A 72,089-nucleotide genomic window follows, 5' to 3' on the forward strand; every position below is an offset into this window, starting at 1 on the left:
TAATAGAAAGCAAATGATTTACAATGTTACTATGAGAAACTACTTTATTTCATATTATCATACAAAGAGCAGAGCTGAATATTTGCGTGACAAACAGAAGAATCCAGGAAATTCCAAATGTAACTCAGTTGTTTTTAAATAGGTATTAATGCTTGGAGGTGATTTGAAAGCTTTCTACTCTAGAGAATATTAGCAATTATAATTTGCAGTCATTATTAGTCCAACAATTGAAAGAAAAAAAATCTACAAACACTAATAGAATATAGAAATAAATACTTGGAGTAATATGGGCTTCGATCATACAACATCGACATTACAAGAACTTACATTTAGTGATTGTGAATGCTTTATTTCATTTAAGCTGAGAAGTAGAATGCATTTTTGTTCCTACATGAAGCTTGACCCTGAAATTTGACCCACACCAAAACTCTTCAATGTCTGTGTTTTAATGTTTTATATGTCATTCATCATAGTTGCCTACCAATAGCCTAGTCCAAGAGAATTGGCTCTGTCCACATCCCTGATAAAGGTGAAATCCTCTGCAGACTGTGGGGTCCCAGCTTTCTCCATCCAGCCACAGCCATGGGGATAGAGTCAGAGCTAGTCTGATATGCCCTGCCTCAAGAAAAGTTGAACTGGGCCTGTGAGACTCTTAACATCACCAAACCAGAGAAAGGTCCCAGGATGCAGATATTTACACCTGAAGTCCAAGCTCCAAGTCCCTTGTTAGAGCTACCAAATAAGAGTTGTCTTTAGTGATCATGCTTTTTAGAGAAGCACCTAGTATAGGTTGTTTGATAACTTTTATGGTGGAAGCAGTGGGTGGATATGAAACATATTTTAAACATAATTGAAAAAATACACTAAATGAGTACAGGAAACTAGCTCTTGGTTTATATTTTCATTACTAATCATCATATATCACAATGACATTAAACTATAATACATCCAATACTACAACAGAGTAGGCCATCACTTTGAACTTTGGTGTTGTTCAAAGACATCTTTGCTCCCTAAATTCTAACATCAGTTTTACCTCATGAATGAAAGAAAGCTCTAAGTGATTAGCTGTATCAAATGTTGCTAATCTGCCCAATAAGATGAGGACTGACCATTGACCCTGGCAACATGTAGGTGTAGAGTAGGGAAGACAAATCTGATGGGAGCACTTTCAGTAGAAAATGGGAGAAAGAGAGAAAATCTTGACAAGACTTTCAGGAAGTTTTCCTCCAAAAAGAAATAGAAAAGTGGGGTGGTAGCTGGAGGGGATGTAAGGTCAAATGAGCGATTATTGTTTTAATATGAGAAGTATTGGGGAATATGTATATTGATGAGATTTGATCCAGTAGAGAAGGAAACAGCTGAGATGCAGGAGGGAGAAGGGAGAATGGAATATGCAAAACCTTGAGATGACAAGGGATGAGACGCATTACTTGTGCAGAGGAAATGTCCTCAGGTCGGGGCACAGATCAGTGATCCGCTGCAACAGGATAGGAGAGTGAAGGAGAATACTGGAGCAGCTTCATGAACTATATTTCCATTAATGCATGCAAAATTTGCATTAACTTTGCAAGAAGCCACACCACAATATCAATTTCAACTGCCATTGGAATCAACCAAGGCTCTACATCTTTTCCCTGTTTGCTGTTGAGAGGTCAGGTGTCCAATCCACCGCAGGTGATTTTTAGGACCAAGTTCACTAGAGACATCACTTCAAGTTAATACATTTGTAGTGTTTGTTATATATGCTAATACATTTTAACATTTAGTCCTAATGTACCACCATAAGCTGATAGAGAAGGGGATCCAACACCATCTTATAACATCATGGAGGGACCCCTCAAATCCATGGGCTCTGGCAATCACTTCACTTTGCTTATAATGTATTACCCCTTGTAGTGAGTATAGTATTTTAGGCCACAGCCTGGGGTGATATGTAAGAAATGTAAATATTTTCCCTATTGTTCAACTTAATCTCTGTTTTGCTTCTCCCATTTCTATCCCTGTCAAAATTCATCCAGAAAACATAACTGGATAAATTTAATAATTCCAGGTTTTAAACTCAGGTAATAATTTCTGCCTCCCTACCCTTGTCCCTGGGACAGAACTGAAGTTCTAAGGGCTGAACTGAATTTGAGGCCCAGGGGACTAGCCAGGCTGTTGGAATCTGTTCCCAATAGCATCTCCTTATGTATAGAAATATGTGTAGGTGCCATCATGGTCTGTTCCTGGTCTTGGATCCACGTACTCTAAACCTTTCCAGTCCTGATTTGGACGATCATTTAAGTCTACCCGTGGTTTCTTAGTCATTTTCACACCTCTCTGGGGAAGATGAAATTCTCAGAAGTTTTCTGGTGCCTCTCTGATGACAGGAGGCTCAGGGGGGTACCTTGGATCCTCTCTACCTAGGGTTCCCCTGCCCTGATGTTCTACTGCTACCGTTGCTGCTCCAAGGCAGCGTGGTGCAAAGGATTGGGGAGCTCTAGCACCTTGCTCACTTTCAAGGACCCTCCCAGGAGACAAGATACAAGCGATAACCACTTTTGGTCTGGAGTCTCTATCGACAATATGCCCAATTCTTATGCTCAACAAAAGCAGGAAGAGAAATGTCATGGAGACATTAAAAGGTATCAAACAAGCTTGACCTTCTGTGCCAGTATTCTTATTTTTTTTCCCTTCTCCCTGACCAGTAAAATCTTTGTCCAGTCTAATTCTTCCATCAGTTGCATTCTTCCAAAATTCTTTGTTTACTGCATAAACTTTGGCTTCTGTTACCTCTTCCCTTACTGGTTACTTTGACATGGCAAAGCTGATACTGGACCCTGGTACAGTAAGTCTGGTTTTCCTAGCTGCTGCCTGAAAGTAGGAGGAAAGTCACAAGGGGACCAGGTATAACTAAGAATGAGAAGCACGTAAGGTGTTATCAATGTATTATCAACCTTACAACCACATGAGCTTGCTAAGGTGTGTTTTTCCAAGAGGGCACTAGGATTCTCATTCCATAATAAGTTTAAATTTAGTCTAAGTACAGTGTATTTGACCCATCACATATATTTATCTATGTAGCTTTCAAGTTATTATTTATTCATTACCTTATAAATTTGATTGAGTTGAACTTAGCTTGAATGATGGTAAACTAGAATTTTCTTTCTTTTAAATCTGTCCAACACTTATCATTCTAAGCAACTATTGATGCTAGAAGAAAAAGTGTGAATGCTGGTAGGTATGCATGTGAGAGATACAGGACTAAAAACTATGATAAAATTTCATATTTGTAAAATTCTTTATAGTTTACAGCATGTTTTTCCATACATTATTGTGTTTTACTCTTCAGCAAATGTCTAATAAATATAATTAGTAGGCTGAGGTGGTATGTGAGCCTTGGTCTCCTGAATGGAAACCCAACAATTTCCCAACATTGAGCTATGAAAGCAGAAGAATGAGGTGATATCAAAAGTGACTTGTTTTTCAATGGATAGGTTTCTCTAATACATTACAATCCGTCTGCAGTTTGTGGATGCCAAACACCACAGAACAGGCTGCTGCTCCAGGGAGTATGCCATGAGCTGCAAAATAGATCAATTGTCTTTTGTTTGTCTCTATGCTCTCACTAAAGCAGTGTTAGGCTCTGGGATTGTGTCAAGGATGCTATGATAATGCTTAAAGCCAATTGAGGTACAAGAGTTGTTCAAAGGATATGAAGGATTTGGTTTCCAAGTTTCCTGCCTCATCCTGAGGTGAGCAATGCCTAAGAGGACAGTCTACTGTACAACCTTCCTCCTTCTTTGTGATGGGATAGGAAAAGGCAATGGTGATGTTTGTGTTGGCTATAGCTTTATCTCTTTCAAATTAAATGAGAATGCAATGTTAAAGAATTTAGCATAAGGTGGGCAATCAGCAAACATTAGCTATTATTATTAGTACAGAGATAACATGCTTAAAATTAGAGTGGTACATGGGAGTTCGAAAACACTGATTAGTCGCTGAATGTTTATGTTACTAGGTGTACCAAAGGATGTCATACTTTTGTTTTTAAATTCGTCACAATTCTAAGTAAAAATCTAGTATATTAAAATATTATCTGGTATATGATCTATTACTTAAGTTTCTAATTCAGCTAGTTGTAGAGATAGAAGGTACATAATTTAGGGAGTCTTCGTTATTTTTCTGCAACTCAAAATCTGTCTAATAAAGTTCTTAAAATGATACTTTAAAAAGTCAGTATTAAATGTTAAATGAAGGTCTGAAATATTAAGGAGTTATTTTATTTTTATTTGGAAAAAAGTGTCTAACAACATTGGGTTTGGCTTGAAACTAAAGTAACTCAGGGTCTCCACTGGCTGGCTCTCACCCGCTGAGCTAGAGAAGCACCTGCTGCAGCTCCAGACCCTTAACCCATTGGTGAAGAATAGCCCAGAACAACCGTGCTGCTAGCCATTGCCTTCAGATATGAGGAAAGCTGTTGCAAAGAGAAGTGGAATTGTACCACCAACCCAATAGCAATGAACACCTTTTGAGAACTTCCTATGAGCCAGGCCCTCTCTAAACTTTACATGACCCCTCGTTTCATCCTCCCAACAACCCATTTGGCAGATGAGCAAACCTAAATTTAGAGAGTTTACATCATTTTCCAGAGGTCACACTGGTAGTTAGTGCCCAGGGGACAAAACCTTTCCTAGGATGGACACTCAATGAAAGTTGAGTGAATGTTCCTATTTGAATGAGTGCCTGTATCCCAGGAGCTTTGGAGAAAGTCTTGTTTTAGAAAATGTTGCAAGCCCTTGATTCCTGAGGTGGCTAATGCACCGGACTTCATTTTTACAAAGCTAGTTTGCTCCATTCCTTTCCAATGTCCAAGTGTATGTAGAAAAGGAAAACAAAACCTCTTGAAATTACAAAGATGATTTAGTCAAAACTTGAGCTTAGAAATTCATACAATGCACTTTGTAGTTTGGACAGGAGTTTTTTAAAAAAAACTTCCTTAATTTTTCTTAAGACCTCAGGTTACAAGAGCACAGTTACAGGCACAAATTACACAATCTAAATACCTTATTCTCCTGGGTAAGCCTGATAAACAACCACGGTAAAACACAGTTGCTTGTTGATGTGAGTCCATTGGGAAGTAGTTCTGGAAAACCTGAGATCCAAGTTTGGAAGCAGAAGAAATGTACAAGTTGCTATTTTACTAAAGAAGAATTTAAGTTGCTCAAGGTCATACATACTGTTGGTTGGTTGACCCAGATGGCCTCTCTCAGTCCAATGTTCCTTCCATTATTCCTTCACTTTTTGGAAGCAAGTATTGCTTTTAGGTCTACTTTGCTAAACTAAGTCTGATGCTTAATTTTGGCTATGTAGATCATCAATGATCATTTCAATAACTAGAAAATGATTATAATATGGTTTCGAAATCATCTTTCCCTATATCATAACCTATAAGTGCTCAGAAGGTGACCTAATCCAGACCATGTAAAAGATAAGCACCCGGTTCTAAGCCAAAACTATTTTTATTATCAGACATTCAGATGGACTAAAACATTGTTCAGGCTGATTGAAAACTGCTTAGCAGAAATCTGACCTTGGAGCAAGAAGAGTTGGGTCTAGCCCTCAAAATGAAATGCTTTTCCCCAGGCTTTATATCAAACACACAAAATGTAACAAATACTTTTAAAGTCCTCTACTTTGTTTTGGATAGATTAAATAAGTAGAAAGGGAGAGAGGGCAGTAGATCTTATGTAGGGGGAGAAAAACATCCCATCAAGTGGTTTTGCAAGCTGCTCACCAGTTTAATGCTCTCCAAAAGAACATATATATTAGTTCCAGAAATATTGTAATTCTAATCCCTTATTATTTGTTTTTAAAAATCCTCCATCTTGGATTTTAACTGGTCATGAAAAAATATTAACAGATGTTTACAGAGGACAAGGCTGATAAGTTTATGTAACTCTGATAAACATTTCTTTCAATAATAAAGTTATCCCGTCCTTGTTAACTTCCACATAAATCCATAAAAGTAGTAATGTTCTGGAAGATTTCAGTAAGACTCATGATGGTGAGACAATCACAACTTGAAGACAGATACCTGTGTATTTGCAAAATCTTTTTCCAATAGCAATAATCTCTGCTTTTCAGTAATTGTATACATATATAAACTTAGTTTACTTTATCAATATATGTATACATAGAAACAAATCATATATATTAACATATAACGTTATTATACATTATAATGTATCTATTTATTAAATTATATATGTATGCTATATATGTTATTAGGTATTATATACTATATACAACATGTAAACTTTATAATATATTATGTTGTATGCTTATTATATATGTAATATATAATATATTATGTACAGTATTTTATCTATTTATTTTTATATATAACTTTGAGAATTCTGGAGGTGGAAGGGGCCTCAGAGGCACAGAAAGATTATGACTTGTCACGTCTACAACTCCTTAGTTGCAGAGCTAGAATTAGAACTCATGTCTTCTGATGCTCAGGCCCATGGGTTTCTCACACTATCATTCACAAACTCCTAATAATTTCATTGTCAGTTGTCAAAAAGAGGCACGATTACCCCCCCAAAAAACTTCCCTGCACATGTGCATAGGAGACATATATGGATATCTCTGCAGCATTGTCTATGATACTGAAAAACTAGAAACAATTTAAACATCTTTTGGAAGGAGAAAAGATCAAATTGGGCTTATTCATTTGACCCAATACCATAAAGTATTAAAGTAAATCAGTTCACGTTCTGTGCATTAACATGTATTGACTTTGTTGAGGAAACAAAAATTGCACAACATAATAGTAAGACACCATGAAGAGGAAATTAAAAAGCATCCATACAAAACATTTTTATGTACAAATATGAATTCTGGTCCACAAATTCTTACCCTTCTCAGCATGTCTTCATAGACTGAAAAAGCTACAAATAATATGAATAGAAGTTAGGTTATTACTACAAATGAAAAGTTTAATACTTTTCAAAACCCCTTTATGTAACTTCTTCTAAATCTTGAGTTGTTAGTGTCAATTTCCTCATGCAGGGTCTATAAATAAAAGTTATATTTACTTCCTTTCTGTGATGATCATTTTCATCTGGGAGAGAGTGCTCTCATTTTGAAGACCTTTTTCTCCTGAATTAGAAAATCCTTCATTAATAAATTACATAAAAAGGGATCTGCTTTAGTATATTGACCAAATTCAATTAGATAATGATAATGCAATTTGCTTCTTTGTGTTATGGATGTACTACTTCAAATTATTAAATGATAGAAAATGCTTTAAGTGGTTCCTATTATAGACTCTTACTTTACAAATGAATAAACAGAGGTCCAAAGAAGGAAAATTACTTCCCTAAAGATATGTAGCTAGGAATCCGTAGCCCTGGGATTAAGATACAGGCTGTTGACTACAGCACTTTAAACTACACACCACACTGCTTCTCCTGCATCACAAACTGTGTCCATACACTGCCCAATCCCAGAGACAAATTAATCAGTGATAAAAACAAAACAATCACCAAAAAACCCCAATACTAGTTAATAGCTATTATAATTTCTAATCAGCTTGCCAAGTTTAGTTTTTGACTGATTATGTGGAGTTTATCTATGTATGTATCTCCAACATAACCCTGAGTTTTGCCATATTGTATATGTATATAGATTTTATATACATTGAGTTGTATGTATATTTGCAGCATGTGTGTGTGTGTGTATCTGAAGTCTGAAGATTGTAATGGTACATCGGGAAAGCTTCTTGTTGCCCTATGTTTCTGAACCTCCATCTGGAAAACAATACCTGGTACATAATGTATATGTTATGCAATGTATATGTGGGCTATTTAAAAACTAAGAGCACTATAATTGTCCTACAATAGATTTGCAACTCTTAATTTTGAAGATGCTGATGCCCAAAGGGGGAAGAAAATGGAAAGATTCACGATGATGCTTAGAATAAGTCTCCTTATGGGATTTTATTAAAGGTGTAGCATTTAGTAAATATTTTCATCTGTGGAATCCTCCACTATGGAAGAATAAATACTGATTATTTTTACTTTCTGCCCAAATCATTTTTATTCATTGCAGCAGTATTGTTAACAGTTAGAAATTTCAGCATTTTCCTCCTTTAAGATATGTTATTTTTCCAAGCCCTTGATTTTTGGAATTACACCAAACATTTCTGGACATATCATTAGTCATAGGATAATTTTTAAAAATTATTAATTCTGTTATGTTGTCCTTATGAATGCAATCCTTTTTCCCTGCTTAAGTTATGGTCCTTGTATATTTTTAAATTAGTAAAAAGGATCTTTAAACTGTAAGACAATAAACATTTTTGTAGAACCACTTTGATCTCAGATCTTACATAATTACCATTATATTTCACAATGAGCCAACCATATATTTGACTCAACTGACATGTTTTTACTCTTCATACAAGTAATCAAAAAAGAAAAAAACCCACTTTCTTATAGAAAAACACTTTTATAATGCAATTCAAGATTCTATTTAGTCCATTTTGATTTGTTTGTTTATTTGCTTTCTCCAGGGCAAAAATATACTATTTTCTTATTTTGGCTTAGAACATTAAGTCATGACTTCTGATCTTGCCAGATAGTAAAACTAAACAATTTTGGCTCTAGCCAAGTTTTGGGAAAACTCAAAAGAAATTTAGGTGCAACAGGGAGAGATGTTAGTAATTCCATTTGTTCAGCTCTTGCTTTTAGAGTATTCCCTGAATTTTGTTGAAGTCTGTTACTGCGTTGCTGTGATCATTGCTGCCAACTTCCACCCTAGAGATGGCTATATTTCAGATGGGTGAAATGATACTTGTAAACAAGTTTATAATCATTAATAAAGCTTACCAAACAATTTTAAGCTCTTTAGAAACACACATTCACTATTATAGTTGCCTATTTCTTATTTAATTACAACTTTTAATAGAGACGATGACTTTTAAAATGCAATTTATAACAATTCTACACTTAAGTTTTTTTCATGATGTTTATCTTGTTTTTGTAAGTTTCAGGTGTCAGTTTATTTCTCCCTGGACATCCTGGTTGAAATTCCACTGTTGACTATTCCAATGCACCCTTTAAAAACCTGAGAATATTTTTCTTTCAGGTTGACAACTGTCCACTCTGGGATCCAGGTGCAGTATTAACAGTAGGATGATTTTGTTCTGTTTTCTACACATGGCTTTTTCATACACTGTTTCTCAGAGATGGAAAATTCTGCCTCTTTTTTACATTTTATAGTAAACTTTCATCAGAATGACCTAAAACCAGGTCTTTTCACTCTAGATGGCTCAAGATTATTCAAGATTCATCTGTAGTTTGGTTCCCTGAATATCTTGGTGATAAATTAATCTAATGTCTCTTTTTAGAGTGCCTACATGCAGAACATACACCAGCCACTGTGTGTAAGCAGCACTAAAAAACTGTGGTTTCCAATAAATGAAATCTATAGATGCGAGCAAGTGTCAGTGGGTCCCTGAAAGAATGTGCTGGAATCTGAGTAGTTTTGAGGTTTGTGGTGCTGTCCTTTAGAGTCAGGAGAGTATCTTCTTTCCATAAGATTAAAATAATATATAACGTTATCCCCTCTCCCCCTAAGGTTTTCCAACTATATGGTTGCTCTTCTGACACAAATGCATTGGGCCCTCCCATACCTCCATTCAAAAAGTAATGAAAAGACCCTTGTTTCTTAAGAGTTTTAAGTGCTGCAGCTAGTATCCATGAGGATAGCGAGAAAACATGGAGAACACGATGTTCTCCCCAAGTTGAAAAGTTTTAAACATTGCCTGAAAATAATAAACACAATACCTTACACTTTTATAGTCATTTTAAGTTGGAAAAGTGTATGCACATTTATCATATTGTTTTACTCTCAAAATTAGTCTTGTGAAGGGAGAAGGACATTCAATAATTGAGTGTCTACTGCCTGCTAAACACTGTGAAGGGATGATCCATGATACACAAGGCAATCCAAAGAGGTTAGACTTTCCTTGGGAAGATAAGACATGAACAGAAATAAATACAATAAAGATAGAATGCCTCTTGTAATAAATAGAGGGAGGAAGGGAGACTTAGAATTATGTTCCATACTATGCCAGGAAATGAATATGTATAATCTCTTAATACCCCTCCCAACTCTATAGTAGCAATTTTATCAACAATTTATGGACTAGGAAATCCAGGCTCCCAGAATCCAAGTTCCTTGTCTCAGGAAGCTAAGTGCCCATCACAAGTTTTGTACTTTATTTCTGGCAGTCAGGACATCAAGCAAGGCTCCTGACTCATCAGCCATTACCCAAACTTTTCCCATTAGATCAGGTTGGTTTCAGAAAAAATGCAGTATTAACACATCCACATTTTCTTCTCTTAACACCGTCCCTTCCATTCCAACAGTGCTGGTGTCCCTCAGGACTTGCCCTCAGGGCAGGTAAGGAACTTGTCAGTTGCCCTTGGTGAGGGAGGCTGTTTGCTTTTCTTAGTTGACTTGGCTGAATACGACCAGAATCAGCTCTGCGTTTGGCTTCTGAAGTTAGATAGACTAACAGACTGTGAGTGCCCAAGGGGGGTCCTTTGGACGCGTAAGCCCACAGAGTGGCGATGGCATCTCGGACTTTACGGAGACCTGTTTTACCTGTGAAGAAAACGAGGCTCAGGGAGGGGAAATGACTTGACCAAGGTCATACATTCGATGGTGGCAGATGTGGGATCAGAACCAGGTCTTCTGACTCCAGCCCAGTGCCTCCCGGAATCTAATTTATTAACCCCTGTGTTAGCTTTGGAATCTTTTATCCGCTTCCCTTTCTCCTGTCGTCTGAGTGGGGGATGTCATTCCAGTCAATTAGCAGCCTTCTCTCATTTCAAAAAGAGAAGAGTGGATAAGGGGTTGGGGAAAAGTATGTTTTCGGCCGGTTAAAGGGACTGATTTATTTCACCACCACTCATCCAACGCCCGCTCGGTGCCAGGCACTGGGCATCCACGGTACAGAACAGACAGCTTCCAAAGATTGAAACTGGGTCTCTCCCAAGACCGGGCGTGCCCCGGGCCTTGACTGCCTCCTCTCGGAGCAGTCTCCCGCTGTCCCCAGAGCCCCCCTGCCGGCCCGTGCAGGTCCCCACGTTCCCAGCGCCCAGCACGGTGCCAGGCCCAAAACGGGCGCGAACCTGCTCGAGGAACATCCAACACTGGGCGCCTAGCTCGCAGCCTCAGCGCCCGCGCGACACGCCCCCGGTCACCACGGCAACCGGGGTGGTGCTGACCCTTGACCCCGGGGCCCCGCCCGGCCCTGCTCCGCCCCGTCGCATTCCCGAGATCAAGATGGAGAAGGACAACCCGGAAGTGCCGCCGCCCGCCTGGTGCTAGGAGCCGCCGGCTCGGCTAGGCCGAGACCCGCGCCCGCCGTCCTTCCGCCAGCGGCCCACCCCGCGGTCCTCCCGCGCCGGAGCGGCATCGTCCCCCGCCCCCGGTCCCACTCCACCCCACAGCGACCCGCCCCCGCCCCCAGGCCCGCCCGAGAGGAGGAGCCGAGGCGAGGGGGAGGAGGAGGGAGAGGTTTGCGAGAGGGAGCGAGGCCGCACGAGCCGCCGGCGGTTCGTATTACCGGGGTCGGGAGGAGGAGCCCAGCCGGGCCCGCGGACCAGCGCCGGGCGGGCGGGAGGCGCGGAGGAGGCGGGCGGGAAGCCCGGGGCTGCGAATTGGGGCAGGGGCGCCCTCCCACCTCTGCCGCCCTCCGTTCGGGCCTTGGCGGCCTGGCCTCACCTGCCCGGAGGCCTGGAAGCCACCAGTCGCCGCCGAGGGCCAGTCCCCGGGGCCGGCGGAGCGTGGAGGTGCGGACGCGAGGCGCGGGCCTCCGCGCGGAGGCCTGGACTGCGCGGCCAGGTGATGGTGGGCCCCTGTGCTTCTCCAGAGGAAAGGGGACCCCCAGAGCAGCTCTGCCCCCGGGCTGCCCCAGCAAGGCGTTTGGACATCAGCCCTAGGGAAGTCGGGCAGCTGTGAGTTTGCCTGTCTCCGTTAAGTGTCCTTAGGATGCAGTGATTAAGGAATCAGGCTCTCCCTGCGGGAGGGGCCCTGCCTGCGCTGGTGAACTCGGGGCAGAGAAAAAGGACAGAATGATGCTTTCCGAGCAAGCCCAAAAGTGGTTTCCGACCCACGTGCAGGTCACAGTGCTCCAAGCCAAAGATCTTAAGCCGAAAGGCAAAAGTGGTACCAATGACACATACACTATAATTCAGCTGGGCAAGGAAAAGTACTCCACCTCCGTAGCCGAGAAAACCCTTGAGCCAGTCTGGAAGGAAGAGGCCTCTTTTGAGCTGCCTGGTTTGCTAATGCAGGGGAATCCAGAGAAATACATCCTTTTCCTCATAGTTATGCACAGGTCCCTGGTGGGTCTGGATAAGTTTTTAGGGCAGGTGGCCATCAATCTCAATGACATCTTTGAGGACAAACAAAGAAGGAAAACAGAGTAAGTTATGTAATTTATTTTGAATTGGGGGGAGTTTAACTATTATCTCATTTATGGATTTCCTGTTCTTGGAAATTATTTGTCTATCTGGGGCATTGGTTTTTGGACTGAAATATGACCCAGTTTTAAACACCATATTTGCATGAATCTGAAGTAAAAATAGCCCTTGTGAAGAGACATTTTTTACGTGGAGTCTTTAATGATCCATTACTCTCTCGTTTGTTTGAGGTAAACATCTTCAATAATTGAATATTTTGCGCAGGATTTTAAGTAAACATGGTTTCACTACTTAATAAGAGGTCTGGACCATAGTGTTGACCAATTAAAACAACATATAGGTAAATTGTTACAATCTTTAAACATTAACAGTTTTCCAGAAAATGGAACATCAGAAAATTAAGTCTGCCAATATGACGTCTTTTATATATATATATATATATATTTTTTTTTTTAATTGAACTCTGAAGCTGTCAAGTGGTAAATTACCAAATTTAGAACTCAGTATTTTATTTCATCATTATAAACACAGTTGGCTTTTATTTTAGCTCACATTTAAGGGTCAGTACATCTTGATGGAGTCTAAAGCTAGTAAAAGAAAAAAGTTTTAAAAGTATGTACAGATATCCTCAACCTTGAATGCAGTTACTTCAAAGTTAGTTCTGTAAAGCCAGTGTGTTTAGACCATATTAAATGCTGGTCAGATTGGAGACAGTGATTAAATTCTTGTGATGAAATGATTTAATGACATCTTCAATAAAAACATGGGCTTTTTAATATGACTTCCAAACTTAGGTTAGATGTATTCTAATTTAAAAAACCATAATATAAGTTAAAACTAGGATATATGTCTTAAATTGAAAACAGTATGTTTTCTGAGATAGAGATACTCACCCCTTGCTTAAACTTATAATTTTTCTAGTCTGAGAGAACATTAAAGTTGATGGAATTAGTGAGAGAAAAATATAGGTTGAATTTATAAGAGGACTTCAGATTTCAAAAATAGCTTTGCTGTTTCAGTTATATCTGAAATTTATTTATGCTTTTAAGAAGAACTTTTATAATAACTTTCTTGAAGTTCATGTTATTTTCTTATATTTTAAAACAGCCATCTCATGTTCTTTCTGTACATATCTTCCTGCAAGCTTCTTTTGATTGGAGTTTTTAATTGAAAAAAAATTTTTTTAATCAGGTCTTTGGTTTAATATATGTAGGGTAAAGGGGTAGAGAGACAAGTAATACTAGGAATGCTGGAAGAAAATGGTAAATTTAACTGAAGAGATGAAAATATTTTAAAAGGAGAGAAAAGGGTTTAAAGAAAGTGTAAAGTTGAATATATATCAATGATTTTAATAACACTGTTTGATACCTACAAAGTAGCATTCAGTTACTTCTGAGGAGTTCTTCATCAAATTTAAACTGAAAAATGGATAATCACCAAATAATTTATTTCAAATTGCCAATTTTAGATGACCTTACTAAATAATATTTAGAAGTGTTTTGAATGTAAACTTTTAAGTATATTGCATCTTCAGATTTCATACTGCATTTACCGTACTTTTAGTGTTCATGGATGATACACTACAGGCCTTCTCTGAAATATAAGTTTTCCGAGTGAAAGTAGGCCCAACTGTGTGAACCCAGAGATTCTGAGGATGAAATAAGCTTTTCAGGTTTCTTCTTGTTTTACTCCTTATCTTTGGCAGCATCACAATTACAGTAAAGTTGGCTGTAAGCGATACTCCAATATCGTAGTCTCCCTACAGAAATTTCCTATTGGCTACTATATGAAATGGATTAGAACTTAAGGGGAGGAAAATGCTTTTAAATATTATCAAGAGCGCTTGTGATGTTATTGCATTCAAAGTGATTTTCATATGTTATTAAATCCCTAACATTTTCTTTCTTTGTGGATAAATGGGGACCACGTATTTGATGAGATCTCTTTATTGGTAATATTTCTAGTTTTTTAATATAGTTAATAGCTTCCTTTTCCAGCACAGCTGTGCATATGGCCCAGTAAGAGACAGACTTGAGTCACCGGTGTGTTGCAAGAAAGATATTTAATATTCTGCAGATTGCTGAGCCTTGTCAGCCTATTCCCAAGTGCTTTTTAGAAAACCGGTATGAGTGATGAAGGCTACCAGCTGATTTAGAAGTCCCATGGAACTGCTGGGTGTGACACTTTCTACTCTTGACACTGAAGACAAGTATTTACAGCTTGTCTTCCAATTGTGTTATGACAGGCCAAGAAGTGTGGTGGCTAAAACTATCATTTTACTTATTTTTATACCTTGAAATTAAAAGCCTTTTTTTTTCTTTCAAGGAGAGGGGAAGAGGGGCCTGAGCCAGAACACTTTGAGTTGGGCATGGAAAGAGAACTTCTGTATCTCCCACTTTAATGGGTGTCTGGGTCGGTTCTGGCACGAGATTTAAGGAAACAATACAGTATTTAATAATAGAATGGTAAAATAGTTCATGCTGTTATGTAATACCGATTGATTTTTTTTTTAACAGCAGAAGTGGGTGATGTTGATTTTTTTTTTTTTTTTAAGCTCATGAAAAATAGTAACCATCAGAGTCCCTAGAGTTAGGTATGACTCAAACACATGCAGATTTTAGGACTTCTGTGTGCAGCTCTGCAGTGCACCTGCGTCCTGGCCTCTGGCACCCTTACTGCCAATCTTGTCCCATTTCTGACCACACAGTACCAATTGCTTGGGAATAGTTCCCACATGTGTGGTGGTTTTTGAACATGGACCTGTGCCCACTAAAAATTGAACAGAGGCCATATACAGTTTAAATCCAGCACTCCAGAGGTAAAAAAAAATCAGCATTAATCCACTAAGCCTCAAATGCTATGTCTTCATTTTATCTTTTTGAAGCCTGGGAAAACAAGTGCTATCTCTGGAATGATTCTTGAAGGTCTCATTAAGACTCCCCTATTATATCCCTTTCGAAACAAAGCAGCTAGAGTTACTTGTCACGCCTATATTTTCAGTTGGTATATTAAAGTTCTTTGCAGTTGGGTTTTTGGAGGGTTTTTTTTTTGACGAGGAGGAAGGAAAATACTGTTTTTACAGTTTATATTCAAACACTGACTTGCTTTATCCATTAAAGCCTACCTAAGTCTTTATCTTTCCTTACCAAAGAACAAAACAGTGCAACACACACACACACAGAGTTGTAGCATGGCTGTTTTAAGAATATAGTTCTAGAGATGAAAATTCAGTAAACATTTATTTAGTGCAAGGCAAACTGCCTTCAAGGAGCTTACACTCTAGCAGGACAAAACCTACATTGCCTTTTTTTGCTGGCTCTCATGTCTCCTGATTAAATACAGTGTCCTGTAAGGTACAACCTGGTATGCGTTTAACCTTATTAACATATGTGATTCATTAGATACAAAAGAACTACTATTTTCATGCAGCTGTTATTCATCAATTTTGGCTGTTTTCCTTGTTGACTCCAATCTGACATTGAGAAGTTACTTATTCTCTGTGCCTCAGTTTCCTCATCTGTGAAATAAGGTTGTTAGACTAGATGATTTATTTGGTCTCATTTCTAAAATTCTATGAATTTCGATTACCCTTACTCCCTTACATTTATTGGGTTGTTGCTTCATTTCTTCCTCAGATTTGCTTTGATTTGTTATACACATGCAAACCCTATATGCTTAAGAGTTTTTGTTTGGTTTGTTTTGTTTGGGGATTTGTGGGGTTGGGGGGTGCATTTCTTGGAAAGTGGATTCACCTATTTTCTATATAACCTGAGTTGTTAATAGAGCATTTCTCATGGGCCGTCCATCAGAAGGATTTGTCCCCCATGGAAAATGCTCTGTTTCCCCAAACTGTGAGTTAATAATTGGGTATATAACCTTGCTTCATTTCCAGGCTTTTCGAGTGCTCAACTTTGTTTTGTTGAAGGTTCTCTATTCCACAGAATTTATTGCTGTAATTTTTTATTTCTAGTCCCTGAGTTTTCAGATTTCACCATTTGCCTCAGATAAGGGATTTTCTCTGTTTAGGGTCTCAGGTTAATGCTTTCTATTATAAGATACTCTCTTTTTAAAAAGTTGCTTGTTTTGATGCAGCTAGATCTTAATTGATTGAATTGCTTCAAATTAAATAGAAAATATTTCTCTTGCATGTTACTTGCTAAGATGTAGCTGGTATATGTATTATGTGCCAGTTTTCTTTTGCCTGGAAAGGCCTTTGAACCAGTCTTCCAATTGATAGTAAATGTAGCTTCTTCTGGTATATCCTGTAAAATTAGATCAGAGTTCCTTTTGTAGCTAAGAAAATTTAACACTTGCAGAGCTGTATATAAATGATGACCTGTCTCGGATAATATACGGATATATATGGGATATGTCGGATATATACGGGACGGATAATATACTTCATTGTTAAGTAATGTGTAAACATTGTGGAAACTCTCTTCTAGGCTGGAGTTTGTAGTTTTTTTGGCTGTTTGCCCTGTAGACTGACCACTTGTGACACCAACAGCTGGAGAGGTTCTCATGGATAAAAATACTGTAAACAAAACCAAAATAAACTTTGCTTCTTACACATCATTTAAAAATGGGCAGTGTAATTCACTGAAGTGACTAAAAGCATAGGATTTGGCTCCAGTTAAAATAAGTTTTATTTGGTATTGTCACAGTAGCAATAGTTAATGAAACAAATAAATAGATTCTAAGAGGAAGCATGTAAGCTTTCTTTTTTCATCAAAAATGCTTTACAAGATTTATTACTATTTGTCACTTGCATTTTATTTAATTTGCATATTTTATTCAGGAAGAGGCTTTGACCCATTTTATATGAATGTAAATTATATGCAATTTTCATGATTAGCAAACTATATGGAGTAGTCGCCCATATTAAAAAATTCTTTTAATAGCTTTTGCAGAGGAACTATTTTGAGATAGAGGCTAAATATTTATTTTTTATTAAAAAATTAGTCATTATCATTTTATGGTGCTCAAAAATAGTTTGTATTGATGAATTATTTCAGGGTCTCTATCTTAGTGTCTTTTAATGCTAAAAAATGTTCTTCAGCCATTAGCAACACTTACCCCAGATGGAAACATAATAGGCTATGGTTGGTAAGAATTTTCGATGATGAGTGATTTTCAAATCATGAAAGAAAAAGTTGTCTAAATAGCTTTTCAAAAAAGACTGATTCCTTCTGTATATGCCACATGACAGAGACTTACCTGTTTTTTAAATGAAGCATTGAATAAAACCAGAAGCACTCTGGCTGACAATTTCTCCTTTAGTGCTTAGATTGCCTTGATGTAGAGTAACTTTACCTAAAAAGCTATTTGTATACAACAGAGCTCAATAATCCTCTCTTCATTACATGTTACAACCCAGTTTTTCCTTCTCTTTAAGGTGGTTTAGTTTAGAATCCAAACAAGGAAAAAGAGCCAAAAACAGGGGTGAGATAAAGGTCAATATTCAATTTATGAGGAACAATATGACAGCAAGTATGTTTGACTTATCAATGAAGGACAAAACAAGATCTCCTTTTGCAAAATTAAAAGATAAGATGAAAGGTAGAAAAAATGATGGGACATTTTCTGATACATCTTCTGCAATCATTCCAAGTTCTCACATGCCTGATGCCAATACTGAATTTTCAAGTAGTGAAATACAGATGAAATCTAAACCAAAAAAGCCTTTCCTTTTGGGTCCTCAGCGACTCTCTTCAGCGCATTCAATGTCTGATTTAACTGGGGCCCATGTATCCTCGGAGAAGCTGAAGTCTGGCACCGTTGCTCAAACGCATCTTCTCGGACACCAGATAGGTTCCTTTGGAGCAGTTCTGGAAAGTGGTAAGTGACTCATGCATTCTTTCTTGTTGATCCTCTGTGGTTTGAACTACTACCCTCTTAATTTTTAAAGTTTGACTTCAAAGTTAGAGAATAAAAATTGGAGTTTCTTGCTAGTATTTTCTAAATTTAGTCATCAAATATTTATTGAGTACCTACTGTACTCAAAATTGGTAAGTTTATTAAAGGCAGAGCTTGTCTGCATTCAGTACTGTATTTATATTATTAGAGAATAAAAATGAGTCTTGGTTTCTTTTCATGGCCTGGCTTCTTTTTCTTAACTGCCGTTTCTCCCGTCTCAAAAGCCTGAAGCATAAATGAATATTCCGTTTCATCAGAAAGTTCCTAGAAAAGAAACCTTTAATGTTCAGAAGTAAGAAAGTAAATTTAATGCTAATGATGAAAAAAAGTCTGAGAATTTATAGTACTATGATGCCAAGCAGAACCTTTAGTTTTGACATTATAATTTGTTTATGTGATTGTTTCTTTCTGAGCTGAGTAAATTACTAATTGTCTAGCAAGATACTAATTGTTATTAGCCTACATACCGCTGTACCTTAGCATTTTAAAGTTGTTTTCCTTGATTATTTTAAAAGGTTAGTATCTTTAAATAGCTAATTGCTCTCATTCTAAAAACAGCAGTGTGCACACAGAACGTGTCAAATAGTGTGATGTAATGTGTCACTGATTATGTACTAACTACAAAATTGTTTGCAGGAAGTCTCAGATCTCCACACAGAAGAACATTAAGCTTTGATACTTCTAAAATGAACCAACCTGACAGCAGTGTGGGTGAAGGTGAATCGTCTTTCGGAAGACAAAACGACCCATTTACAAATGTGACTGCTTCATTACCCCAAAAATTTGCAACACTGCCAAGGAAGAAAAATCCATTTGAAGAAAGCAGCGAATCATGGGACAGCAGCATGAATTTATTTTCAAAATCAACTGAAGTAAGAAAAGAAAATAAAAGAGAAAAAAGGGAGAAAGTTAGCCTGTTTGAAAGAGTGACTGGAAAAAAAGACAGCAGAAGATCTGATAGACTTAACAATGGGGGATCTGATAGCCCTTGTGACTTGAAATCACCTAATGCGTTTAGTGAAAATCGTCAGGACTATTTTGATTATGAGTCAACTAATCCGTTTACAACAAAATTCAGGGCTTCAAATATAATGCCATCTTCAAGGTAAGCTTAACAGGGGGAGATGGTGCTATTTTGGAAAATATTGTACTTGAAAGTATCAAATATCCTTTTTAAATTCCTTTTATTTTACTTGAAAAAACATTCTTATCTTATTTTTATAATTAATTTTGGAGCCGGGCAGTGTTGCATACATCTTTGGAATTGAACTTTTTATCTTAGAAGGATAAAAGAGTCTTAATCCCCGCTGTAGTTTATTTCTACTTATGTTAGCCAGAAGCTCACCGAAACTTACAGAGAAGACAGCATAGCTTTTGATGAGACATAGTGGGAGTGAATCACCAGTGGGTGTTAATTCAAGCCAGAAATTTAGGTGATAAGTTGTGCTTCTAGATGTTATTTTCCGGAGATTAGTTATGGACCAATAGCAGCCTATGGACTATTCTTTAAGAAATGCTGGCTTAAGTATTAATGGTTTTCATAATAGGTGTTAACTATCCTTATTAAATGACTATTTAGAGTAGTTTTTATTTGTGACTGTTTATTGGAATTCAGTGAACCTTGTGGGTACTATAAATACATCAAAGAGTATCTGTAATGATGACTTATAGAAATAATCTATCATGATAAGGTTTAGATTTTCAAAATCTGTTCTCAGTTATGTAATAGTACTTTTCTAATTCCTTAGTACAGGTTGGAACTGTATGGTTTAAATAAAATGATGGATTTTGCAGAAGTGAATGGTGGAATAGCTGATTAAGGAAACCTCAAGCAAAGAGTAAGATGAATTTATTGGAATCTTAAGCAATCATCATGGAAGAGCATGGTAGACTGTTTGCCATGTAACATAGACGTTCTTTCCCAAGGCAAGGACGTATGGTGTTCAGACCCCAGTGGGAAACCTGGCTCAGTAGCTCTGTGACCTCTCTCAACTTCAGCATCTCCATCTTTGAAATAAGGAAAATGTTACCTACTTGATAGGATTGGGAGATGATAAATGATAAAGTACATGGTACAAAGCCAGGCCCCAAATAGAGAACCCATAAACGGTGGTTGCTGTTTACATTGGCATGTCATACTTTGTTCAAGAACAGTGCTTTGTGTTGTCCTACTATAAACAGAAAATTGTACTAAACAATTGCCCTTTTAGGCTTGTGATCTCCTGCCTGTCTTCTGCTCCTGATCTTCTAAAACATGCATTTGGAGTTTTCCAGGGAAAGTTTGTGTTTCTTTTATCAGTAAATGGGTATTTACTGTGGCTTTAGAAAGTATTGTTCAGTTTTCTTTATAGACCGTACTCCAAAGAAATATGTTTTTATCCTATGGTATTAATATTTTATTGAAGAGTCCATGGTTTTGTTATGCTATTCTCAAGCATTTCATTTTGGTATTTTACATAGTGTACTTCACATATTGCGTTAAGTCTTAAACTACAGAGGTAAATAGAAATGTATTTGCTTTTTTCCCCTCTTTAACTGAACTTTTTTTGAAGAGGATGACTATAAAGAACTGAGATAACTTAGAGATTGGATAATTTACATAATGTTAGAGTCAAAGAAAAGCAAGAAAAATGGGAAACGATAGGAAAATAATTTTTAAATTATGGCAGCATATGGAAAAATAGGTATCCTCAAATTTTTAATTGCCTTATACTTGGGCTTATTTATGTGGACTTAAAAATTAATGTTTTAAAAGTGAGTGTGGCATTTTGTGAAATTCAGGCTTTGTTTTGGGTTACTTCAATATTAATACTGTATCAAAATTAGAGCTGTTTCATGATATTTGTATAAAATGATTGCAAATATGTGAAAAACAGTAGGTTTTTTAACTTTAAGAATTTCTCTTCTTCGTATTCATGAGATGCCAGCTATAAGAACAGAAACATTTGTAGATTCCTGCGAAGTTACTCTTCCTTTCTGTGTCGCAAACCATCTTTGTGATAAATGTAAAACATTTGCAATAAAGGGGGAGGTCTAATTAATAGTGTAAAAAAATAAGGTTTGAATATAAATAGATCTAGGAAGAGAGTGCAGTTGAAATTCTTGGAAAGCAACTTTGTCTCGAGTGGAATTAAGAAGGATATAGTCTGAGGTAGTTTGGTCTATTCATATTTATCCTCCCAGTATCATTCCTCAGTTATATGGGACATTTTAGATTTCTCACCTTAACATCTAAACCAAATGCACTTTTGAAGCTATAGACTCACATCACTAGGACACATGCTGGGAATTATTTTTTTCTGTAGTGCTAAATAGATCCATTTACAGAGTCTCCTGGACTCTTTTTTTTTTAAATTTATTTTCATTAATTTATTTTTTTGGCTGTATTGGGTCTTCGTTGCTGCACATGGGCTTTCTCTAGTTGCGGCGAGCGGGGGCTATTCTTTGTTGTGGTGCGTGGGCTTCTCATTGCAGTGGCTACTCTTGTTGTGGAGCACGGGCTCTAGGCGCGTGGGCTTCAGTAGTTGTGGCACGTGGGCTCAGTAGTTGGGGCTCACCGGCTGTAGAGTGCAGGCTCAGTAGTTGTGGCGCGCGGGCTTAGTTGCTTCACAGAATGTGGGATCTTCCCGGACCAGGGCTTGAACTCGTGTCCCCTGCATTGGCAGGCGGATTCTTAAACCACTTGCGCCACCAGGGAAGTCCTCTCTTGGACACTTGTGACTGATGTTTTTGAGAATGCTGAACAAAGTGAAGGGTAGCTGTGGAACTGGATTTTGTTCTTTAGTGAACTGTCTCCGCTGTGATTGCAGGTACACAGGAACCATATTATTACCCTCTGGGTGAATAATGTGTATGATTACAACCACAGAATTTTCCTTATGCCAAAAAAATTTTAAATACTAAGGAACACTTTCTTGAAAGTTAGAGTTTTTATTTCTTTGTAAGTAAAGTCCACCTGAAGAAATCACCTAGTAATCACAAAAATTACTGCATTTTGGTTCTGTTCTTGGAATAGACCCATAGTCTTACATAAAACTGAGAGAGGAAATGAGTTAGGCTTTTTGTTGGGTTACTTCAACAAAGAGCAGGGCTCTTTGAAACACCTTTCCCTGCAGGGACTAATTCTCAGTCTCTTTGCTCTTACCTACCCCCACTTCTTTGAAGCCTCTCTTACTCTTGTAGGAAGAGGTAGCTGTTCCTTGTGCTGCAGCATGTTCTTACCTACATCTTCCTTTCTGTGGGCATCTCTCATTGTTCACTAATGTGACCAGCCACATTTTCTCCCTCTCACCTCCATGAACAACATGAGGGCAGAGCCTGCATTTCATTCATCTTTCAACCCTTCATCTCCAGCATGATGGGAAGTAGCTGGTATTGGAAAGCATTTTTTGAATAAATGAACACGGTGTAGCAGATGGATTTCCTAAAATGCTACTTTCATTCTCTCATTCCCTTAGTCTCCTGCTTCCAGCTCAGTGTGGGCTAACACTGAGACACCTGCTAACACCAACAACAGATCCATAAAGGCAGGTGTGTGCATTTTTATATACAGCTAAACATGATTAGAAATCTAAGTGAGTTTTAAGGGACTACCAAAGTTTAATATTCATATCCTAATTAACGTATTTCTGGAGTTTGTTAAGAACTCTGTATTAATTAGGATAGGTTATCAGCTGCAGTAAACAACCTCAGATCTCACAGGTTTCTTCCAGTAAAAGTTTATTTTTCCTTGTTGTCACAGTCGAATTCTCTGAGACGGGGCTGGAAGAAGTGGCTGCTTTGTTCCATGCTATTGCTCAGCTCAACACAGTTGCTGAGGAACCAGGCTCCTTCCTTCTTGTGATGCCACCCTTTAACACCCATCCTCCAAGGCCGTGCAGCAGGGAGAGAGAGTGGAGGATCACATGTGGGACGTCTTTATGTGCCAGGCCTGGCAGTGGTACCCATTCCTTCCACGTGTGTCCCATTGGGCAGCGCTCAGTCATGTCCCAACCTGAGTGCAGCCAGTTAAGAAACGTGGTTTAGCTGTGGACCCAGAGAACACTGAATTGGGTGTGGTGAGTGTACCGTATTGTGTGTGTCCTGGATGCCAGTTCTAAGAAGTCTGGACACTGTCTAACACTTGGCATGCTGTAAAAGTCCTACTACACATGTATGTGAAAGGGCAGCTGGCATTATAATTTTCAGGAAAATCTTTTCTTAATTTACTATTGGTATTGAGTTGTTTGTGTTTTAAAATTGCTGTTCCTCTTGCTTTTTAATTACAAATCACAGGTAGTTTAGCAGAATCAGTATCAACTAATTTGTTATGTGGTTAACCCTACAATTTGTAAAATAATGATTTTTTGCATCAGCAGTAATTAACTTTCCAAAAACAAATATTCCTGAATGTTTGTTATACCATTTTCAATAATTTGTTCACAACCAGTTCTTCTTTAATACTGGGTTATTTTCCTTCTGGAAAATGGAAATAGGTGGGTATGTTCACCAAACCAGATTTCCTTTTTTTTTTTTACAGAGACACAGCTAGACCATTCACTTAGGTGGGGACATGTGACCAAGTTCTGGCTTATTGAAGACTTAGTGGAAGAGATGTACAGTGGGCCCTCCATATCCCCAGGTTCTGCATTCGTGGAATCAATCTCGGGTCGAAAATATTTTGGGGAGAAAATTCTAGAAAGTTCCAGAAAGTAAAACTTGAATTTGCTGCATGCTGGCGGCTACTTACACAGCATTTACATTGTATTTACAGTATTCACATAGCACTTACATTGTACTGGGTGTTGTTAGTAATCTAGAGGTGACTTAAAGTATATGGGAAGGATGTGTGTAGGTTACATGCAAATACTATGGCATTTTATATAAGGGACTTGAGCATCCAGAGAGTTGAGTAATCTCCTGGGGTCCTAGAACCAATACCCCACAGATACCGAGGGATGACTGTATACCAGTTTCAGGTCTAGTCCCATGAAAACCTCCTATACAGTCCTCCATATTGCCTGTCTTCCTCCATACCCTAGGCTGAAGGTTGCCAAATCTGGCTTGCTGCCTGTTTTCGCAAATAAGGTTTTCTTGGAGTGCAGTTTGCCCATTTGTTTATGGCTGCTTTTGTGCTATAATGGTAGAGTTGAGTAGTTATGACAGAGACTGTATGACCTACAAAGCCAAAAATATTTATCATTTGACCTTTTACAGAGATAGTTTGCTGAACCCTGTACTAGCTGGATGGAGGTCTTTAAGAAGGGCAGAGCCATAAGATAGGGACAACCTGGGTCCCTGAATGCATGTGGAAGACCACCTGATAAACAAGAATAACTGTTGAACCTTGTCTTGAATGATAAATTTTCAGAATATTAAGTTACTGTGATTTTTGCATTTATTTATTATAGCACTTAGCATCATTATTATTTATCATTTACGGCACAGAGACCATAGTGCCTCTTGTTCTTTTTAAGAAAGCCTAATTCAGAAACCTTTCAGAACCACTGGTGTGCAGCACCAAATCCAAACTCTTGTTCCTGATTTTCAAGGATTATTGTATTTTAGGCTTTTCTTAACTACCCAACTTTTCTTTCACAATTCCTCACCTTTCTGTGCCAGGTGAGTTCATTTCCTTACTGCACCTCTCTACCCTGCTTTCCCTATAAGCCTGGCCAACTCTGTTCCTTGGCTCAGCTGTGGAATGCACTCTTCACTCATCTCTGAGTGTCCTAAGCCTAGCTCTCCTTGATGTTGAAAATTCTTTAATCCTATTTTGATTGATAACATAGTGTTCCCTTCTGTGGAATTCTGCTGATATAGAATATAATTGCTGTATGATGTTCACTGTGTCTCAGTTTTAGTTTGTCCCAACTAACCTGTATCAACTGCTGAACAGTTGTGCTGAATCTTCTTTTGTGGGCGCCTGGAGCACCTAGATCACTGCATGTCAACAGTGCTGATCATTGAGGGCACCTGGGGATTTTTTTTTTTTTTTAACTACGGTTTGTTGGGTCCTACCTCAGGCTGAATTAGAATCTTCAGTGAGTAGGCCCTGAAATAAAAGTCAACATTTAAAGAAAAAAAACTTCTGCTGATTCTCAGGCTTAAAAATTGTTGATCGAAATTATATCATCTATTTCATAAAAGTTCAGTAAGTACTTATTTATGAATAGGAATCAGGAGTCATGCTGGTAAAGTCATAGTTGAATGGACAGTTTAGTCATATTAGCTTTGTCTACAGGGCCCTAACTAAGTAAAGGGATCAGTGAGGAGATCGGCTTGACTAAAACGGGGTGTGGAGAAGAGTATGGATTTGGTTGAATGGTTAAGAAACATCTAAATTTACTTAGGCATTGAAGACCAGGCAGAAATGTCTGATTGTTAAGTATTTATGGCATCTGTGGATGGATTGTTTTTCAGGATTCAGGTAACACCAAGGCATCAGTAGTGATGAACAACATTTTAAAAATATGCTTGTGTTTGTATGCTACCTATAATAAATTGAAGAGACTACATTTGTGAGGTATATTCTTCTGAGGTTCCAGTTTAGGACTGAAGAATACCTCCTGGTTAATTAAGAGAGTTCATTAATATAAGGAGAAAATTTGTGGTGTATGTCTTATTCTGAAATTAAAAACAATATAGTCAATAACATAAGCATACTCTGTAGGATGAGGAATGTTGTTTGGTGTTAGAGGTAGCTCATCGGAGAGCAAGACCTTACGGGAGATATTTTTACCAGAGAATTTTGTTTTGGGAACATCCTTCTATTTATGACCTGCACAAAGAACACACTTCCCTTCGTTATTTTCTGCCTTGTTGTAGTTGTGAATATACCACGTAGCAAACTCTTAGTTGTGCTACAAGAACTTAATGGTATGTGGTATAATAACATGCCTAGTATCATTGATTTTATTAGAGCATGTATGCATATATTTCCTTTTGCAGTATTTGTTGTGGAAGAACCTGTCTACTTCTTTGCTCTGAACTCAGGCCAAAGAGGTATTTTTTAGGGCAGTACATAAATAGTGTCTGAGATGACGATCTCATATTTATCACTAATATTTTATAATTTTGCATGATAGTATGCCTTTTCCTTTCTGGATCAGGTTAACCTACTTCTCTTTTCCTTTCCTCCGTCCCTGCTTTCTTTAATCAATTCCGGTGATGATTGTACCATACCTTTCTTAAAAGCTGCAAAAAAATTAGTTATCTAGAATGTATATTTAAATGTGTCTCTAATTTTCTCAAATCAAACATCACCATAGGCTTTTTTGTTTTGTTTTGTTTTTTGCGGTACGCGGGCCTCTCACTGTTGTGACCTCTCCTGTTGCGGAGCGCAGGCTCCAGACGTGCAGGCTCAGCGACCATGGCTCACGGGCCCAGCCACTCCGCGGCATGTGGGATCTTCCTGGACCGGGGCACGAACCCGCGTCCCCTGCATCAGCAGGCGGACTCTCAACCATTGTGCCACCAAGGAAGCCCCACCATAGGCTTTTAAGCATGTAACCATTATTATGAAGTTGTATAATATGTCCATAAAAGAGACTTTACTGTGGACTTATATTTTTATTTTAAAAAGTTATAGTAAACAGATGATCCTAAAGAAAAGACCTATTCATAGATTTAAAACCTTCATTTTTATAATGCTCCTTATGGACATTTTTTATTTTTCCTGTATAAGTTTAAAGCTCAGTCTTTGGCTTAATAAACCTTATCCTGCATAAGGTTTACTTTAATAGCAATATTTATTTTTTATCCTTATTTGTCTAATATTAAAGATAATATCCCTGTTATTCATAGCAACCTATAAATCTTTTACTCAGCTGAAAACTTGTAGCTTCATTTATGAGACAGAAAACAAAAACTTGACATGATTTTTGGAGCCATTAATCCATTAGTGCCCAGGGATTTACAGAATGTATCTAATGAAACAATGACTAGGAGCATGAAATATGCGATGTGATTAGTTCCCTTAACACTAACTAGAACTTTTATGCTTAACTCCCCAGATACTACTTGAAACTTTTTTACCCTTTGTCATCCTAATACTCATTATAATAGCTCTCATTAATTGGTACATCTCCCCATGGGTTAATTTGCAGACACCAGCCATGCCATCCTTTTGCTAACTTACTAATGCAAATTGATATTTATAGACTTCAAAATTGAAAACAATAAAAGCTCTAACAAAAAGACAGACTTTGCTAAGTTATCATTATTATTATTTTGAGCTGAGAGATTGAGATACACAGAGAACCTGTGAGAGAAGAAAACAAGCCAAAAAAATCCACAAAAACTACTGTAGGCTAATAAACTGATGTGAAAATTTCTCAATTTACAGCACTTGACAGGTGCTAAAAGAAAAGCATCTTTAATTTTAATGTGTTGTTAGGACCTCTTTAGAGAGACTGTACAAGTTATTAACAAGGTCCTCTGAGACAGGAGACGGGTAATTAACAAGACCTATGGAGATATAGTTTAGGTAATTAACGAGCTCTTAGGCACTGGACACAGGATAACACATAGCAAGTCCAATAGTTAAAGAGAACAGGTTGTTATGATATGATCAAATACAAGATGTAGTATGTAAGTCTTCGTGAAGTTTCTGATAGGAGAGTATTAAGATTATATTCCAATGACCTTAATGCACTAATTTTTGTAAATCATAAATTTTTTGCTTTAAGATAGAATTTGAGAGGATTATTTCTTTGCAAAATCAACAAGCAGAGAAGCTTGTTACATGTAGATTAATAATCTTCGTTAATTGACATTAATGAACATGTATATTTTAAGAGCAATACATTGGAGAGACATAAATTACGTGATTCTAAATTTAGAGTTTTATTCCGTTTACTTTTTACCTGTGGCCTCTTGGCTAAAATTGTCTATTCCAAATTGGCAGTCTACTTTCCTTGTCCAGTTTAAGACTGGCAGGATCTAGGGCAGAGAGAAGACTGTCCTTCCTCAGTTTGGTTTTTACATAATATGCAAAGGTCCCTCCAGTCATGCTCTTATGGTACCTTTAAGTCTGAGACTTGAGAGTCCCAATTTCAGATACTTGGTTTAATCATTTCCAGTGTAAATTTGAAATTGTTGGGGTATGAATCGAGTTCTGGTTCAGAAAACTCCCAGTCAGCAAACCTTTATTATAAACATGTTATACTCTGAAGATTAAGAATATGAAGAAAGCCCTGCAGGTCTGATTCATTCCATTGCTTCCGATGTGTGGCTGCTCCAGGCCATCAGTATGACTTTTTCTGAATTTCAGATCTGATGATCAAATGATATTTTCATTTTCATTATTTTTGGATGAACAGCAGTACTTTAATAAGATAGAGCAATACTTGCTATAGACAAGGACAGCAGAGGTTATTAAGATATAAATCCTGCTCTTACAGCTCATAAAAGCAGGCATGTAAATATTAGGTCTGAATTCCATGCTCAGGACTGGACATTGTATAGGCATTGGGGTACTATGAAAAGACTTTTCAGTTGGGTTGTGATATGATCAGAGTAATATCTTAGATAACTCAGTAGCATGCGGGAGGGGGTATCTGCTGGGGCCAGGAGTGGGAACAGGGAGGAGGCTTTGGGGCAAGAGAACAAGTTGGGAAGTTACCGTGATTGTTGAGGTGAGAGTTGATGGAGGTCACTTGACAGTGAGGATGGAGAAGAAGGGAACCTCTGAGATACATTTCTGGGCTAATATAGCTGGGATTTAACCATTCTGCTTGTGTGTGTGTGTGTGTGTGTGTGTGTGTGTGTGTGTGTGTGTGTGTGTGTGTGTGTGTGTGTGTGTGTGTGTGTGTGTGTGTGTGTGTGTGTGTGTGTGTGTGTGTGTGTGTGTGTGTGTGTGTGTGTGTGTGTGTGTGTGTGTGTGTAGGGGAGGGGAGGGATGGTGGGGGACTAGTAAAGGAGAAAAAACAAGGAGGATTATTCCAATGATGTGTCTTCAATCGGTGTCTTCAATTTGACGAATCACAGTACTGTAAAAACTGTATTACAGCAATGTCAGGTCTGTAGTCTTGAATCAAACTTGGCATTTCAGTCTTGATGGAGAGGGTTACTTTTTTTGTGTTTTTAATGAGGTGCTGTCTTGTTTATTTTAGAATTTTGTTTTTAGAGAATAGGAATTATGTGTTTTGAGTTATTCGAGGCAAGCAAGTTAGTATCAACATAATAACAGTTCTTGAGAATTTGTTTTTGAAAGCTGGAAAATACTTTGGCTTCTTTGAACACAAGAATGTGTTCTGTAACTGCTTGTGGACTTAATGCATTGAAAATGTGTTCACCTTAACACTGTAATTACTCCATGTATTTCTCTCCAGTGGTTTTTGGCTTTACCAAACCTTGCCCCCTTTTGTTAGCTTCTCACTAAGAGAATAACTTCTTTCTTTTATACTTTTCCCTTACTTCTGTATACCACTTTTCCAGACCTCCTGCTTCTATGTTTAGAACATTTCCTTTTGGACTACTGTGACCATAGCACCTGTGGTTACCTTTTTTCATAGCAATAAAGCTTTCATTTTTAAAATACGGGTGCTGTTTCTATACATTTAATATATGGTGGTAGTGTTACCTGATTATTTGATGTGTTAAATATAATTCAGTATTATTATATGACAGATAATAATTATAATGTAAATGTGTAAGAATTAATATAAATATTAAACGACAGTATTATGTAACTACTTTGAATATATTATACATCAAGTAAAAATGTTTTATGTATTTTATATATTTATTTTAAGCTTAGATATCTTTCTGACAAAAGTGCTAATACCACTTAAATAGCAATTACATGGATCAACTTGTCCAGGATAAAACTTAATTCAAATTGCCAATTTTTAAAATTATTTTCACAAGCATGTTTGTAAAACTCTACTAGGGCTAGGAGTGGATGGGTTGAAGATAAGATTCATAGGTTACTAGTAGCCTCATAAACTAGGGAGAGGGATGTGTAAGCAGTGACCTGTGATCCAGGCAGAGTGAACTGTGTTGAACACAGCATTTGCTGCGGGAAGGGAGAGGAACAGCTTGCTAGAAATTGGGAGATGCTTCTTCAAGGAAGAGGCCTTTGAACTTTTGTTCCTGACCATTGAACATGATTTTTTGCGTTGGGGAATGAGCAGATAGACAATTGTTTTAGTAAATAGCAAGAAAGCTTATTTTAAAAATTGTGAGATGCGTTTTGAAGGACTGTTTTATAAATTGTGACTGTGTACTATTATATCATTAGTTGTCTGCTAACTACTCAGTAATTTTACCATTGCTTTTCTAGTTGGAGCTATAGTCTTTGTCTGTCATTCCCTGCCTGGTAGTTCCTGAGGAAGTATGTTTGCTACTTTAGGCTACCAGGAGCCAATTAGTGAGTGCCCTGCAGCAGCTCTGCATTAAGTATAACAACCTCTTTGTTATGGAGCCTGGTGTGGGAATGGGGGTATTCAGGTTAATCACATATTTTGTTTACTTGAGGTGTACAATATATTGTTTCATGTAGATTTTTTTCACTTTAAAAGAAATTAAATGCCCCAAATAAATTTAAAATGGAAATCATACCAAACATAATTTAGTATTTGATTCAGAAGGTATATTTGATTAACTACTTCTACCTGAGGATTTTTCAGTGTTACATGAAAGTATAAATATAATAATAGAATATCTAAATACAGTAATAGTAGAATATCCTAAAGCAAATAGGATAGGTTTAAGAATTCAGGTTTAGGACTCAGGTCTGGATTTGAGTCTTTGGAATAACTATATGACCTTACTTAGCCTTTCTAAGCCTCATTGTAAAATGGAATAACAACCTTGGTGTTGTGGAAGAGATTAAATGATGTAAGGCACATAAAGTGCCGAAGGTAGGTTTGCCACATGGTAAACCTGGAAACGGTAGCTCTTGCTATGATCTCATTACAAAGCATCTACAGAATCTGTAACAATTGGTTTAAATAAGTTAAATGAAATTATTTACAAGTAACAATGTATTCTCAACTTTAAAAACCGTAAATAAAAGAACTTAGGAGCTCATGTTTTTCACTGACTGATAAAGGACCTGCATTTGGTAGAAAACAATAAACTGGATAAAAGTTTTTTTCAAGATGTATGTTCAGTAATAATCTTTGATGAAATAAACTAAACCACATTGAAATTAAGTAAAAGTATTCCCTGTATTAAGTAGAAAATTTATTTTATGACTTTCAAGGCAAAGGTATTCTAATTGATGTATTGCTATAAAATACTGTGTCCAGAAATTATCACATAGCACTAATAAGGACAGTGCAGGGTAAATATCTAAGCTGTGGCTTTACCTTGAAGGATGATGGGGTTTTCATAAACTCACAGGACTGAGTTCAAATTAAATTGTTCAGAACTATCATAGTAAGAAGGATAAATGCCGCTTACCAAAAGCTCCTCAGGGCCCCCTTTGGGAAGAGGGTCCCTGCCTTAGGAAATTCACACAGGTAGTAGTATATCCCTTCTAACCAAGGTTTAGAAGTTGGCTCTTTCATTTCTTTGTCAGTGAAAGTACACTCTTTTGTCTTTGTTCTTGTTGTTGTTGTTGTTTTTGCAGTACGCGGGCCTCTCACTGTTGTGGCCTCTCCCGCTGCGGAGCACAGGCTCCGGACGCGCAGGCTCAGCGGCCATGGCTCATGGGCCCAGCTGCTCCACGGCATGTGGGATCTTCCCGGACCGGGGCACGAACCCGTGTCCCCTGCATCGGCAGGCGGACTCTCAACCACTGCGCCACCAGGGAAGCCCCGGTCTTTGTTTTTTAACCAAGAGTATAAGATTCTACTCGAGTAGTCTCCGAGCTCAACGTTCTGAGAGATAGTATAATGTATAATTTCCAGTAAAATCATTATACTTATCTATTTTGGGGAGGGGGCTGGAGAGTGTATCTTTACACAAAACAGTAAATTCTTTTCTAGCAAAATTTTATCAATTTCGTAGCCCTGCGAAACCAGCTCTTACTTGCCAAGAATGTTTTAAGGCTGGGCTTTTCAGCCTAGGGTGTAGCATGGCCAGAAATCCCCCAGTCACCCCAGCAGCTCTGCTTCCAAGGAGGATACACAGGAGTTTGGGGTTTGTGTCACCCAATGGAGGGGCCCCAGGAAGTCTGGTTGCCTTGAGTGCCTCTCCTTGAAGGGTCTGCAGAGATGACAGGTTAAGGAAGCAGTTGCTTTCTGGCCAGGGGCCGCATTGCAGGGTGTCCTTGAACATTGGAGGCCTTCCTGGTGACCAGAGGGCACCAAGGCTTCTTTTTCAGAGCTTGGCTTCGTCCTGGGTACAGAGCCAGCTTGTGGTACTTTTGGCCAAGGGTGTTGTGGGCCAACTTGCTTCGCCCCCCCACCTTCCTGGAAGAGTTACCTCTGCCCAGGTTGTCCTCAACCTCTCCTCATAGGAAAAGGCTGATCAAGGATGCTGGGTTGGCCTTGATCGCAGACAGAACCTGTGCTCCATCAGGCCCTGTCAATGTCCCTGATGCCGTGTTCTCATCGCTTCTGTCCAGTTTCACTGTTTGGCTTCCACAGTAAACAGAACTTGCTTTCCACTCCCCTGTACCCTCAAATAGACTCTAGTGGATATATGGCAGACAGTGGACCAGGGTCTACTCAGAGCAACAGGATAATCACAACACAATTTCCCAGAGTGACAAGGTTCCTAAAGATTTAAGGAGAAAAGATTCTTTTTCTATTAAGAGAAGCACAATTACGATAGGGAGTAAAACGTAAAAATCTACCTGAATTTTTAAGTTAAATTTGAGATGTCAAGGCAATTTTATGCTTGTTGTCAGATTTATTCTCATGGATCAGGGGTACTAAAGAGAACAAAGTTTGAGAAGCTTAGTTGTAAAGAAATGGAGAATTTTTGGGATTCATAGAGATTATGTTTGGAAATTTGTGAATTGTTTGATTGTCTTTTAAATAATCATTTCTTTTCTTCACTTTAAACTCTAACTTTAAATAGTAAGTTAAACTTGATTGAATGTGATATTCTTGATGAAACATGCCTTAATTTCATGGATATCTTTCAGTCTTCAAGTTTTAGGACTTCTTCAACAGTATCGTCATTACCATTTCATGATGGAAAAGCAGCTAGGTCTGAATTTGCTGTCCATGATCTTTGGTGTCACTGACCACAATTTCCTAATTGTCTTGCCTACGAGATCTCATAAAAGATATCCTGTGAGAATAATAATAAGTAAATTACTTTTAATCCCCATAGACATTTATGAATTAGGTTCTGTTTTGCCATCACAGTATTAGTGTGCATGCCCAGTCCCAGGAGAGATAATGGAGTATTTTAATCTCTAATAGCATTAATTTGATTTGGTACTCACTCCCTCCCCCCCAAAAAATAACAGAAAGGAAAAAAGCAGTACTGAGTTGCACTGTGGCTCTTAAGCCCTATTTACATGTGTAATAGACATAATTGAAATGTGCTAAAGGTTGAGTTTACTCTCTTTGGACACTTCATTTTTTAGGGCTTTTATAAAAGGAATCATTAAGAACATTTCTTTAAACTCCTTTAACATTGAACCTCTATGGAATAAACGTTTTCAAGATTTACCACAAAATTTTCAATTGAATCTGTATTGTGGTCAAATACCTAAACTGGTAGACCTGGTTGGTAAACTGGATAAACTGGCTAGTTGAATGGATTATATTAGAAGTCACCAATTTGAAACTTATTTCAATTCATATTGGCAATTTTAAGTATCAGAGTAATTCTTTCTGTCTTAAAAAGAATGGAAAAATATTCCATTAATATGCTGTCAGGTCTAGATAAAAGGGATCTTTGTTATTCGGAAAAACGATATCCTCTGCTCTTGGGGGACTTGATACCTTGTTGTCGAGACCTGTATTGACCTACTATTGATTTACTCAGTCAACTATTAGCCCACTTTTTATTAAGCACTGGCTGTTAATTTATTCAGCATACATGTGTTAAGCATCTGCCATACCCTAGGTACTGTGTCAGATGCTAGGACTGAAAAGATTGAGATATCATTCCTTCCTTTAAGCAGTTTGTAGTAGAAAGAGGTGGGGAGGCCAGGGATTAGGATAGATACCCAAAATGCAAACTTTAAAAAAAATTCATTTTCTCTGTTTATTCTTTTTTTTCTTTTGCCCTGGTATGTGGGGAGTTTCTTGCCTTTTGGGGGCATTTTTAGAGCAGTTTGAAATCACAGCAGAATTGAGCGGAAGGTATGAGATTTCCCATATACATCTTACCTGCACACACGTAGCCTCTCCCATTAGCAGCATTCCCCACGAGAGTGGTACATTTGCTAAAATTGATGGACCTACGTTGACACGTCATAGTTATACGTAGTCCATAGTTTACATTAGGGTTCACTCTTGGTGTGGTATATTCTGTGGCTTTTGACAAATGTATTAATATAATGGTGTGCGTTCATCTTTATAGTGTCATACAGAGTATTTCTGCTGCCCTAAAAATCTTTTGTGCTCTGCCTATTGACTGGTCCCTCCCCCCAAACCCTTGGAAACTGCTGATGTTTTTACTGTCTCCATAGTTTTTGCCTTTTCCAGAATGTCATATAGTTGGAATCATACAGTGTGTAGCCTTTTCAGATTGGCTTCTTTCACTAAGTAATATGCATTTAAGGTTCCTCCATGTCTTTTCATGGTTTGAGAGTTCATTCTTTTTTTAAGCACTGGATAATATTCCATTGTCTGGATGTACTAGTGTATCCATTTACCTACTGAAGGACATCTTGGGTGCTTGCAAGTTTTGGCAGTTATGAATAAAGCTTCTATAAACATTTGTGTGTAGGTTTTTGTGTGGACATAAATTTCAGCTCCTTTGGGTAAATACCATGGAGTGCAATGGCTGGATCCTATGGTACAAGTTCCTGTTGCTCCATATTTTGTCAGCATTAGGTGATGTCAGTGTTGCGGATTTTGGCCATGGCAGTAGGTGTGTGGTGGTATCTCGTTTTAATTTGCTTTTCCTTGATATCATATGATGTGGAACACCTTTTTATGCCTATTGCCATCTGTATATCTCTGTATCTGTTGGGATCTTTGGCCCATTTTTAAATTGGATTTTTTTTCTTACTGTTTACTTTTAAGAGTTCTTTGTATATTTTGGGTAACAGTCCTTTATCAGATATGTCTTTTTCATATATCTTCTCCCAGTCTGTGGCTTGTCTTTTCATTCTATTTAACAGTGTTCTTCGCGCAGCAGAAATTTTTAATTTTAATGAAGTCCAGCTTATAAATTCTTTGTTTCGTGGATCCTGCCTTTGGTGTTGTATCTAAAAAAAGTATTACCATACCCAAGATCATCTACATTTTCTCTGTGTTATCTTCTAGGAGTTTTACAGTTTTGTGGTTTACATTTGGGTCTGTGATCAATTTTGAGTTGATTTTTATGTAAGGTCTGTATTTAGGTTCATATATCTGACACTGGAATAGCACTTCGTCATACAAAACATTCCATTTTAACTCTCTTTTAATCCTAATTCTTTGAAATAGGTGGTGAAATTTCTATTTCTTGATTAAAAATAAAATATGAAATTTAGAGCAGTTTAATAGGTTGTACCTGGGTACTGGGTGGTGGGCAGGAGGTTTGGAAAGATAAATATAGTCAAGCCCAATAGGCTTTGAAAGCCAGGCTAAGAAATTTTGTTATTGTTCCAGAGGAAGGTGGAGGCCAGAAGTTTTTTGTTTGTTTGTTTGTTTTGCGGTACGCGGGCCTCTCACTGTTGTGGCCTCTCCCGTTGCGGAGCACAGGCTCCGGACGAGCAGGCTCAGTGGCCATGGCTCACGGGCCCAGCTGCCCCGCGGCATGTGGGATCTTCCCGGACCAGGGTACGAACCCGCATCCCCTGCATCGGCAGGCGGACTCTCAACCACTGCGCCACCAGCGAAGCCCCAGAAGTTTTTTGACAGAAGAATAGTGAGGTTAGACTTTAGCTTTAGAATGTCCTACCCAGCCATGTTGTATAGGCTGGATGGGACAAAGGAGGAGTGACAGAGACTGAGAGGAGGCTATTACAGCAGGCCGGGCTGTTATAGTCTAGGTGGTCATGTGGTCTTGTGAGCAGAAAGGTAGCTGTGAAAATGAGTAGTGAGGAAGCAATGAGAGATCCATGTCCAGAAGCTGAATGGGGAGAATCTGGCAGCTTATTGATGAGGTGTACAAGCTGGAGGCTGGAGTCAGGGGTGCCTCTGAGGCTTCACCGTTGGTGACCAGGAGACTGGTTGTACCAGAAGGAAGAAGCAGACAGAACTGATAGAAAAGTCAAGATGATGATTGGTTTGGGAGAACTTTGAGGTAAGTTAAGTGCAGGTAAGATATCCAGTCTGAGACTTTAAACAGACATTTGTAAAGGCGGTATTGCAAAGGATAAAGTGATTGTGGTTGAAGATCAAAGATTTAGCAATCATCCGTCCATATAGTGGTGGCAGTTGAAGTAGTGATTTCCAAGGTAGAGTGGAAAAAGAGGTTTGAAAACAGAACGTTAAGAAATAGCTAGTGTTTCCCACCTAGGGTGAAACGGGGAAGAAGACAGGTAATCAGAAACATGGGAGAAAATTTAGGCCACCACATATCACAGAGGGGGAGAGTCTCAGAAAGAACAGTCATCAAAGGGAGCTGAGAGGTTAAAGAGGATGAGGCTGTTACCTTAAGTAAAAATCGTTTGTTGGCCGTGAGTATCGGTGGCGGGGGGATGTGTTTCAGGTTATAGAAGGTGAAGCAGTGAAGTAACGAAGACAGCAGGAGTTAACTTGGGAGGGACCTGGGAGGGATTAGAGATGGCAAAATAAAAGTGGTGGAACATCTGAGGGGTAATGGACTATGAGTATGCTCTGGTGAGACAGGTGAGGACATACAAACAGGTTAGGAAACAATTGGGGTGACAGTGGGGGTCCACAGAGCAGGCCTGATGGGGTGAGGGAGTGGGAGAATCGGAAGGTGAGATGGATCAGATGGAATTTCAGTTGGATGAGATTTTACTGTGAGTGATCGCATCCCACCTTATTGATTACTGTTCCTCAGTTGAGAGAAACTCCGTTTGTGAAAATGCGTTATAAATTGTAAGGCGGTGTATAAACGTGCAGCGGTACTATTCAAATCCCAGTCACTTCAGTTATACCATTTCAAAACTGCAGTTTTTCTTTGGCTTCCTTTCTTTCTCTCCTATTTTAAATTATTAAGTGAATAGTTTTTGGCATTTATTATATATTCTTGCATCAGTTCAAGTCCTAGCAGGAAACAAGTGACACACTCAAAACGAGTAATTGAAGAAAGTTTAGTGAAGATATCATTTATAGAGGGGTGGCTAGGGTTAGGACACCAAGGAAGGGATAGTAGAGTACTAGGGACCAGCAGTATCTGGAAGGGACTGCCATGCTTAGGTGTGAAGGAACAGCCGTGGCTGTCTGTACAGAAGCTACTGGCAAAGCTGCAGTGCAGCAGGGGGACTGAAGAGGTTGGTAGGATGGGGCTGGAATACATACCCTGTCTCCCCTTCTTTCTGTCCTCCAGTCTCTTGCAGGTGCCTCCCAGCGGCAGAGCACAACTGGAAGCCAGTGGGCAAGGGGACCCAGGCGCTGCCCTTTCCAGAGGTCAGCCTTCTGGGGTGCAGGGAGGGGCAGAACGGAGCAGGAGAGGCAAAGAGGAAAAAATTCAATACCTGTTGCTTTTCAGCCTTCGTTCTGTCTCTTTAAGATTGTCTAAGTCTTGCACTTTTCTTAGTCATTCTGACTGGAAGAATCCTCAGGGAATTGTGTTGGCCTCCTTGAAACCAGCTGTCTCTGAGCTCCCAGTAGGACTGAGGACGTTGGAACCCCCGTGTGGGAGAGGTGCAGTTGATGGCTAAAGAGCTTGGATGGTGGTCTTTGGCTGCTTTTCTTTGAATCCTGACTCTGCCCCTTAGTAACTGTGTTACCTTGAGCAAGCTTCTTGACTTTGCTGTGCCTGTTTCCTCTTCTGTAATTCACATCGTAAGATTGTTCAAGGATTAAGTGGGTTAACATGCAAAGTCCTCACAAAGGTGCTTGGTACCATGGTTCAAGTCCAGTAATACCAGTCGTTGCTAGGCCGGTGTCATTACTCTCTGCCCTTGCTTCGCTGTAAATGGTGTATTTTTCTTTTCTTCTTTTCAGACTCATTAACAGTTTTGTATTATGTTATAATTCTCAGTTTACACCCCTCCCCCTCAACTACGTTTGTCACCAAAGTGAAGCTCCAGGTCTCCAGAGCCCACTCTGCCAGCTAAACAAGAAGAATAGTAGGATACTCTCCTTTGAAAAGAATTAATGTCCGAAGTTCTTCTGTGATAAAGTTAAACTTATTTCCTATACACCATAAGAAATTGAATGGTGTTTAAGAACGTTACTCCTCCACTCTGCTTTCCTCTCTTTGCCCCACCTCCCAGACAAGCAGGACACCTCCTGAATTTTGCAAATAACTTGAATTGACTTATTAAATACAAAATGAGTCAAGTTGTAGGCCAGAGTGGACTTAGCTTTATAATTCCAGCAGTAACAGGGTTTGGAAAGAGGTATCATGGAAGGTGTAATAACAGTTGCTTTTAAATGCCTTGGAAAGAACTTCAGGTGTTGTTACGTGACTTCTCCTTGAAAGATTTAAAATCCTAGAGCCAGGAATGTACACAGTTTGCATTGTCTTATACTGACAAGGCAGCTAGTTAATCAGTTTTAATAGATCTTTGTTCTTCTGTGGGCTTTTTTTTTGTCATGAGGGACTTTTCCACTGTTAATACTCGCTTCCCTTTCTTAGGTATTCTTGCTCCAAAAGAGAGCAAAAAGAGTTTTAAAAAGAGAAAAGGAAGGACGTAGAAGAAAACTCTGATCACTGACAAATGCTTTAGTGATTTCTGTAGTGGTCAGTTTTATCACTTTATAAATGTAGATTTGCTTTTCTGGCTTATCTGTGGAAGACTAGTCCATAGCAGAAATTGAAGGACAGTTTCAAGTTTCACCAATTTACTTAGTATTTATCCTAACTTCAAAGTAAATTAATGTGACGTTATTGAAGAGATACTAATGATTCCTTGAAATACATTTGAGTACTGTTAATTTTAAAACTTAGAATTTACCAGGAAAAATTCTTTAAAATTTGGAAATATCACAAGGTAAAAAATTAGGTTTTATTAAACCTAAAGACTTCAGAATGTTAAGGTAAAGCATTTTATTAGTTTAAACTGTTTTTAAAAATATGAATTTAAAAATATTTTTATCAGTCTCAAAGTTACTTTAAAACCCTCTGCTGCCACCAAACTCTTTCAGTTCTGATTTCAAAAATTAATTTTTTTGCATTCTGAAGTTTAAATTTGTGTAGACTTTTTCAGTGTGAGCGTGTCTAAGTTTATTTTTATACCTGATTAAAAACACCATTTTCCTTAACCTGTCAACAACTCAGCTGAGCAGACTACATCATTCAGTATCTTGTCTGACACGCGGAAGCAGCCCAGAAAGAAAGACAGCACAGATTGGTGCCACACTTCGACAGAGACATTTTTCCCCAAGCAAATTCATCCAGTTCAGTTAACTTTTTTTTCCCACTTAAGGACAGATCAAAAAAAAAGCGGCTGTAAATGACTGAGTTGGTCATGTATTTGACACGTCAGTTTGTGAATATAAAGCCGAACACAGGGGCGGGGTTCTGCCTTTAGATTCCAGACAATGGCCAGTACCAGAGCCCTGGCCTCAGATCGCTGCACTGGGCTGCTGGGGAGTGTGGGCGAGCTTAGGTTACACTCAGGTGCAGTGGCAGAGAGCTGGGGCTCGCTGTGCTCTGTACCTCTTTCCCTTACAGTTGTGACCATTCTTGAGAATTCTCAGACACTTGGCAGGTTGTCACTGAGTTTCACTTTAGCCCCATAGGCTAAAGCCGTTGGATAGTACATATGGTTAGGTTTGTGATTTTGATAAAATTTTTGTCCTAAATGCCTGTTCCTTCAACACTTATTACAATAAATATAATACCAGCATTTCTATTTCTCAGTTCAGTAATTTCTTCCTGAGACATATAATGAAATTTATACAATCATAATACTGTTTATTCTTCAAGGATGTGACAGGATAGATATGAAACATCTAAATAACATTTATGAAAGATTAAATTTGTCAAAAATGGCCTGTTGCTCTGTGGATCAGCTCTAAGAGCCTCATCTTCTGCATGACAACCCTTCAAGGGCTCCTTCCCATCCCGCTGCCTGTGTGCCAGTCTGCTCCGCGTCCTGCAATGGCACCGCCGTCCGGCAGCCCCAGACAGCATGTGTCTTCAGAGTCCTTTTTCTCTGGCCTGCTGAACCTAACCGTCATGTAATTTTAAGTTCTACTGTTTCTTTGACTTAGTAGACCTTCCTTGACTAATGCTGCGATAGAACGTTTCCTTCCTCTGGGTGGTCTAAGAATTTAACTCGCAGGGGTGCTCTCCCCCTGCAAGGGCACCTCTCCTGTGTGCTTACTCAAAACATCAGATTAATCCACACGTCCTGTGTGTTCAGGGCTTCAGCAGTGTGGCCTGTGCTCACTGGGTAGATCTGTGAGCAGAAAACAGGGCTAGGACTGTGTCACCTCCAACACTCATCCACTGGGCAACCTCACACAAGCTACCTAACCCCTCTGTGATTCATTTCCTTCTTTTGAAAATGAAGATCATACCTACCTTAAGGGTTATGAGGATTAAATGAGTTAATTTGGGTAAAGTGCTTAGCACAGTATCTGGCACTTTCTAAGTGCTATGCAGATGTTTATTAAATAAAATAACTTACTGAGTGTGCTGAGTGTTTTACATGTGGTCAACTCATTTAATCTTCCCAGTAGTCTTACATGGTAGATCCTGTTACCATCCCCATTTTACAGAGGAAGGAACCCAGGCACACTCAAAGGCAAGTAAGTAGAGGGCAGAACCAGGATTTGAGTTCACACCACCTGGTTCCAGGGCCCTCGAGCACTTCTCTGCCCGTAACCAGTACGGTGTGCCGTTACACTGAATGTAAATCAGTTTGTCCTCGAGAATGTCACAGTCGGATGGAGAGAGATGCAGCAGAATGCGTTTCTTGACCTATTAGAGAGCAACATGCTGTGAGATCGCGGGGCAGGGAGACGTTAGTCCCACTGGTCCCTGGTGTTGACCTCCTTGGGCCGAAAATCAGGGAGGCTGAGAACCGTGCGTGTTATCAGCTGCTCCCCCGGCACTCTAGGCCTAGGGCTACCACATGATAATGTATTGGGGGTTTGTATTTGTTTTCTTTTAAGCCACTTTTCTGTCAGGCTTTTGAGACTTTGCCAGTACAGTGACTCTAGTCTGGGACCATACAGAACACCATAAAGACGGTGAGGTACAGGGAATGAGAAAATGTGTCAGCCGAGTCGGCCTGTAAATGGTGCATCGTAGGTATTTAAAACATGTTTCAATCTTCCCTACCACGTCACCCAACTCTACTGAAATACCAAATTAATCCACAGGAGTTCTAGGTAGAAAAAGTCAGCAACCGGTTCTGGAAGCTAGTACTACAAATCTTAGTCATAACAAACGAAACCTTGGATATGTGAGAAATTCTCTTGAGGTGGTTGTACATGCCTGCATGCCCTGTAGATTTACAGCTGGGGATATGTACTTGTAATAATAGATACTTTGCAGTGTCCAGACTTTTTGTGCATACAGTCAAAAGTTTTAAAAGTGAATTTCTTCAAAGGATTCCAGTTATTTGGCTGATAAAGCACAGATAATGAAAAAATATATTTTACAGTTGTCTTTTTTTGGAATAAAAAGGCTCCTAGGACAGTAATGCTTTGTAGAGGTTCTAATGGCTAATACTCTTAAGTGCCGGGTAAAAATTAAACTTGAATAGCAACGATGAAATATTTACTCACCAGATGGCTTTGAAGTTTAGCTGCTTTTTGGTTCCAGTCCCCTTCCTAATGGACATGTTTCAAAGAAGAAAACGATTATAGCATTCAGCTGTGATGTTTTCGTCCATCCTCTGTGCATGCAAGAAATCCATTTTGTTTTGGTCCATTTGGGTATTTAAATTTTGAAGACCAGCTACTTAGAAATTCATTAATGACAGAAATGGTTCACACAGCTCCGAATTCATTCTCCTTGATAGGATAACATTTAAAGGTTAATTTTTCTAATTCCTATAGAAATAATTGTTTTAAAAGATTGCTTCAACTCTTTTAGTCTACAGTCTTCCCAACCTAAATTTATTTAAGTCTGTATAGTTTTATATCAGAAGGCCTAAGGTAAGTGAGTGTGTGTATATAAAATGAATAATAACATTATAGAATTTAATTTTATAAAGTATCTCACTAGGTAAAATCGCTTATATTTAAAGATGTTTAGAAACTACATGTTAGAGGTACAGTTCTTCAGTTCTAATAATACTGAAGGGTTTTCCTTCAAAGTTTAAAATTGTAGCTGCTTCAGAATGTTTAGTAAATATTGTTTTTCTTTTACATCCTGGATTAAATTTCACTCACTCAGGTAATATAGGAGTTAAGAAATTGTTATTGCAATGTTGGTTAAAATGTTCTGTTTTTATGTTTCCTCCCATGTGTACTATGATACGCTTTTAACATTTATGTTTGTCTTTTATTGCTCAGTTTTCATATGAATCCGACAAGTAATGAAGACCTCAGGAAAATCCCGGTAAGTTGCAGAGGGGGTTAGAGAATTACCAAAAACCAAGGGACAAGCTGTCTTTCTGTCTGGGGCACATTTCTAAAAAGGCCTCCGTCTCCTTGAATCCCTCAGTTACCCACAGATTATAGCTTAGTGTGATGATTTAGGGAGAAAGAAAAAAAGCAAAATCCAAACTTTAATATACCATAGGGTGTGACTTATGTATGATCTATGGAAGTGTACGCAAACATAGTTATAATTGAAGCCAATTTAGAATATACAGGTTTTGTTTGCAGACTGTTTAAAAATCGATATGAAAGCTGTATGTCACGTCAACATTATAGTTGTGAAATAAGAGCATGTGGAGAAAGTGGCATTTTGTTACTGTTGTTGTAAATCAGGTTGAGGGGAGAATAAACCTGCTTGTGAACATTTAACAGTAGGAAGAGCTTCCTGGCCAGAGACCCATTTAACCAGGAGTGTGTGTGAAAGATCCTTTAGGACACTCACCTTCCAAGTCAGAACAAAACCAAATATATTAACAGGCTTCGTAGCGACCAGCTAAATTAACTCACATATTTTGCAAGGATTATTCAGATATCTTAACTTCATTTCATTGTTATTTGAAGTCTAGTTTTCAACCTCTGTTCCGAGTTCCAGTACATCTTCAGCCTATTCTAAATACTATACTAAGCCTGGAGAGAATAAGTTGCTTTACAAAAATATGAGCACATGTCTTGGTAGGAAACTAAATTCTCACTGAATAGCAGAAATAGAGCCTTTATTCCAAGAGGCTGGTGGTTGCTGTTTGAACCATCTGTCCTTAATGTGTGTGATCCAGATGTATAATAAGAATTTTTCGAAGCAATAACCTATCACAATCTTCTATGGTGTGATAGGCTGAGAAGAAACCATGGTGTTGTGTAAACCATTCTAAATGCAGTCATTTGTCTTTAAAATGGTAGAAAACATTATAGAGGCAGAGGACTCTCTACTGTGTTTTTGCCGTTTTAATGTACATGATGTGTACGTTTTGATGTTTCATAAATACTCAAGTCTTTATATTATGGCAGACTGGTGAGAAACGTCAGAATATATGAAGTCAGCCTTTGATCAGATAGTAAAATGAATTCTATCAGGCGGTTACTTAATCTCAAACAAAATGCGACATCAAAAAATCGATTTAATGTGCAGCTATTGTTTATTAAGTAACCTTAATTACAATTTCTATGTGCTTGTAAATGTACTTTTCCAAAGCTTGTAATTTATTGCTGTAAAAGCATCCTTAGAATTCTTTAAAGAAATAAAATGTGAAAATTGTTTTAGTTAAGGGATTTAAAGGTGATAAAAGAATCCTTGATGTGTGATTATTTTTCTCTGGAATACTAACTATTCTAAATGACAGTTAAAGGATTACTAGGTGTTGTTAATTTACTGCAAGATACAATTAAGAGGAGAAAGCTCATCCTCATACTGATCGTTATTGAAAAAAAGTATTTGAACAAGTTTTATGTTGAAGATTATAAGATGTTTGAAGTAATTTACCTTAAGTTCTTCAATAATAGCTGTCCACCAAGTTATATTTTTTTCCCCTTCTGGACATAGTATTTTGTAATTAAGTTTTTATGTCTTATATGCTAGTGCCAACACCTGTCTGTGAAAGCAGTGTTTAAACAGGAGCAGTAGCCAGTTGAAAGGGCAGTGTGAGCTCTTTAAGGCCTAATTAAGAACTGAAAGGGAGATGAAGGGAGTAGCACAAAAGATGTGAAAGTAGCTGAGATGATATTCCCAGAGCAAAGTTCCTCATTAGAACAATAATGAGATGATCAGAGAATGCCAAGCCTTCATCTTATCTCTCTCTCTCTCCTCTAGTTGCCTTGGATGTCAGTTAGTACCCCACCAATATTTGGTTACCAGGACAACCTTTCTTTAAATCTTCAGTTATTTTGAGTCTTGATAATTTGCTTTTGTTGAAATTTAAATATTGTAAAAAAATATACATTTCCTAGTTTAAAAGGCTAGATTGTGAGTAAAGTAAAAATAGATCACTAGTAATTCTCAAAGTATTTTGCACAACTGTTATTTAAAATTCCAGTTAGACAACTTAATGTAATAATTCTGTTCACTCACCCAACTCTTATTTTCTTATATCTGCATATGGAAATTTTTAACAGAGCTTGGGTAGGAATGAAAAAGGATTGGTTATGAAAGGGGAAGAGAGAAGAAAAATTTACATTAAATTTCAATATAAGAAGACATCTTAAAAACATATGTGCCATCTATATGGAGTGCTAGAGGAAAAACTGTTGAGTACTTAGGAGTCCCATGTTAGGTTATTTGAAGTCTTTACCAGTTTGGAAATTTCTCAATTTTAGTTTTTCTAAGAATAGTATTAAAAGTATCTTTTGAAAAAATAATTCATTTTTATATTTGCCTGAGAGTTTTCCTCTTTAAGCAAAATAATTTTTGTAACCAGAAAATATTTTAATTTCCTACTGTATTAGTTAATATTAATCTTTATTTTATTTGGAATTATATCAACAAACAGAAGGATAGATGTATTTATTGAGTATATTAGTCAATTTAAGAATCTTATGCCTAAAATTAGATGGTTTACATGATGTTCAAATATGGGATAAAATGTGGAACTAAGCATAAGACTGTTTTTAATTATTTTATATTCTTTTCCAGAATATAGTTTATAGTACATGTGTTTCTAAGATGTTTTTTTGCATAAAAACTTGATGCAGAAATTTGGGGTAAATTTTTCACATAAAAGGACAAATGGAAAATTTATTGAAAAGGTCAGAACTGTATTTCCAAGAAATCTGTTTATCCATAAGTATTAGATGGTTGTGAGGGGGAAAAATAAGCCAAATAATGGATTTGTATATTCTAGATTATGGCTTATATCTTAAGTGTTGAACAATATTGTGGGATAATAATTATTTTGAGAGATTAAATTTTAGATTGATTTGTATCATGGCATTAATTTAAACTCCTTATGTCAAAATAAGAATTTTTTGACATGTCTTTCATCCTCATTGTCTGTAGAGAAATGTTAAAAAATTATTTTAACTACATTCTCTGGTAGCACTGGTATAGTGTTAAATGTAACAATATAAATGATTTTCTAACTGCATATTATCACTTAATTAGTTTGGAGAAATCAGTTCGTATATGTATAATTTGATTAAGAGAGGCCCAGTCTGATTGCTATTATTATGTTAAATTAAGAAAAAAAGTAAAACAATCAATTGGTAATGAATCCCATTTAGTTTAATTTCATTAATCCCTGCAGTTCTCACAAGAACTGCTATTTTTCAGTAAATATTGTATTAGAAAAATGAAATCACATTAGTTGGACATAATCACTTTTTTAGAATGCAGTTCTGAAAAACCTCTTTGCAGACCAGGAGATGTTAGAGTTGAAAGGGACCTTAGAGAACATCTCATTTATCAGAGAAGGAAAGTGAGACTTAGGTGGGTTTCTGTCTCATATTTGTGCAGAATTACTTAGGTTAAAGTAAGAAGCTTTAGCTTATTTTTAATTAATGTTTAAAATATACTTAGCTCTATGGGATGTCTTATCTTTTCTACAGAAACCTGCTGCGTATAATAAATGTCAATAGGAGTGTGTTTAGGAAAATCTAAGTTTTGTATCTCTAGACTACTTATGACCAATTAAACTAGTAAATATGTGTGTATACTTCTTCTAACAAAAAGTTAATTGATCTGAAAGAGAAGAGAATAAAAAGTAAACCAACACATATCTCCGGAATTGTCCTTTAGTTGTCGTAAAGCAATATTCTGAAATGTTTTGGGGGACAAAGGTAATCTATTCATAAAGTTGTATCTATACCCAGTTTCTAATGGTAAAATAAGTCATTTTTAAACTTCCTTTTAGCATCCTCTCTATTCTGTTAATCTAGTAGAGGCTCCTCCTGACTTTTGTCTTTACTACTTAAATAGCTTTGTAACTAATCGCGGTCCCTCTAAATGATCTTACCCACTGCTGCCATTTTCCTAAAACTTAGCTTTAATCATCTTTCCTCTGTTTAGAAACCTTCAGTGGGCTTTCTATTTCCCATAACACTAAGTGTGATAGCATCAGACATCCCTGATGGTCTGTTTGGAACCCACTGTTCCAGCCTCTCTCTCTGTGCCCGGTCCTGAACCTTATTTCCCAGCCGTGCTCCACAGATCACCCTTATTGGCCACTGTGCCTTGAACCTTGCTTCCTCCTTTGATCAAGCAGAGCCACTGCTTGAGATGCCCGTTACTCATTTCTGCCTGGCAAAATCTTTGAAGGCCTAGTGCAAGCTATATCTTCTCTGCAGAACCTGAGAGATTCTATGGATTGGAGAAGTTTTCAACCAGGAATATTGTTTTGCCTTTATTCTAGAGAAGGGAGTGCTTGGGTAACACAAGCATCAAATTGGTATCTGTGCTCTAGCTTGTTTCTCTGGTGCAGCAAAGTCATGGGCCTGGGGAGGAGGGGATAAAAAGTTACACTTTGGCTTTACTGATGAAAACTCCTGGATGCATAGCAAATTAAAATAGATCCTGAAAATGAATACAGACAAATTTAATTCTTATGACAAAAAAGGGAAAAAAAAGACCTTTCTACGTTTATCAGTCCTTGTTCTCCGTCCTCCACTGAATAGATTAGATACTATTAGTCCTTAAGAGCAAGGCCAATTTTCTCAGTATTTTAGTTTATTTTCTTTAAAGCCAAATGGAAATGTTTGGAAAGAAAGTGATGAAAACCATTTTAAGTTGTTGAATGTAGTGATAGAACTATGTATAAGAAGGCATGAAGATTGCTACTTTATATTTTGACATTATATTTTATATAATGAAACATCTAAATATTAAATAGATGATGTTACAGTGCACTTTAAATAGATGATGTTACAGTGCCTTTTTGATTAAATTTCTGAGAAATATTTTTCTTTTAATATTAGGATGCTTTGTAATAAAAATGAATTGAATCAATGCCTTTTTTTTTTGGTTTATGTTTGTACCTTTGTGTTAAGAGAATTTTCACCAATAGAATGAGGTTAAACAAAATAAAGTAAGTGAAATGGGAGAGAATGCAGATATACTAATCTTAAGTGTTAGCATGACTGTAGTTGAACTCTTGAGTTTCCTGACAACCAAGGCAAAAAGGGAAATAAAATAAATTGTACAAGTATTAGTACTAGGAGGAGAAAATAGACTAGTTACTCAGAGGAGAAAAGGTTCTATTTGCCTATAAGTTAAAACAGTAGTTACTCCCATGGAGCTTCTTATAAAGGATGCTCATGGATTTAGTGTTGAATGCCATCAACATTTCATAGCAAACTGGAGAAGCAGAGTTGATATTGCTGTTTCTTGTAACCATCTTCAATAAAAAGGTAAAGACGTAACATTAAACTACAGTTCAGCGGAAGCAATTCCACGAGGACTAAGCTAATATCCAAATGTATAGTTTTCAGTAGCTTCTTATATTTCCTAAAGTTAATTCTTACAGATCTTTTGATTTTGTCTATTTTAATTATGTTTATTATTGAGCATTTTATCTCTTAACTTAATCTTAAATTACATGGTCAATTTCTTATATTTAAGAAGTTAGAGTTGTAATCAAGGCTTTGGTGTATCTGCTTTAGACCTTTCCTCAGAACTGGCTAGCCATTCTGTGAACTGTCACATTGGTTCTAGCCAAGGACAGAGAAGAGTTTGACGAGGGTTTGAAACAGTTGAACTTCAAAATAACTCATAATTTGCCCCTGATGTGCTGTCTATTAAAGTGACCGTCTTTATCCTACTCTAGGACAGCAACCCTTTTGATGCCACTGCAGGCTATCGTAGTCTGACCTATGAGGAGGTACTGCAGGAGCTGGTAAAACACAAAGAGCTCCTTAGGAGGAAAGACTCCCACATCCGGGAGCTGGAGGACTACATCGACAACCTCCTTGTAAGGGTGATGGAGGAGACGCCCAGTATTCTCAGAGTGCCGTACGAACCGTCCAGGAAAGCTGGCAAGTTCTCCACTAGTTAATAAGCCAATGGTACTGCATTTATAATTGGGGAAAAAAGAAAGGAAGAAAGAGAAAAAAAGGAGGAAAAGCTTGTTACTGAGAGAGACCGCGCTATCAGGTTTCATTACATACTCTCCTGCATTGTGAAGAACTGTTTCACCTGTAAATATTAGCAGGGACTAGCAAGAGTGACCTTTGAAGTGAGCTAAATAATTTAAACCTTTAAAGTGAAAATGGGCCAGATTCTCGTGAACAAGCAGTTCCTTAGGATTCACTTAGGTGCTGGTGCCGGCCCACTAATCTGCCATAGGCCTAGAAGTATCTTCAGAAGTACGTGACTTATTCCTCAGGAACAGATTTCTCATCAACAGAACTGATACTGTGGTTGGTTTCTCAGAAGTCAGTTTGTACAGATTTAGCTGCAGGAATACTGCTCATTATAAACACTACTCAAAAAACAGCTCATATTTTATATACATATATGTACGTGAATAGTCTGTTCATGTATCTTTGTATATAAAATACATGCATATACCTCATATATACATGTGTTTTTAGAACATTTAAAGAGAACTGGTTGCCTCTAAAATTAGGATACCAATTAGGATTTCTTAATTTGAAAATGTATGTGTGCTCTATCAATGCAAAACAAATCATCATTGCTGCTATAATGGTTTGTTACACAGAAGCTGCTTCAAATCACTCTTGACTATGTGAACCTTGGTTTCAAAATAAGCTGCTACTATATATTATTCCAGCGTCAAATCTTTTCTCTTTTTCCAAAAGTAATGATCTAAAGCCCCTTTTTAAAGAACGATGTGTTTTAGGAAACTTGATTAACCTTGCAACAGCATGAATTTCTTGAATTAATTTTTTATCTTAATATTTGAGTTTTGTTTGAGCTATAAGCGGAAGATAAGCAAATGTGATTTGTTGAGATTCTGAATGTCTTTAAAATATTCAGTACTAGCAAAGAAAATATTAGGAAGTTATATCTGAAGATAATTTGGAGGTGGGGGGAAGTAGGTGATCATGCTGATGCCTGATAACCCAAAGCAATGAACAAATTCTAGGAATGAAGAATTAGGCTTGGTTTCAAGTTACATAAATAATGGAACAGATGGTTGCATTTGGTTTCTGAACCAAAATAAGAGTTGCTAAAGGAGGGGCGAGTTTCTAGAATAGATCTTTACTGGCACGACATTTTACACTATTCTGCAGCCACCCTGTAAGAGTAAATCAATATTACAGAATTGTGTCAGCTTTGTTTTTAAGTCTGCTCCCCAAAAATGTTGACTACTCTCACGAATTTTCTTTATATATTTGTACAGAATTAGTCTTTAAAGTGAAAATGATATAAAAATATTACTAATCATCTGCTGATTTTTTAACTTTAAAAGTCTGAAATCCATACTATGAAATACTGAATCTGTGTTTTCTAAAGGAAATTTAAGATGAAAAATTCACCTGTATATGGAGACATATAGTCCCCAATCTTTTACCAAATGCATTTCTGTCTAATATTTATCTCTACTAAGACTTCATTGAGAGTTAAATACAAAGCACATATAATAGTTTTGCTCAGTTTAATATTTTGAATCAGATAATACTTGGCCAAGCTTATATTCACAAGTTAAAATCCCTTATTATTTGTATTTTTCTGAGTTTCTTCAGTTTTTCTATGAGAGCATAAATTTTGAAATTCTGAAAAATTTTCTGAAATACAAAAAATTAAATAATTTTTAATAGGAGACAAGGAGAAATAGCTTTCACCAACTTTTTCCTCCACTTCTAAATTTCTGTAAATAAACCTCACAATCTGGTATAGAATTTTATTTTCCCATTTGAGGTCTTGGTAGTTCTTTTTAACATGGTGCCATTTTTAGTTAACATTTATTAAATGTTGCACAATTCTTAGTATTTGTTTTTTCTGTTAGTATAACTGAGGCTCTTCTTACACTTTTAAAAGTACAAAAATCCATGTGTTTGCAGTATTATGACATTATCTGCAGATATTTTAATATGCTTTGGCCAAATTTACTCTTTATAGAATGAACCACGATGCCAGTGTTGTACTGGGGATATGTTTTATGTAAATAGAGCTCATGAAAAAGTATGGTTAAGGGACTGCCATTCTTTTTATGAGGAAATTCATTTTTAAGGAGGATTCTTTGCCTGTATAAAAACTGTTAAGGATTAGACTTATCCATACGTTAATGATTGGGTTATAACTGCGTCAATATTTTTATCTTTAATTCTGAGACAAGAATTGTATTGAAAACTGAATCTGCATTTATCACTGCCCGAAATGTTCTGTTCCGATGTTTATGAACTTTCTTTCACTCGTGACCTGGAATCAAACTGACTATATATATATATATATATTCATAATCAATCGGTCAATATAAGGAACTAAAAACAAAAAGTAAAAATGAGTTCCTAAGTAAACATAACAGTGTTTCCTGTGTTTGTGGGCAGAAGTGCAAATAGAGTAGTTTTAATTTTTAGCGTTGTAGAAAAAAAGGCCAAAAGATCACATTAGTTTATTTTTGCAAACTATAACTTTTAAGTATTTTAATGGTATATTTTGTTAGTAACTTAGACAAGGAAATAAAGCATATGTACTCATTAAATAACGCGCAGCACAATAGACTTATAGACAGAGTTTACTTTTGCTTTTATGCTTAAAAAAGGCATGCTCAAAAATATTTCCACCAATTAGAGGATTTTTTTAAATTGCAGAGTTTATAATAGTCTCAAACCTGTGTTAAGCTAACATACTTCTGTTACATAATTAAAAATATTTCTGCTAAGGTTTTTAAAACAGTATAGTTTTACAACCAGCTCCCCTCCCAGTTCTAAAATTCAGCTTCAAAGTATTGAACATAACTGTCCTACCACTTAGGCTTCAGGTTCATTTATTAAATACCAGGGAATAAATCTTAGAATTGTATATAAAATGATGTGTCACCCATTCACAAAAAATATTTAAGTATTGCTTTTTGCTGCTGTATTCTGCATTGAGCCTAGTTTTGCCATCCTCCCATGACTGTAGTATTATCCATAGATTATACGTAACTACATCTATTGCTTTTAGCAGTAAGTGAAGATTTCGTTGTAATTTTCCAGCTGTGAAAATGTTGCCTGTATTTAAAAGGGTTTCATGAATGGAAACCTAAGTAAAACTCAGCTCGCTAGTGACAGACTTGCTTTCCTCACATCCTTCACCAACTCCTCCGCCCTCACGCCCCACTGGCTACCACCCGCATAAGGGTGCTTATTCTTTAGCAAGGAGAATCTCAAAAAAAAAAAAAAAAAAGAAGAAGTATTGCTGTCTTTAATATATCTAGAAATTGTTACACTAGAACTTTTTTTTTCCTCTTAGGTTTTTAGAAAAAGCAGCCTACCTTGGATTTGTAAAACAAGGTGAAACTTTCTGATGTCTGTGTGCTCATATGTCTTATAGATATGGTTGGTGTCACTTGTGTGTGTGTAAATGAAATACGAAGCATGCTGATTCCCTCGATCTCTTTGAAGTAAAAGGGAAAGGATCGCAGTGCTGCTGGTTCATGATTGTACATGGAAGGGTCTGTCAGCACACACTGAAAGCCCCCGTTTTCACAGGTTTATAAGTTTAATAATCCAGATGCAGTCATTGGAGGTATTTAATATGCAATAGGTAGCATCTTAACTAATTAATCTGCATAAGAAGGGTTTTCTGGTGTACTTAATAAGAAGTGTAGAAGCTCTGCAAGCATTAAACTGGAATTGACATTTTATTTCATTTATTTTCCATGTCAAAAAATACACTCTTAAAATGGAATTGAAGTCTGTAACAAATGATACATTTGGGCCTGTCAATCTCTGATCTTAGGGGTGGTTTGATTTTGTGGTACAAAAAGAAATGCTGCAGATCTAGAAATGTATGTATTTAGCAGGTATTTGAAAGATACAAGCGTTATTTATAACTGAAGAGTATTACACTTAGTAAAATGCTCTAGTAACTTGTATACATTTTTGCAGGTACAAACTCCAAAGTATGTAAGCATTATGTAACATGACAGTTGTATAATTTATGTAATCTGATGCATGAATCAGAATTTTTATATATGATTATTGGTTTATTATAGTTGATTAAAATGTTTAATCTTAATTTGGTGGTCATAATTTCTTATTGCAGATAAAACAGCATGAATATTCATTTGTACATGAGCCCTCCTTGTCTTTTAAAAATACAGTAGGGTGCCTCTTATTATTTGATGTATGGCAGCAAGTATTCTGTAAGACCTACAAACTCACTTCACTACGAAAATAGTTTTGAAAAGTAAGGTTTAGCGTGGACACTGTTTAGCAGCCCTTTGTGTATAAGATATCCCCTCCCAGGGACAGAACTTACCGTTTGGTAGCAAATTACATCTGCGTATTTATACAGAGGCTAAGACCTATGCTGAGTGCTTTCTCTGTATGCATTAATTTCATTTATTCTTCACAGCAGCCCTCTACGGTAAGGACTGTACAAGCTTTCAGAGGAAATTGAAGACAGCTAACAAAACAGCTATTTGTGGAACTCAAGAGTAGAGTTGGCAAAGCCATGGCATTTCTCACTACTTTTTAGTGTCCAGCTCATGGCAGAGACCACTAATTCATGCCCACTTCCAGCCCTCTCAGCCTGCAGTCCAGGTATACGCCTGTCCATCCCAGATGCTGTCTGAGGGAAGCAGGAATCTAAGGGCCTGGGATGATGGTGTGGGTGTGGGTGTGGCAGAGTGTTAAGCAGTTGTATTATTCTGGATTATGAGACGTGATCCACACGTCGTGGTCCTGAAAGTAAGTCATACACTCTTGGAAGAAGGGAGTTCTCTGCAGGCCAGAACACCTTCCTGGTCCTTAATTGCCCTCAATTTTAGAGGCCCATTTATTGTATCCTTTTACTTCCCCTGGTATTTCTCTGGATTGTTCCCCTTTCTGCCTATCTGCAGCACACACGTTTATTTTTTCTTAGTCTACTGAGACAAAGATATTTGAGGTAATTTGAGGGTAGAGAGTTATTATTCTGTTAAAGTGGCTGTTTTCCACATAGGTTTGTTCTAATGCTGTGCCTCTCTCAGGCCAGATGGAAATGAAAGTGAGGCCAGGGTTGCTAAACCTGATTGTCTCAGAGACTGAAAACATAGAGTTTATGTGAAATATGATTTCCACATGTTAGCAACTGATTCTTTAAAAAAGCAAACAAACAAAAAACCCACAAAACCGCAGGCCACTAGTGCACAGTCTTCCTTAGTCAGTGTTTCTGATGCACCATCATCATCGTCATCATCATCATCATCAGAACAGTGCAGAGCGTAGTTGTTTACTTCCCCCCCAGATGATCTTGTATTCAATCAAAACCTGACTTGGCCAAGGGGTGTGCGGGACGTGTGATGTGTAAGACGGAATTACAGCTCAAGACTCCTGGGAGGGAGCTGGGAGAGGATAGGGAGTAACTATTCAAGTGACTCTAGAGTTTCAGTTATGTAAGATGAATATGTTCTGGAGGTCTGCTGTGCAACATGGTGCCTACAGTTAATGACACTGTACTGTGCATGTAAAAATCTGTTAAGCGGGTAGAGCTCATCTGAAATGTTCTTACAGCAGTAAAGAAAAAGCCTTTCTCAGGTACGCCTGCCCCTGAGTCTGGCAGTGCAGTTGCTTTTCAGAGGGAGAACAGCACAGTGAATCTGAGTGACAGTCCAAGGGCCACCGCTCTGGTGTTTAGAGCCTTTTAGAATGTTATCTAGTATCTGATACATACCCTTTTGTGGTAATTATGATTTTTCAGTATCTTATTTATGACGGTCTTGCCTTTTGGTAAAAAACTGTATAAAAACTATTAGTGTCCCAAAGATCAGTTTAGCACTTAATACTGTCCTGTGTTCAGGTCACATCACGTATGGTATGTGACAACTTCCAGTCATCTAAAGTCAAAATGTTGTGTGTGTGTGGTTTTTTTAGGGTATAAAATACATATTTCAATTGAAATATAATGGTCATTGATTCCGTAGTTTCTTTGATTTTGTACATCCACTATTTAAAATTCTACTGTACTTCTGGACGCCAGCCAGATCAGGAAAGCTGGATGGTTAGATCACTGGTTGTCAAAGTGTTGTCCCCAGAGCAGCATTGGCAGTATCACCTGGGAACTTAGGAGAATGAATGCAAACTCTCAGGCCTGACTCCAGACCTACTGCATTAGAAACTCTGGGGGTTGGACCCAGAAAGCTCTATTAACCAGCCCTGCAGGTGTTTCAGATGCACATTCAAATCTGACTACCATTGAGATAGAGACCCCCCCTTTTTTCTTAGTTTAATGTACTTCAGAGAATTTTTTTTAACTTAATGTAATTTTCCTTGCCAGTCCTGAATTTATTTATGAACCTGTTTTTTTAGTTTTTTGATAAAATGAGTATTTTGTGTTTTAAAGAAACTTAAGTCTGATGAAATTTCATATAGATAGAATGCTTGTAAGATAATGCACAATGCGTATGCAGAGTAGAAACATAGTTAATACCGTTGATTCTTTGATATCTTGTTTTGTTTGTGCAGTGAGATTTGCTGTTGTGATGGGGAAGGCAAAAATGCACATGGGCCTTAATGCGAAACTGCCAGAATGTCTTCCTTTGTTCTGATGTGGCAGCCAAGCTTGATTAAGGAGGGCATCTTTCTCAGCCTCACAGAGGCCTTGAAAACTGAGGTAAAAGATACTAGTGTAGAAAGGAAACAGAAAATGGAGCCACATATGGAATGCGGTAGAATACAATTTTTGAATGTATGTGTGAAATTGGGCAAAGAACCTTAATATAACAAGTGAAGCCAACTTGTGACTTGAAGTGAGAGGTTCTGTTTAACAGGCACTTTGTAACTTTGCTAGTTACAATAATTTTGTCAAATAGTTCATAAAAAGCTTACATTATTTTCACAATCAAAACTGAGTCGAGTTCTCGTTTCTAGGGAAATCTAGAATGAAATGTAAGAGTCTTGTTAGATCTTGCATCAGATACTAGAAACACTGGATGATTAGGAAAAGACCATTATGCATTAGGTTAAAAATAACATAATTTAAAATAAGGGTGGTATGAGAGAGGAACATGCAATAGCAGAGTATTTTATTGGTTTTTATTCCTCGGTGGAAAAATGGCTAGAACATGAACAGTGTAACATGGATTCAGAGACATCTGAACACTGGCAAAAGTTGTTGGGTTTTTTGGTCTTGTTTGTTTCAATCATCACTCTCAAACCCTCAGTGGAAACTTCAGTGCCAAACATTAGATTAGCCTCTGGCAGAAAGGGAACTAGAGAGCACAGGTCATTAAAATCACGGCTGATTCTGAATCCTCAACTTGAACCTGTGCTTTCAACCTCTTTCAGCAAAATTTTGCTAAAGTTAGACAAAGAGTAACAACATTGGCTTATGAATTTCATTTCCTTTCCTAGTAATGAAGGAGGCATTAATGAGGGGGAAATGGCAGGAAAAGCCTGGGGAATTGGGTGGGGAAGGCGGCAGTGGGCCAGGCTCACAGGAAAACTAGTTGCCAACCTCAGATTAATTTAGGTTATAATCTGAAACCATATAGGACAAGCACTTTTAAGAAATAAGTCATTTGTCATAAACAGTTGACTGATCCAATAGCAGTATTTAGTGTTTTTATGTTTACATTTAAAGATATTTTGTTAATATACTGTTACTGAACATCTTTCATGATTTATAAGCTATAAAATATTCTAATCCTTGACTCATTTTTTTTTACCAAGCTATTCACTTAATGCTATATGATATGTAGCACTTGAGACCATCTGTTAGGAATACTTGAATAATATGACACTGTGAAGATATGTACAGCAAATAAAGCAGAAAACACATGAAGTAATTCAGGAAGAGTTTGTGAAGACAATCCTTGCATTTTAATTTAAAAAAAAAATGTCTGAAATCTAGCAGGAAGTCTTTCCAAAACTGACGCTCTTTTCTTATTCTGGGCAAATTGCTCTGCTGAGTGGCCTTAAGATGTCACTTTGACTTTAAGTGAATAGATCTTAAATAAAAATATTGGCATCAGTACTACTTAGAATTGTCCTTCTGAGCATTCCTCATTAAGTGTGAGAAGTTACTGCAGAGTAACGGCGGCAGCTGCATGGGAACCAGGGTAAGCAGGCTGTTTTGTGAAGCGGGCCCAAGCGGGAGGCTGGGACTAGGACAACCTGGGTGTCCTGGGGTCATCCCTGGAGGACGGATTTGGGGGGAGCATCAGGTTGAATTTGGTAGTCTTGGAAACACTGAGCTGGGTGCAGCGAAATCCTAGGCCTTGGATGGTACTTTAATCCTTTTGGGAGGTTAAAGCTATTTATTTCCTTCATTCGAACTGGTGGAGGATGGGGGCAGGTTGGCGCCCTGGGTGGGTCTCCCCAGAGCAAGGGACCTTATTGTGAAAGATTGAAAGGTTTCCTAAGTCACTCAGCTGCATGTAGACATCTGGATTCTTAGTCCACCCACCTGTTAGTTGGGAGTGATTCCAAGGAGCCTCGCTCACTCCCAGGAGGCTTGTTGTCACTTAAGGGTCACACCACCTGATGAGCTTGTAGCCTAGACACCTGTCATGATGCCGCCTGCCTCTAAGAATGGGCCGGAATGGTATATAAGTGGGACAAAGTTTAGTTCCCACCAGGCCACGGGAATGTCTGGCCAACGGTAAGTCTTAAGCCTGGTACTCACCCTTTAGCGGTGCCTTCTCTAACTGCTTTCAACTCTTGCGTTCTGATGCCTGAACCAGATGTCCTCAGAATCAGACCTTCTCTTTGTTTAGTGATTATTACCTTTGGATCTCACAATAGCAGGAGTAACCTCACTCACTGGGTGGACCTCAAACCCCAAAGGCACATCTGTCAAAAGCCTTCATAAGACCACAGCTATGTACCACATCTTAATTTCTGATTGACTATTGTATAGAACTCACTATTTGGGGATATTAGCATATTATTTCAACCTTTAGTCTGATCCTTACTCTTTTTATCAGAGACACCCTAGGTATTTATTATTATCCACCTAAAATAATTTGGGACTGTTCCTTCTGTTGATTTCCACAGACTGGCCAATCATTTTATAAATGCCTTTCGGTTGTCTTTGTGCTGAGTTCTTCCTATTTGTGGAGGGAATCAACCAGTTGAACAAGCTTCATCTAAGTTTCTCTTCCATTTGGCAATCAGTAGTATTTGGCGCGCTCTAGTAGCTGAATGACTTTTAGTACACATGGGAAACTTACTCCTACCTTTATTATTTTTATACCCATATTTCTCTTTGTCCTGACTCATTTATTTCATCGTTTTGAATTGTATGTATGTTTGTAAATCACCTCAGCTCTTCTGTGGGATGGGGCATCGTATGAATAAATTTTTTTATTTGGCGTTTCTTCCAATCCTGCTCATTCCAGTGCATGCAAAGTGCCCCATCTGATCTTTGCTGACCTCCAGCAAACCACCGTCTTGTACATTTATTTGTCCTTGTTTTTGAGTCTACTAGTTATTTAAAAACTATGTGCAAAGAATTCCTGGCAAAGACTTTGAGCCTCTGGTCATTGTATCCCCAACACTGATGCGTAGCACAGTGCCTGGTATTTAGTTGGTACTCAATGACATTTGTTGAATGAGTGATCAGATTATTTTTTATTAAGATCCATATTATTGTTACAAATATCTGTTATCAACAGTGATTTTATCTTCTAAGGGAGCCAGCCCCTTTGAAATGAATAAAAATAAAGGTTTTTAATAAGCAGTGGAAGTTGGATCTAGAGGAGACATGATTGCTACCAAAACCTTGCCAGTATAAACTGGGAACAGGCAGAAATAAACGTTCATCTTAAATTATAGGCCGTCTACCAGAGTTTAAGAAGCATGCTTACTCAACTTCACTCCTTCCTTTACTTTAGTGGGGGCTGGTCACCTGCAACTCTTCATGTTTGTTCACTTGTCTACACGCCCTGCTCATTTGTATGCAAGCCCAACAGAACCAGCTAGCTGGTCACCTTTGCTGCCCTCCCATTTAGAGTTCACGTGTCACATTCCAGGTCCTCAGTAAATGCCTGTCAGAGGAGGGAGGGGAAAGAGGACTTCAGTGGCTGGTGCTTTGAAATATGGTGTAAGAAGGTTGTACTTTTTCGTTGTATGTGATTTGGCTGGCAGCATGCTGAGATTTTAATTATCTGTACGTTAAAATATTGCAACCATGGCTATTATAAAAAACACTTTCCATTGTCCTTGATGAAGGGAGGAGTTCTCATTCTAATTTGGCTTATATTTGTAATTAATGAGAAAGAAAGAAACCTTGAGTGGTCCCTAATTGAAAACAGGGAGTACATTGATCCACTTTTGTTTAGGAGTCTTATGGAAACTTTAGATATTAAAACAGTTCTCTTAATTATATCATGATACAAAAATAAATAAATCATTTCGATAAGAACACCAGGCAAGATAGGCTTTTCTAACTGAAGTGCTTTCTTTAATATACATGTCTTTCGTTGAATAGTCAGGAAAAATGAGTCCAGAATAACACCTCAGTGCAGCGCGGTAAATAGATATCATCTTGAGTGCTTAATTGCTCAATCAACAGCTGCCGTGTCAGGGAAGTTGGTGAAGCCTCATCTGGACTCTCCCAGCCACCCATTGATCCATCCTTCTTTCCATCCTTCAACTCAACAAACTGAATACCTGCTATGTGCAAAGCACTGTTCTAAATGCTAATAATAGAGTTGAGCAAGATGGACAAATGGAAATAGGGCCCTGATCCATCAGTGATATCTACCAAGGGCTCATGAAGTCCATGCCCTGCCCCCATTTTTTAAGGAGCACTTTTTTAATCTTTTAAGGCCTATTCAAGTTGAAGTAACCAGTTAAGTACTCTCAAGTTAATCATAGCAGCACCAACTGATTGCACTCGAGCGTTACTTTCTTGTGAGGGTAGAGCTTCATGTCATCTGACAAGTACTGATCCTAGACTATGAGGTAATGGTAGATGTATCTGGTAGCATGAAAAACCAATGATGAGTTCATACGCAATTTTTCCATGACTCTCTTTGTTAACCCATGAGTTTAATTTTTTTTTTAATGTAGTTGAAACCTGAGAGGTGTTCCAAGCAAGATTGGAACAAACAAAAAAACCACGAAATTATCTCAAGTATAGGGATACTTCTTGGATAATTAAAGGTAATGATGCAGATTGTCTGTGTTATCCTTTTCTGCATTGCAGAGAACTCATTTTCATTCACCACTTGGGTTGCAGCCGTATCATTGAGAAATGAAAGATGAATGAAAGTAAATTGTATTTAAGAAACCTTCATCAACATTTATGACACGTGAGTTTTTGGTTTGGAGAAAAATAAGTACCAACTGCTGAATGGATTTAGAATTGTATTTAAAAGGATGTTTTTTGCCAGTAGCTTCTAAATCAAATAAACTAACTGAAAATTTTTCATACCCAGGATCTAATGAGTCTGATTTAGCTTTTTAATTGAGAGTAATTACCTTCAAAAGACAAAAAACAAACATCAAAGCAATGGGAAAGAGGTGGGTCAGTCAATAAATAGACTTAAGGCAACTGAATTCCATTTGGAAAAATATACAAGTTCAAATCCACACCTCACTCTTTATACCGAAATTAATTCTATATGGATTAAAATTTTAAACGTAAAATACGAGATGTATCAAAACAACGTGGGAGTTTAGTTTGGTTTGGTTTACAGCAGAGAAGACCTCTCTATTCAAGTAACAAAACCTAAAGCTATAAAGGAAAAGATAGATACATTTGACTACAGACAACTTTTAAAACATTTGAACACCACCAAAAAATCCAATAAACAAAATCAAAAGGCAAATGGCAAAAGGGGGAATAGATAGCAGCACAAATGACAGACAAGGTCTGATTTCTCTATAATATAAAAAGCCCTCATATACCCATAAGGAAAAGACCACTAGGAAAACACTCAGAAGGCAGACAGAAGAAAAATCCAAATAGCCTTATGAACATCTGCAAATTAGAATAGACAAAGAAGGTGCCATGTTTTACCTATCAGGTTGCTCAGCTGTGTTAAAGCACAGGCTTGCCAGGAAAAGGGGACACGGATACTAGGTCATTTGGGGTGTAACTTAAAGCAAGCTCTTTGGAGGGCAATTTTATAATATCTATGAATATCTTAAATGTGCATCCCTTTTGATCCAGCAATTTTATTCCAGGAATTTATCTTACAAATATTCTGGAAAGTGTATACAAACATGTATTTGTCAGGATGTTGACTGCAACACTGTTGATAGTAACAAAATACTAGAAATTGGGGCTTCCCTGGTGGCACAGTGGTTGAGAGTCTGCCTGCCAATGCAGGGGACACGGGTTCGTGCCCCCCCGGTCCGGGAAGATCCCACATGCCGCGGAGCAGCTGGGCCTGTGAGCCATGGCCGCTGAGCCTGTGCGTCTGGAGCCTGTGCTCCGCAACGGGAGAGGCCACAGCAGTGAGAGACCCGCGTACAACAACAACAACAACAACAACAACAACAACAACTAGAAATTGGCCATTAGTCAAACACTTTATGTTGTCTAATGGAATAGTATGCAGCAAGTAAAAAGTACAAGATCCATGCATAAGCTGGTATGCCAAAATACCCAATTACTTTGTTAAGGGGGTAGAAAAAGGCAACAGAAAAATACAGATAGAGTGCTCTAGTAATTTGCATTTTAAAATACGTATGGGTATGTATGCATTTGTAGGAACATTGCTGGAAGAATATTGAGATGGTGGTTATTTCTGAAGGATACGCTGGGTTTGTAGAGGAGACAAATTAGTTTTTCATAAATCCCTTTTGGTTTGTTTTAGTCTTTCATCATATTCTTGGGCCATTTTCAGAATTAAATAAGATACATCTTTTGATTAATTTAGGAATATTTGACTTTTAGCCTGATTTTAGACTTCAGCCACCCTTATATGATTTGGGGGTCTGTATCAGAGCCTCAGGTAAACCACTGCCCTGCTGAGGTGAGTGGTTCACCATCTGGTCAAGAAGACAAGCCAGGCTCCTCCATTTGCAAAACCGCCAGCTTTCCCACTCACACATCTGGCATCCAGAACACGTAGGGCCCTTCCCGTTAGAGAACAGAATCCCCATGACCCAGGCTCTCCATGAAGGTTGATGCTGCTTCTGCTGGAGAACCACAGTGGAAGGTGCTGCCCATCATGTTTCTTATGATATGTTTCTGGTAGAATTCAGCCCAGGAATTTCTTTTTTAATTTTCTATAGGAGTTGGACAGTGAAGTTCTAGAATTGACTTTCTTTACCACATTGATTTCTTTGCCTAGAATCTTAGCATCAAAATCAGTGTTCAATTCATAACTGGCTTTTTGATGACTATTTTAATGATCTGCTTATGACCAAGGTATTTATTGAAAACTTTTTTGGAGAAACCATGACATCAGTGTAAATTGTAAAGAAAAGAACAGGTTTAATGCTACTCTGACTAGAACCTCTTCTGTCCTGTAGGTAAGATGAAACCTCTAAGGTATGTTTTCCTTCTAGGAAAGACAATATCTCCTGCATAGTATTCTTGCCAAAGATAATTTGAATCTAATCATGAGAAAGCAATCAGACAAATCCAGAACCTAGTTTATTCTAGTCAGTTATCTTATAAAACCTCAATGTCATGAAAAACAATAGACAACAAAAAAAAAAGGTTGCTACAAATTAAAATAGTCTCCTGAGATATAACCAAATGTATTGGACAATATTATTGCCCGAATATTAGATTCTGGATTAGGAACAAGAGGCCAAAAAAAAAGGTATTTGGGGGACAATTGAGAAAATTAAATATGAACTATATATTATTAAATAAAATTAATTTTAATTTTCCCAGGTATGTGATGGTTATGGCCTTATTATTAGGAAATGCATGTTAAAATATTTAGAAATGAAGCATTTTGGTGTTTGCAACTTATTTTCAAATGGCTCGGGGGAAAGGTTGCAGCTAGAAAGCTAAAGCAAATGTCAACAAAATGTTGACAATTTGTAAATCTAGATGAAGGATATATGGGTGTAAACTATTTTTCTTTCAACTCTTCTAAGAAAGTTTGAAGTGTTTAAATGAAATAAATGGAGAGAAAAAAATCTAATTTGACTCATAAAATCATACTGTTGGAGAAACAGACTCACAGAGAACAGACTAGTGGTTGCCAAGGGGGAGGACAGGTAGGGGAGGGGTGGAGTGGGAGGTTGGGGTCAGCAGATGCAAACTAGTATATATAGAGAATGGGTAAACAGCAAGTCCTACTGTAGAGCACAGGGAACTGTATTCAGTATACCCTGTGATAAACCAGAATGGCAAAAAGTATAAAAAAGAATGTGTATATATATACATATATAAAACTAGGTCATTTTGCTATACAGTAGAAATTAACACAACACCGTAAATCAACTATACTTCAATTTAAAAAAAAACATACTGTTCGTAAACAGTTATAGCAAAAAAAGAAGAAGAAGAAAGACTTTTTTAGGTTAGGCTTCTTTGTGCCATCCTCCTGATTTGACATTTATCCCTTATTATTACCAGGTGAGGACATTCTCTTGGTAACGTCCCTGCCACTCCTAGTTCCTTTGGCCTGTTCTGCCTAATGGGCAGCCCCGCCTCTCCGCGGGGCCTCCATTCCTGCACTCTGGTTTCTGCCAGGCTCCTTGACCTGCCTCCTTTACACCTCATCCCAGTGGAGAGTGTTTCTATCAGGGTCCCAGGTGGCTTGTTTTTCTCAACCTTTGCCCCCGACCCCCTTGGCTCCCCAGGTGTCTCATCTTTCAGGCCTCTCCCCCTCCTCCTGCCTTTGTCTAATTAAACTGAAGTGGTGCCACCTGGCCAAGTCTTCCTTCCTGGGCCTCTTTGGGTGGCTTTTCCCTTTTTCCCCCTCTGGGGCTGTCATGAATTTCTTGTCAGCATCTTTGGCCTTTCCTGCCCTCCTTTCCCCCCAGGCTGGTCCTGTGGCTGCCCCAGGTGTCCGGTTCTTAGCTGTGATGGAAATTGCTGATGGCCTTTTCAGAAATCAGGAAGACCCGATTGGGACAGCCTCCACACCTTTGCAGACACAGATTCCAAACATGGGTGCCCATTAGGTTGACTGCTCGAGCTGGGGCACGCGTGTGTGTGTGTGTGTGTGTGTGTGTGTGTGTGTGTGTGTGTGTGTGTGTGTGTGTGTGTGTGTGTGTGTGTGTGTGTGTGTGTGTGTGTGTGTCAGTGTATGTGGCTGGAAGGGGTGCCTTTGCCTCTTCCTCCCTGGGGGCCCTCCTGCCCCTTCTCACCCTGGTGTTGACCTTTTCACTTTCACACTTTGAAATTTAATGCCAGAAGCTTTCCTGTCATTCCACTGGAATCCCCAGGACCCCCAAAACAACACCCAAAACAAATAAATCTTAAACATTCAAGGCTAATTTAATGATTTACGTTCTGGGTCCATTCAAGCAAGGAAGCCAACTCATGGATCAGTTCTTACCTGGATTTCCCAGATTTGAGCTGTGATCTGGCCAGTGGGGTTGGACCCTTAGTACAGTGACTATAGTATAAAGTGTATTGTGAAGAGAAATGAAGGCTGGAAAATTACGGGGACCAAGAGACAGTCATGCTTTGGGCCAGAACATGCAATCTACAACTTATTGCTGACCTTGGTGAAATACTTCAGCAAATGAGCAGTAAACACAGCTACAGGTAACGAGGTAGGAGTCACACTGCCTTCTTCTCTTGACTCTTGGATATTCTTCCTTAAAGTTTCCAACAGTTGAGAAGCAGAGATGAATAAAGATGGATGGAGGATCCGTAAAACTGAGTTCTAGCCCTGACCTGGCCACCTGATGAGCTTTGCAATTTTGTTCAAGTTGCTAAACTTGATTTCTTCTGTTTCCCCATTTGATAAAAAGAGGAAGTGGGTTGGAGGGCTGGTAGATTTGATGATCTCCAAAGTCTCCCCCAGCCTTAAAAGTCCACGTCTGGAGTTTTACATTCTTCCCCTCTGTTTTTTACAAAGTGACTTTTAAACATCGAGAGGAGGTCTTACTGTTTTTTGTAACTTGAGAAGCTCAGTTTTGAGCAGTCAACCCTGATATGAACCCAGGGCTAAGATGATACAAAAGGAACCCTGTGAAAATCAAAGACCCCAGTGTATGGGAGACACCTGCAGAGCATCGACACCCAGGTGTCTTCCTTATTGATGGGAAGCTCAGGGGAGCGACTCTGCAAACACCCTTGGACGCCCATGCCTGCGTGTCTGCATTCTACACCACAGAGCCCTGCCTGGTTTCATCACCTCTCCCTAAGTGTTTGACGACGGTGACTTTGATCTGAGCCCGAAATCCCAAATCAGAGTGATCGTTTGTTTAAAATTGTCACACATCCGGAAATTCTAAAACCCAAAACAGAAAGCACTATAACAAGGAGTTTTCTTTCTAGTCTGTTAAGGTCATTAAGGAGCCCTGTCCTGATTCAAATAGCTGCCTATGCTTAGAATTACTGAGTTTCCCCAGCAACAGGTTACAGAAAGGGTATACTAAGTCATGCAACAGAGCAGAAGTAAAATGAAAAGGTAGAAAGAAAAGTATGACCAAGTAATTCCTTTGACAATTACATAATTTAATCTAAATAGAAGGCAGATTTAAAACATGGATCTAAGGAATGAGGTGAATTTTAAATTTGGAGGGGTATTTGCTAACACATATTCTGGTTACCACAATAAGAATAGAGCTGAGAATTCTAGCCCTAGTGAAGCCGGTATCATTTTAACACCACATTCCCTCTATTTTACTAAGCATTCACCTCCACGGGTGTATGTCTCTATAGAAAGGCAACAATTCCCACTCTGCTTCCAAAAGGAAAAAGCCTTTGGAAGCTTCCAGCTTCTCTCCGACCCCGTCCCCCTGCCAAGAGGGGGCGTGGCTTACCTGATTGACAGGTTTGGGAAGGGAGGTGCGCGTCCTTGGCTCTGAGGTAGCTTGGCCGCAGGCTGCCTGCCTTCTGGGGCGTTCGGTCACGCAGTGAGCTCACGGACTCACATCTGTAGGGGGACTTCCAGTTGGCCAGAGCTGCCTATGACTGGGGGGCCAACTCCATCTAATTCAGGGTGAAGGATTCGGAAGCCCACTCTGTATTCACAATGCCGCCGTGCCCTCTAATTTCGCTTTATCTTGAATAAAGCTGATTTTTTTTGTCTCCAGTTGTCTGACTCCTCTGTGTATCTCAGGCAGGGAAGAAGCGGGGGTTATTTATTGTGGTCGCTGCAATTTCAATAGGTACCTACAAGGAGCTAGGTTCATTTCCAGGAGCTGAGTCTATAAAGAAGGCTAACACTTGGTCTTTGTCCTGAGAAATCTGCAGTCTAGGATTATGAAATGCAATTTCATTAGGTTTATTGTGGATGGGGTTCTTCCTCACTCTTTTTTTTTTTTTAATCTCTTTGGGTGTTATCATTGTGTCCTATAAATAAGTAAACGGCGTTGCGTTTCTAATGTGAATTACGGCAGAGCTATTTTGGTCCTCTTTTTATTACACTTGGGTTTTAACAGCTCACAGAGAACAAATTTGATTGTGTTTATATTTAAATGTTCTTAATAAGGGAAACAGAAGGATTAGCTTCCGTAAAAACAGGAGCAGCATTCTGAATGTGTTTAAACAAGTTTTCCCCACTGATAAATAGAACTATTGAGCATCATTTTCAACTAGACTGACAAGAAAAATGTCGTCAGTTCCCCTAAAGAATTTGTACAATGCTCCAGGCGAGTTACAGCTGGATCCTCTTAAAGAAATCAATCTTTCCTAGTAAATGACTCATAAGACCATTTAAATCTATAAAGCTTTTCAGTAAATTTATTCAATTAAAAGGATTTTCAATATTTTAGAAAATATTAAATTACCCATAATATTCTTGCAATGGCAGAATGGAAAACAAAACACAGCACACACCCAAGCAGCCCTGCTCCAGAGCTGACAGCCTGTGTGTCAGCAAAGCCCTTCCAGCCTTCTGACAAGTCTCATGTAGATTGATGCAAGTTACTTTGGTGTGTTAATGCTGACAAATTTACTGATCATTCATGATAATCACCCCTGCTGCTTTAGGGAAAACATTTTTTAAGTTCTAAGTATTGGGGGATTATATTATGCCATACTGAAAAAAAGGAAAAAAACAACTTCTGTAATGACAAGGCAACATCAGTAAAGACTCTGGACCAGATAATCATAATATGCTCTTATTAGAGTAACCTCTTTGTGTCCAGGGTGTATTTCACCTCAAATTGGGACTGTGACTTTTTTTTTTAAGTCACTTGAAAAAGTTCACTTTACAGACTATGCTTTGGATTTCTATTGGGTTGGCCAAAAGGTTTGTTCGGTTTTTTTGGTAGGATGGCTCTAGAGTAGCACTTAGTTGTCTTTAACTTCATTTGAAACAATTTTGTTAGATTGTATGTGACAGCTCTCATATCAGCGTGCATTAAAAAAAAGACATCAAAATTGGTGAAGTTTTGTGTAGCCATTTTTTAAAATTGAAGATGGAAGAAAAAATCAACATTTTTGGCATATTATGCTTTATTATTTCAAGAAAGGTAAAAACGGAACTGAAAATGTTGCAACTGCGTTTTGCAACTGAAACGCAAAAAAAGATTTGTGCAGTGTATGGAGAAGGTGCTGTGACTGATCAAACGTGTCAAAACTGGTTTGCGAAGTTTCGTGCTGGAGATTTCTCTCTGGACAATGCTCCATGGTCAGGTAGAGCAGTTGAAGTCGATAGCGATCAAATCAAAACAATAATTGAGAACAATCAACGTTATACCACGCGTGAGATAGCCAACATACTTAAAATATCCAAATCAAGCGCTGAAAATCATTTGCACCAGCTTGGTTATGTTAATCACTTTGGTGTTTGGGTTCCACATAAGTTAAGTGAAAAAAACCTTCTTGACCGTATTTCCGCATGTGATTCTCTACTGAAACGTAATGAAAACATTCCGTTTTTAAAACAAATTGTGACAGGCAATGAAAAGTGGATACTGTGCAGTAATGTGGAATGGAAGAGATCATGGGGCAAGCGAAATGAACCACCAACAACCACACCAAAGGCCAGTCTTCATCCAAAGAAGGTGATGTTGTGTACATGGTGGGACTGGAAGGGAGTCATCGATTATGAGCTCCTTCCAGAAAATGAAACGATTAATTCCAACAAGTACTGCTCCCAATTAGACCAACTGAAAGTGGCACTCAGTGAAAAGCCTCCAGAATTAGTCAACAGAAAACACACAGTCTTCCATCAGGATAACGCAAGACCGCATGTTTCTTTGATGACCAGGCAAAAACTGTTACAGCTTGGCTGGGAAGTTCTAATTCATCTGCCGTATTCACCAGACATTGCACCTTCGGATTTCCATTTATTTCGGTCTTTACAACATTCTCTTAATGGAAAAAAATTCAATTCCCTGGAAGACTGTAGAAGGCACCTGGAACAGTTCTTTGCTCAAAAAGATAAAAGTTTTGGGAAGATGGAATTATGAAGTTGCCTGAAAATGGCAGAAGGTAGTGGAACAAAAGTGTGGATACGTTGTTAAATAAAGTTCTTGGTGAAAATGAAAAACATCTCTTTTTATTTTTACTTAAAAACCGGAGGCACTTTTTGTCCAACTCAATACTTATGTAACTCATTTTTCTTTGAATTTGACAAAACATCATAGTAGAAAGTACATTCTAGTGATTGGAATACTGAGCTGAATAGATGGAGGAATACAATGGCTAGAAAGGCAGTTCTCACCCATCCCACCTTGCCAGTAGGTGGAATTCACAATTTAAGAGGTATAATAATATTTTGGCTTTGCCTTTTGGTGTGAAGTGAGTCAACTATCAAATGGGGAGAATCATCTACCTTTCAGGTCTGAGGATGAACACAAAGAGTTTTTAAAGTCTGTTGAGGTCCCCAAGAAAAATGATTGTGTTAATTCTGGAAGTACTCATTGGACTCAGAGCCATGAAGTATCACTTTCCATTAGGCTGGGAAGAAGAAAGTTGGACGATGCCAAGTGTTAGTGAGGATGTAGGAATCTCTGCATCTTCCTACCCCACCTGTGAGACCAGAAGGCAGTGCCGTGCACAGTAAGCATGAGTGCCTTATGACTCAGCAATTCTGCCTTTCAAGGTATGTCCCAAGCAGATGCTCATACAGGTTTCTACAGGACTGGTATGAGGACGTTCACTGCAGCATTGTTTCTCATAGTGGGACTTGGAAGCAGCTGGGAAGAGTGGGCATGGTGGGAGGTGGGGGGTGGAGAGGAGGAGAGGCAAAGCACAGATGCCGTGCAGCAATTGGAAGCAACAGAATAGATATCTACAATGCAACATGGGTCAACTTGGAAACATAGTCCTGACAAAATCAAGAAACAGAGTAAGATCTATATAACAGCACTACTTATGTACATTAAAAATACATGCAAAACAGTATTCATTTTACAAGACCACATACAAACAAAAGTTTCGAGTCAATTGGAGTGATTCCATATGGTAGGGGTGGGCAGTAGGAGTAGGGAATAAAGAATAAATAAACAGTGTAATTGAAAAATATGAAAAAGGGGGTCATGCATGGAACAATAACTAGCATATGGTGTAGTGGTGTACTATGAACCTAGGATGATGAGCTCACACCTGTGCATTTCAAGTACCGCCCCTCCGCCAACTCTCTCTCTCTCTCTCTCTCTCTCTCTCTCTCACACACACACACACACACACACACACACACACACAGGATTGCCCGGTGGTGACGTATGGGCCCAATCAGGGCCTATGCAATACATAAAAATGGTTTGAATTAGTTACTAAGACAAAATCCAGCTTTTCAACTACTCTTAAAAGATCCAGCCAGCTTGGGCTGAGGGTCTCAATCCTCAGCTGTGCCCGGCAAAACTGCACCATCTAAAATAAGCTTGTAGTCTCCCAGTCATCACAGCCCTCACCCCACCCCACCCCTGACAGAGGATGAGGGTCAGCTCCCAATCACCTTTGCATTATGTGCTAAACCAGACGCTTCTCCTGTTTTGTTTCCTACCTGGGCCTTGAGTCGGTGCTGCCTGACATAGATGTCAGCTGCCTTCCATGTCCTTTTTCCTGCCATATCCTCTCAGAGGTTTGGTTCAACCAGACCAAGTGAAGGAAAGGGAGGAACAGGGATAACTCCTAAAACTGGTTAAAGCATGTTGGGCGGGTGTGGGCCTTTCCCTGAAATGAAGGAGACACAGTTAGGATCAGGCTTGAGGGGAAATTCAAGAGCTCCCCCCACTTTTCATCAGATGTTTCAGATGCCCTTAGGAAATCCAGATGTTGCAGTTAAATAAACAGTGGCTGTGTGAATGGGGAGTTCTAGGGAGAGGTGAGAGGTCAAAGTTGGAGGATGACCAATGGACACCAGCAAAAGAAATGTGGTATGTAAAGTTCTGGGACTGGATGAGATGACCCAAGGGAAGTGCAGAAATAGAGAGGGGGAGGGAGATTTAAAAAAAAAGAAAAAAGGAGGTTTGAAATAATCTCTGTTGAGAGGGGGAATGTGAATGAAATATGAAAATTTAGGAGAATTCCCTGGCAGCATACTTTTATATTTTCCCTAGAGCAATAGTCAATTGGATAGAACTCAAAAAAATCACGTTAAGTGCAAAATGCCTGCTGCAGAATGGCCTGTGTAGTATGGTACTGTTTATGACTATTGAAAAGAATATTCATGATTATTAAAAAGAATATGCAAAACAATGCAACATATTTTTTCATGAATCTATGAGGCCACAGCCTTTTGAGAGGGACCAGGGAGAGTGGGGCAGGGGAGGGGAGCAACGGAACTGTAACAATCTCTAATGTTCTTTTATTTTTATGACTTTTAAAAAGATTTAAAAAAATAAATATGTTACTGAGCAGTTTTAGTGAAAGTGCAGATGAAATTGGGAATATTGGAAATCTGTATAGTAGTTCAACTACAGCAATCTGTGTATAAAGTAGATGTAACCTCTTAACGGCATGTGTGATGGTTTATTTTATGTGTCAGTTTCACTGGGCCATGGGAGACCCAGATATTTGTTCAAACATTATTCTGTGTCTGTTGGTGAGGGCGTTTCTGGATGAGATAAACATTTGTAGGGGTAGACTTAGTAAAGCAGAGTGCCCCTTCCCTAACGTGGGTGGACATCAGCCACTTCATTGAAGGCCTGAATAGAGCAAAAGTGCTGAGTAAGAGGGAACTTCACCTGCCTGACTATCTGAGCCGGGACATTGGTCCTGCCCACAGATTAGAATTTACACCATCAGCTCCCCTTGTTCCCAGGTCTTCAGACTTGGACTTGGGCTACACCTCCAGCACTCCTGGGTCTCCAGCTTGCCAACAGCAGACTGGAGGACTTGTCTGCCTCTACAATCTCTTGAGCCAATTCCTTTAACTAAATAGATAAACAAACAAATAAGTAAACAAACACAGCACATAATAACAAAATTATTCTTTGTTTTATTCTCAGCAAACTAAGAACCAGGTCACTCAACATGTCTTTTATTGCTGGTGCACGTTTTTTTTTTTTTTCTTCCCTCAAATGCATTTTTGTCAAAGTAATAAATGCAAAATGTTAAAATATCAAAAATTGCTAAAAGGGAAAAAGTTAAAAATAATAGTTCCATGCTCTCCTTGCCCACTGTCGAATCCTACTTTAGCTAGAGACCCCTCTATTTCTTTCTTCTGCCATGTATCTCCATTTCTCTCTATTAAATGTATAGTGCACTCCATCAGATCATGATTTCTAGGCATTTTCGCTTACTTTTCTCTTGTGCAGGATGAGGTCAATTTTATCTTATACTTACTTCCATTCTCCTCCCACCCTCTCTCCCATCCTCAAAATACAGGTGTACCACAATTCTAGGTTAAATCCAGATTGAATGTTTTAATTAGGATTACTCTATGAATCTTAGATTAGTGGGTCTTCGAGCCACACTACTGGGTTCAAAACC

General features: G+C 38.3%; 1 protein-coding gene across 1 annotated transcript; it reads left to right on the top strand.

Moving 5' to 3' along the window:
• The first annotated feature begins 11,595 nt into the window (after positions 1 to 11,595).
• On the top strand, positions 11,596 to 50,670 carry RAB11FIP2 (RAB11 family interacting protein 2). The gene is made up of 5 exons (XM_060099052.1): positions 11,596 to 12,490; positions 17,884 to 18,326; positions 19,041 to 19,509; positions 43,004 to 43,049; positions 48,838 to 50,670. Exons 1-5 carry the CDS (start codon positions 12,138 to 12,140, stop codon positions 49,063 to 49,065), a joined length of 1,539 nt encoding a protein of 512 aa, XP_059955035.1. The 5' UTR covers positions 11,596 to 12,137; the 3' UTR covers positions 49,066 to 50,670.
• The last annotated feature ends 21,419 nt before the right edge of the window (positions 50,671 to 72,089 follow it).

Source organism: Mesoplodon densirostris, chromosome 1 (genome assembly GCF_025265405.1).
Source record: "Mesoplodon densirostris isolate mMesDen1 chromosome 1, mMesDen1 primary haplotype, whole genome shotgun sequence".
In the NCBI taxonomy this organism is placed as follows: Eukaryota; Metazoa; Chordata; class Mammalia; order Artiodactyla; family Ziphiidae; genus Mesoplodon; species Mesoplodon densirostris.

Coding starts and splice junctions, on each gene's coding strand:
- RAB11FIP2 (XM_060099052.1), top strand. CDS start 12,138: ATGATGCTTTCCGAGCAAGCCCAAAAGTGGTTTCCGACCCACGTGCAG. Junction 12,491..17,883: donor AAACAAAGAAGGAAAACAGA/GTAAGTTATGTA, acceptor CTTCTCTTTAAG/GTGGTTTAGTTTAGAATCCA. Junction 18,327..19,040: donor TGGAGCAGTTCTGGAAAGTG/GTAAGTGACTCA, acceptor AATTGTTTGCAG/GAAGTCTCAGATCTCCACAC.